We start from the raw sequence: 72089 nt of genomic DNA, 5'->3' as shown, positions 1-72089 counted from the left end.
AGTCCAGCCAATACTCAAGGAGATAGACTTACTCAAGGGTGTGAATATATCAAAACAGGGTTTTCATGCTGAGATGGGTCAATTATTTTGTTCCTTTCTCCTCATTCTCTAGTAGATGTAGTCTCCACAGTTTAACTTGGAGATATATGCAATATGCCTTGATATTAAACTGTAAAGTTCTGACATTTCTTTTGTTTCTGGAAAAAAAATTATTGTAAGAGTGTCATTCCTGCATCATGCCAGTGTGTTGTTCTGAAATCTATTTTGGATTCCAGCCTGACATTGCATGTCACAACAACCATAATCAATCATATTCATTTACTACATTGTATATTTTTAACTCTGTCTTAAGCAGACTGTGAGAAAAATTAGTATTTAAATTGTCCGTGCCCAGCATAGGTGTCTCTATTCACACTACTTAGTTATGTCAATAGTATTAGGCAGTTTTTGAAAATTAAGTCAAGGGTAACTTTTCCCCCGAGTAGTTTAAAAATAGATTGCATAAATTTTTTTCCTATGTTTTAATTCTTTACAACATAGAGAAAAATGTATTATTCATGTTAATTATAAGACATGAATTGCTCTTTGAAGAATTGGGCATAGAATTAATTATCATCCTGAAGCTCTTTCCAATATTTTAAAATATATTAATTCTGGAAATTTCTGGTTCAAAAGAAATTCAATTGGGAAACACTATTGTTAATTTTTTGTCTTTAGAAATTAGTTTCATGTTTATATTCTTTATGTATTCTGTTTTCTATACAATTTCTTCATGATCAAAATGTCACTTTAGTAAAAAAAGAATATATATATATATTAAAGTACAGAAGTTGCTTTGACAAATTATATTTGTTAAAAGTGATAGTAATAGAAAATTTAACCTACATCTTATAGTGTTTTGTAATTTACATAGTGCTTTCTTTTGAATTATTTTTTAGGATTATAAGAAGCCTATTATGAGAAATAGGTCAGTTATATTCTGTTCTATTTACAGATGAATAAACTTGCTCAGAGGTGATAAGTGACTAAGGATTAAAAACTAGTAGAGGTTATAGGCTAGGCTTGGAACTGATTTGAACTTATGTCTTGACAATGCTTACTTTAGTCAGTTCTTAAATAGTTACATTTCCCAATTTTCTATTGTCTCTATTAAGGGCAATGTATACAGGTATTTGGGGGTTTCACTGCATTCACAAGATTAAGAGAATTAGGTCTCATTTTACTTAATCTTTAGTAGTTTCTCTCTCAATAATTTTCTCCCTAGTGTCCACCCAAAACCACAAAGTTCACAGAAATGACTGGATGGAGCAAGATATAGAGAGATGATCTACTCTAAATTTCTAGCCCTAGATGTCACGAAAGCCCCTCAAATCATAATTGTTTTTCTGGAATCTTCTACTGACTTTCCATTTAAAAATTGATACTAACATTCATCTCATTGCTCAAAACATAAAAAATTGGAGTCAAGAGATCTTTAATGAATCAGTGTGTATATGAAACTGATGATCATTTCTACTAAAATATAATGCAGGGAGGTAAATCTTTTATTGTAGGTGAAATTAGAGAAAGGCACCATATTAACAAAAATCCCAAAATTTGGAGAATGAGTCAGAAGTTGACTGAAAATAGAAACTGAAGATTTGGACATGTTACAGGCTTTATTTCAGGGCTGAGCAGCCATTCTAATTAGCAGTCATGCACTTCATATATAATGTGCTTCAATTTCTCAAGAGACATGTCTGCACAGCTTGTTAAAAGATTTTAAGTAGCCTCCCTTATCAGCTCTTCCACCACCTTTATTTTTGCTAAACTAGAGGTCTATTAGTTTAAATGCAAGAGAAACTTTGAAGTTTAAAATAAAAAACACAGTTTTTAATCTCCAAAGTTTTTTTTTATTATTCCTTTCTCCATTTTGCTCCTTACCTTGCATAGATTTTGGTAAAAAATGTAGTGAAAAGAGAAGTTTAGTGGGTTGATAATTTGCAATAAACGTATAATTTAAATACTTCGTTACTTAGTGCTTTATTCAGTAAAATGATAACTAATTATAAAAAATATTCTGGAGAGTTGTACCTAATTAAAATATGTTAATCATTAAAACAATTAAAATAAAAATACATGGTATCTTCACACACAAAGCTACTAACATTAATCATGCTTGCATTTATTCAAAAGTCTAGTTTTAGATTTTGAATATGCAAAATTAAAAAAGGAAACATTATTATAACAAACCATGACAATTGTAAACAGCTTTAGAAAACACTTTATAAATAAATCAAACAATATTAGAACAAAGATCTATAATTGTTCTTTCAAGGTCTAGCTAATAATTCTTTTGTTAAGTACAGAGAAATTCTGCTTTAGTAAAGTAATATGAATAGCTTCAATAATTTGCCCAGTCTCTTAGAACTTATGTAATTGGATTGTAAATCCTTCTAATGAGATTTGTCCTTCTTACATTTTGAAGCAACTTTTTCCTGATTTTGCCTCTCTTCCTGTTCATATATTTTAGTAACAAGATCTAAGTGATCTGGAAGTGACGTGGCCCTTAGAGAATGGTACTGTGTAGAACAAATCTAACTGATTTGTAAATCTCCAAGTCTCAGGCAATATTTTATTTCTAAGTCTGCCAATACCTTGGATTTCAGTGATGATAATTTGCATAAGATAAGGAATAAACAAAATTTATGCTGTGGCAAGAATAACACTCTAGAAAAAATTTTTTACTAGAAATAGTAAAGCTTATGTGCCAAGAATCTGCTGTCAGTTTCAGCTAAATTGAAAGAGTGAGAAATTCAGAAGCTATATTTTTAGATATAATTGAGAAAAACAGTAGACTATAGAAGGACGAGTTAGAGAATTTCTATCTGTGCAAGGAAAAAAACAGGACCATATGAAATATGCCAGTAAAACCAAGCAAAAGTCTTGATTGTTAAATGAGTTTCTAAAAGAAGTTTGGAATATATGGTAGTGGATGATAACAAGAAATCTAGAACAGGAGACGCCTGTATTCCATTCCTGGCTTATGCCATTTTCTAGTTGTGCGTCTTGAGACAAATTACTTAATCTCTCTGATTTATGTTTTCTTATGTTTATAATGTGATTAATTAAACATAAGTCATGGAGTTATTGATAATATTAAATGAAATTGACAATATTAAATTAAGTAATGTATGTAGTGAGTTAGGCATAATAACTATAATGTGCTGCTGCTGCTGATGGTCATGATGATGATAAATTCTAAGGTACAGTCATATGCAGTCAACTTATTTAGGTTTTTCTCTTAATGTACCATATATAACAAATATTTTTAAAAAAATATATTTTATTGATTTTTTACAGAGAGGAAGGGAGAGAGATAGTTAGAAACATTGATGAGAAAGAAACATCGATCAGCTGCCTCCTGCACATCTCCCACTGGGGATGTGCCCACAACCCAGGTACATGCCCTTGACCGGAATTGAACCTGGGACCTCTCAGTCCGCAGGCCGATGCTCTATCCACTGAGCCAAACCGGTTTCGGCCATATATAACAAATATTGATATAGCTTTCTTCTGCCATCAGACATATTTCTAGACAATATATAATTATATAACATTCTATAGAATATATGCTATTCCATAAATGTAACATCAGTTATAGAATATAAATTTGCTATCATGTTATCTATGCACAATCCCATAATAATTCTCTATTATAACCTTTTTATTGAATAATGTTAAAATTGTCTTTTATATATCTTTATATATACAGCAAGTTGGACTAAATATTAAATTATAGCTAAAGAATATTTTGGGCTCATTAGATAACACCTCATTTGTTCAAAATCAGCCCACATTCCTAAAAATCAGGTCAAAGTGAATTATTCTATGTAGCCAATTGGCCCAGGAAAACTATAATAAAATATAATTTTTGGAGAATGACCAGATTATAAGGTAGTCCAAAATCTGGATTTATACCCATAGCACTAATAATTGAGATTTATATGTTACCATGTTCATGAAAGCGACCATAATAACGATACATCAATTTGCTTTGATGAACACTGGCTCAATGACATTTGAAATGGACCCAAAGAATCATGCACCTCTCTTAGGTGACTGCTATTGGGGTTTAAATACTGTTAAACTTCTGAAAACCTCCAGCATCTGCCCTTTGTGCTCTCTTGAGAGTCAAGACAGAGTGAGACGTGCAGAGTTCACCTATTGAGAAGAAGGAGAGCTGGGCCCAAGATAGAGAGGTAATGAGTCTGGAGAGAGGCTATCAGTAGCATGCTGTTTGATAGAGGGCACAAGCAGCTCATGTATAATAGCCTAAAGGACCCTGTGGCAGCAAGACGGATGATTTGTCTCATTGAGCCATTGATTCATTCATCCATCCATTTTTCAGGATGCACCTCACTAAAAGCATTTAATGTATTTTCCCCTTTATTAATGTTTTAGGTTGCCTTTGACAGTTAATACTCTGGTGCCACTGCCCCAACATTAAACATTACTTCTTTTCTAAGGAAAAACAAAAACAAAAAAAAAACAGAATCTCAGAATATTGAAATCTAAATGTCAGTATTTTGACATCTGCTGAGCCAAACCGGTTAGGGCCATAGTATTTTGACATCTGGAAAAAAATTTTTTATTTAACAAATACAGCTTTTTTCAGTGGTCTGATGCTACTCAACATTTCTAGTAATTAATCTGCAAATGAAGTGGTAAGTAGATAAAGTATTTCTACTTTAAATTTTGTTAATCACTTATATTTAAAATGCATGAATCTCCTTGTACTGGGGCTTATCAGTATTACATTTCCAGCTATGATAATGAGTACATTAGAAAGGAAATGTGTGTAAAATTATTATAATCTAGTTGGTTTAAAAGGGAAAATTTGAAAAATACAACAAAAGGAGTAGTTAGTTCCCTGAATAGGTGAGTGAGCTGACTGTAAGGACCAATATCCACGTAAGATTTACTGTAATTTCTTGCTTAGTTCACTCCCACTTCTTTGATTAGAGTTAAAACTGCCTTGAGATATATAACACATTCATGACTATCGAAATGAACACTAGGCTGTTTAGGAACAAGCAGAGACAAAATAAAAGTCTGCCCAAAGAAAGTGGCTTTACCTACCAGCAGACTTTAGAAAACATCAAGTGGTCTTTTTATTAAGCAGTTGTGTCCTTCATTATTTTTATTGGTTTACATATTTCAAGAAAAATGAGCATTGAAAATTACATGCAGTTTTAACTATATTGTAAATAGAGATTTAAAATAAAAATATTTTGGAAAATATAGACGAAAAAGTAAGACAGGTAGACATTGGGGTTTGACATTGAGTATCTCTATATTTCCTCCTGATTGGCCTTTGTTCCTTCTTATAGCTTCCCACATAGGAATAGAATTAAGTAAGAAACATACCACCTGACCTGGGGAGGTAAGACTGTCTGAGCTGAGAAAACTAAGGTGGATTTTTTACTATCTCAGTTAATAAAACCTTTTCAGTGAAACACCAGATATCAACCGGTACTAAAATCAAAGGCACAATTTCAGTGTAAGGCAGACACACGTGTACCTTCCCTGAAACCTTCCCAAACTCCTTTCTATTATCTCTTCTCCCAAATTCCCAATTCTTTGAACATATTTCTGTCAGAATTTGTGTAGGATGTTTCTACTTGACTTTCCCTTCCTCTCTTCTTCACTTGGGATCACAGTTGTTTTGGGGTCTCATGGTTCTCTCAGCTTTCCCTGAGTGTCTCCCTATTTTCTTTCATACAGCTGTTTCCCTAATAAATCCCTTACACATTTAAGATCATACTGCTTTGCTGGCATGGCTAAGTGGTTGAGCGTCGACCTATGAACCAGGAGGTCACAGTTTGATTCCCAGTCAGGACACATGTCCAGGTTTTGGGCTTGATCCCCAGTGTAGAGGGTGCAGAAGGCAGTTGATCAATGATTCTTTCTCATCATTGATGTTTCTATTTCTCTCTCCCTTTTCCTTCCTCTGTGAAATCAATAAAAATCTATTAAAAATATTAACATCTGTTTCTAAGTAGACTTGGATTAACACAAATGCCTAGAATGGGTGCCCAGTAAATATTTGCTCCTGATTTTAGCATGTCTAAAAATATCAACATAGACCTCATCACATATTTAGGTTTGAGATCTTGAAGTCAGAGTTAAGTTTTTATGACTATGACCTTTGATTTCTAATATACTTGGCAAATTATTTTTTATTTCTCAATTTAAAGAAATGATACTTTATTTTTATTACTATAATAACTGAAAACTAATTTGTTATAAGTGGCTTTTGATTATATAAATGCCAGAAAATATTGTTTCTTTCCTTAAAAAACTCCACAAGTGCATGTGTTTTAATTTTATTTTATAAAAATGTTAACACTTCCCATGATGGCAAAAATTTTGTCTACACCTAAAGCCAACATTTTCAAACTCTTTTATTAATAAATATTTGCAAACTATGAATTTTTGCAATTTAGATAACATTTTAAAATAAAAAAATAAAGCAAGCATTAAACATTTATAAAATAAAAAGCTATACTACATTAAATACAATTCATAAGAGAATAGAGCAGTTCATAAGAAAAAGATTATAGTTATCTTTCTATATTGGTAATACATGACATTACCCCTGGGGCCATGATGTTAGCCTCATAGACATGTTTAATCAGACATGTTTAATCAGACATGCCAGTAAAACCATGTTTAATCAGAATGGTGTGATAAGATTCACAACGAAGACAAAAATCTCTCTCTCTCTCTCTCTCTCTCTCTCTCTCTCTCTCTATATATATATATATATATAACACTTCTTTATATATATATATATATATAAAGAAGTAATATGCAAATGGGGTCCGGACTCTATAATGGTCACTGCCAGCTCAGGAGGTGTGGCCCAGAGCCTGAGAGATCAACACAAAGGGGCACCTGCTCTGAGCCTTTGCGGCACGGCTGAGGGCAGGCCCCCAGTGAACACACACACACACACACACACACACACACACACACACACACGGCACCTGCTCCGAGCCTCTGTGTCCAGACTGCAGCTTAGACCCAATCCCCATGGGGAGCGGGCCTAAGCCATCAGTAGGACATCCTTTGAGGGCTCCCGGACTGTGAGGGGGGCAGGCTGGATGAGGGATCCCCACCCTCCCAGTGCACAAATTTCATGCACTGGGCCTCTAGTTTTCAAATAATCTGCTAATTTTCTTTGGAGGTGAGAAAAACACTTTTTCTCCTGTTCAACTTTCTTTCATGGGTTTTCACAAGCAAAAGTCAATTTCCTAAGCGAAACTTTTCCATAACTTGATGAACACACAACACGTCCTCCATGATAGGACTAGCTGAAGGTCAATTTGCCACCATAGAGTGCTTTATTAGCCCTGTGCTTTTTCATGGAAGGGGTAGAACCTGATTGAAACAAAAAGAAAAGAAGGAAAACATGTATGTCAATATTATCCAAAAGCCCGAGTTGTCTTTACTAGACACAACACTGTCATGTCTATGGGTTTTACACATGACTTTATCCCAGCTGTCAATGGCTACTTGATTTCTCTCTTTGAAGCAGTCCTTTCTCCCATTGTAGTTGACAGCAAGATAATCAGGGTTAGGGACTATAGAGTAATAGGCAATGGGGCAAGATAGTGGGTCTTAGTTTGGCTCTTTCCTCTGTTGCAAATGTAAAGATAAGATCCCTAAAGCTTCATTCGGTCCCACTTCACAGAGCAACATACTTGACTGCACATAAACTGTACAAAAATCCCTGTAACTGTAACTAAGGCCATTTCTTTTTTTTATGAGTGAGGAAAGACCCCATTAGGGATTTTTTTTTTTAATTCTTTAACCTGGAAAACATTTCTAATAGGAAAGCAAAGCCACCTTCAAAGGAGGCTGCCAGGTCTGACCAAGTACCTCTGCTGCTCAAACAGCCCCTTTTGACCCCATTCAGAAAGGACTCATGAAGACTTGTAGTTAATTAAAAGCTATTTAAACAAGATAATTTTCTTCTTCCAGGATCCTGGAAACGTCCTTTTCAGAGATATTATAGGAGTAAAATTGTCTCTTCAGGCTCTCTTGGGCATTTTATGCTGCGTTTTGCATTATTTCTCTGATGAAGGCCCCTTCCTAATAGTCCCAGGCAAGTCTCATGGCGGCCTTTATCGGGCTTCTGCCTGAGCAATAAAATCCTCCTTGTTTCTGAAGAGCCACTGTTTAATTTCAGGCGGTCCCTATGGAAAGTAAGTCACGTTTATCCAAACGTGGGAAGGTGGTAATGAACACTTTTATGAGCCATATAATCAAACCTCTTTCTCATCATTGCCTCTTATTTGCTTATCTCAAACTGAAGCCACCAAGCCCCGTTCCTTCCCCAAATCCATTAAATAATGGAGCTAGAGCCACAGAGTTGCTCACCTGTGACATAAAAATGTACTGTCAAGAGCAAATGAAGCTTTGCGTTTGTTTCAACAGGTCACTAAGTTTCTATGTACTTTCTATTTTTTTATTTGTCTCTGCCCTTCTCCAATTCAAGAATTATACAATATAGAATCACCATCGTCTTTTCACAAATATAACAAAATGAATAAGTGTGATTCAAGCATCAGGTATATGCCACTTATAAAATAAATGTCTAAATAAAAATCTCAGATCTCTTTCATTCACTTGTTTTTAATTAAATGTCCCAACAACACTTTACCAACAAAACCAAACTTGGGGCAATAACCTATGACTCTATCCTTAATGTCCAAGTTTTCTTTGTCCTGGAAGAGAGGGAGAAGGGTGGCTAAGCAGTCTGTGCTCTGAGGGGTCACAATGGAAGCAAGAGAATATCTTACTCACAGACCTGTTTGATAGGGTTAAAAGGAAGATGCCGATATTATCTTAGGGGAGAGAGCCATGGGTTATAGTGAAAATAAGAATTGAGGTTTCAGGTGTTTGTGGAGGTGGGGGAAGAGGGTGGGGGGGGGGGGGCTATGGGAGGTATCTATATATAATGAATGCTATCAACAATAAAAATATATATAACAAAAGAAAAATATTTCAGGTGCAAAAGTTAGAGTTATAAGTTAGGAAGACAGGAACAATAACAATGATTAGAGAGGCAGGCAGAATTCTAAGGTGGCATTTAAATTGTTCTCTCTTCTGGTACACACAGCCTGTATACTCCTTTGAACTCTGAGTGTGATGACTTTTATTTGCATGAGTAATCTATATTAACCTATATTGTATGCCACTATTGACCTTATGATAAGGATATTATTCAGGTGAGTTTTACTTAATAATAAAAAAAGTCTTTAAAAGCATACTTTCTCCTACTGGTTGCAGAAAGGAAGGAAGAGATTCAAAGCAGAAAGTTCTGACATGTCATTGATGGCTTGATGATGAAGGAAACCCCGTGACAAGCGATGTGAGTGGTCTTCAGGAGCAGAGAGCAGCACTCAATTGGCAGCAGGCACAGAAATGGAGAATGCAGTCCTATAACTGAAAGGAACTGCTTCCTGCCAGTAACAATGACCTTGGATGCACTTTTTTTTTTTTTAATGCAGCTTGAAAATGAGAATAACTTAGCTGACACTTTGATTATAATCTCATGATATTCTGGGCAGAAAACAAATCCACACAGTGCTAGACTTCTGACCAAGCCTTTGTGTTAAGGTGCGAAGTTGGTGGCAATTTTTTACGCAGCAATAGGAAACTAATATACAGAGACTGGAGAGAAAAAATGGAAAAAATGGATAGCTCTCAAAGCTGGGTATTTGTGTAATTGTAGCAGTATCTATGCATTGGTGGAACAAAGCTATTTACAGAATTGGGCGGGGGGGGGGGGGGGGGGGGCAGGGGACCTAATACAGAGTTATCCACGTTTCTTATTGCTCTTAGACGTTTCTTTGTGGCTACAGAGCCAGAATCTTAGACAGTATGTTTAATCTCTCTCTCTCTCTCTCTCTCTCTCTCTCTCTCTTTCTCTCTTTCTTCTGCTACCCTTCAATGGCCACTGTAACTTCCTGTGGCAGACAGAGAAATAGGCACTCTTTTCAAAGATGTCCACATACTAATCCCTGGAACTTTTGAATATGTTCTATTATACTATAAGGGAGTATTAAGGTTACAAATGCACTTAAGGTTACTGTTTACTTTGTCTTAAAATAAGGAGATTTTCCTGGATCATCTGGTCTAATCCAATGTAAAGGGAAGGGTTCTAAAAGGGGGAATAGGGCACCTAAGAGGCAAAATTGGAAAGATGAAATACGGCATCATGAAAAACACTTTACCAGTCATTGCTGGCTTTGAAGATGGGAGGTGGTTATGGGCCAAGGAAGGAGGACAGACTCTAGGAGCTAGAAAAGGCAAGGAAACAGATTCCCTATCCACCTTCACTGAGCCTTCATCAGAAACACAGTCCTGTGGACACATTGATTTAACTTAGTGAAACTCATTTTGCACATCTTACCTCCAGAACTATAAGATAATAAATTGTGTTGCTTTAAACACAGTAATTGTATGCAAATTGTTACTGTGGAAATAGAAAACTAATGCCTGATCTTTCATTTAGTTTCCCTTACCTAGGTTAATAGTATCACCACCCGTTCAGCCATCCTAGTTAGACATCTCAACACCATTTCCAGTTCTTCCCTCTTCCACATCCCTTCTAATGGCTATGGTCAAGTCCAAAGGATATTCTACCAGGTCACCTGCATCCATTACTTCCAGTCCATTGACTGTGACATTATTGTGGTGGGTGTTCATGATTTCGTGACTCGGCTATTGAAATTACTTCTGCCATCAAAGGTCACTCCCTCTGTCAAGCTGATATCAGTGTTATTTTCTGAAGCTGCAAGGTGTGATCAAGGCATGCCTCTAGGTCACAACAACAAAAATAGTCTCTCAATGACTTTCAAACCCTGCAAGTTTAAAACAATTGCTTATACTACCTAAAATATTATTCAAATTTTGGAGAAGCTTTTGGAAAATCTAGATGACTGTTTCTATAAATCTTACTCTTTGCAATTTGAAATACAGAGATCCTCTCTACTTATTAATGATTTTGAATTGTTTTAATCACTTTTAAATAGTCTTTATGAATGCAGTATCATTTCTGTTCTCAACTATATTTGTTATGATAGCTATCCTCTCCCTGTCATATTTTGCCATGTTCCTTGAAATGCAAAGAATGAACACTAAAAATTAGTCTCACCAAAAAATAGCCTATCCCCACTTTGAATGTTTGTCCACAGAGAAAAAAATTCCCTGTACAGCACTAATCAACAAGATGCTATTTTTTCTACCAACTACTATTAAATCAGTGAACTATCAGATTTTTTAAAAAATATATTTTATTGATTTTTTTTACAGAGAGGAAGGGAGAGAGATAGAGAGTTAGAAACATTGATGAGAGAGAAACATCTATCAGCTGCCTCCCGCACACTCCCCACTGGAGATGTGCCCGCAACCAAGGTACATGCCCTTGACCGGAATCGAACCTGGGACCTTTCAGTCCGCAGGCTGACTCTCTATCCACTGAGCCAAACCGGTTACGGCAGAACTATCAGATTTTTAAAGACTCAACACTAATCTTTTGTTTCACTTTTGTCTCTATATTTATGGTAATTAGACGTCACTAAATTATTCAACCTAAACTTGTAAAAGTTTTCCTTGAGATATTGAGAATTTTATATTTTTTCACCAGTATTACAGCCCTCACAGGACTGAAGGAGTCTTGCCCATACCTCCTCTTCTGGACATCAAATACATTCTCTCAATGGTCTAATGTCCCCCACCCTTGACCTCCATTAATATCTTGATTTAATGTATAGTTTTCTTTTATAAATGATTACTTTTGGCTCCTATAAATTAATATTATGTTTTATTTTATTAATCTAGCTTATATTTCTCACATATACTGATTGTATGTTGAACTGTTTGGAGTGTCATTTCTCCTTCCTTTAATGTACTTGAATCATTTGAAATGACAAATATTTGACTATTTTGGCTTATATAATTTTTTATTTCATAAGGTTGAATATAATATTTATTTTAATAACTTGCACATACGATTGCAGATGCCGACTTTCTAATCTCCCCAAATCTACTCATTTGTCTTCACAACCTTTTTGTATATTGTTGGCTCTTTGAATTAAAAAAAATATATAGAATTGTGATTTTTCTACACTGTGTTTTATTCTATTTTTTTACAAATCAACATTAAATACCCTGAGATAATAGAGAAAAGAGCATTGATATTAGCACACACTAGAAGCAGACCTTCACATGAAGTATTCAGAAAAAGGCAGAAAAATCTTATATTCAAACCCAGTGATCTTTCAGACCTCAGGTATCGAGCATTTTTAGAGTTGTGGTACACAGTTGCTTCATTAATTTCATGCAACTCCAACAATCTTTGTCCAGCACTGATCAACCTCACACAAAATCAGCAATTTAAATGAATTAAAACGTGTTTTGAGGACCTGAGGAATCTTTGAAAAACTGTGTCAGTAAAATAGAAATTAAACTTGAAGAGGATGGGTAACAAAACCTACTTTAAATCATTAGAGTAAGTCTGAAAAAATAGAATTATACAAAAAGTACACTTTAAATAATTTAGCTACAAACAAAGAGCTTTTTTTTTTTCCTCTGAGGTATGCGAAGTTTGCTGGTCATATATTGTCACTTTGAATTTCACCCACATTTATTTGTCTCACAATATGCAAAAATGATCATATTTAAAAAAAAACAACTCAAGGTTTTTGAACCATGTGATGAAGCTGACTTTAATTTATGTATTTTGTTTTTATCTCTTTGTGGTCTGATGGATAAGAGCACTTCAATTCACAAATTCTCATTAATTTGCTATTGATTACTTCAAAATCCTTAGGAGAAAAATTCCTGGCCTAGATTTTTAAACATGATTTCTCATGTGTTTCGTAAACTGCTGCTAATCATACCATTTAAATCTTATCTAGTTAGATTATTTTTTAAATTATTTGAAAGTGACTCAGATGTCCTCATGCAATTTTGGTCAGGTACATAGAATTTTCTTATAGATTTTTTTTTCTCACTTGAGAAGGTAACAATAGATGAAAGTAAGTTAGACTGAAAATATGGTTTTCCAAATAGCAAGGTTTTTATGAATTATATTTTATTAGCTAAATAATAAATCTAAAATATATATGTTAGTTATTTCTCTTGCTTTATGTTTGAAAGCTACGAATCATATGCAGATTTAAAAAATCCACCAACATTAAAATTTAAGGGCTTATTTAAAAATGGACCCCTATTTTTCCATCTTTCTTTTCTAGAAAAAAAATTGGAGAATTTTCCATTACAGGAATCCTGTATAATAAAACCCTAATATGCAAATTAACCGAATGGTGGAATGACCGGTCACTATGATGGGCACTGACCACCAGGGGGAAGATGCTCAATGCAGGAGCTGCCCACTGGTGGTCAGTGTGCTTCCACAGGGGGAGCGCCTCTTAGCCAGAAACCAGGCTCATGGCTGGCGAGCATAGCATTGGTGGCGGTAGCCTCTCCCACCACTGCTGCAGGCCGGTGGTAAAAAGTAAGGGGTCCCCAAGGGGAATTGGGCCTAAGCCAGCAGGCGGACATTCCCCAAGGGGTCCTAGACTGCGAGAGGGTGCAGGCCTGGTTGAGGGACTCCACCCTCCGCCCCCCCCCCCCCCCCAGTGCACGAATGTTGTGCACTGGGCCTCTAGTATATTTATAAACATATAGAAGAAAGAAGTGTTAATTAATGGTATACTTACTTTTATTCCTACAACAAACTAACACCACATTTTTATAAATAATTGCCATCTGTTTAAATGGATATTCAAAAGTTTTGATAATTAATCACACAGAATAGTTTTAAACATGTCTTTGCCCTAAGAGGCCTTTCAAATAGTTAGCTTCTTTGCATGTGTTCAAAGATGTAGTACAATATGTCAAGGTAGTAAAATGTCAAAATTATTTGCTTCTTTTTGCTGATCTATATTAACCTAGTTTTTTATTCTTTATTGTCAATTGTTAAATAAAACATCAACAGAATATGGCACTGTTTATTCATTGTGTTTTTTTTTATATGAGCAAATAATCTCTCCACTTTGAACAAAAGAGAAATTGTAAAAAGCTACCTGTGAGGAAAACAGGTTTATTTAAAAGTGAAGGTGAGATATATGGCATAAAGCATAATTTATTTGAAAGTTGGAATAGGAAATAATTTAAGATGAAACAGGGAAAACTAAATCATGACACATAGTTTCCACTGACATTACAGGAATTGATCATTTTATAACACAGTGTTAGTTATATGTGAAAAGTATCACCCCCATATGTGATGTACTAAAGGATCTGGATGGGTACCAACACTCACACTGGAGTTTGTGCCCCATCTTCACTTTTACAATAAGACCATGAGACACTGGACAAGTTACTCTCTGTGTGAATCTAAATGACCTCACTTATAAAGTGAAGGCAATGATACCAATTCTTTGGACTTAAGTCTACTCTCTGTGTGAATCTAAATGACCTCACTTATAAAGTGAAGGCAATGATACCAATTCTTTGGACTTAAGTCAAAATAAACTTAGTGTTCAATTGATAACTTTGGTTTTACCATCCAAGAATACAAATATTGTGTGGGGCAAAAAGAAAAACAAATATTTTATGAACATATTAGCAACATGTAGTACCACGTCTGACATTTAGTAGAATCATGACAAGTGTTGCTTTAGGGAAGAAATAACAAAACTTTAAGGGATTGCATGTTGGCTCTAAGTGGTTTTCCAAAGAGGGATTGTTAAAATGGTATTAAAGTTTTAGAAGCAATAGCAAATGAAAACAAGCTATCAAAACAGGTATAAAGAAAATTACTTTTTTCTCTTTGCATAATTTTAGCTCTTAACACTATTACGTACAAGTAGATGAGGATGTCTGAAAAGAAAACAAAGAAAAATTTATCCCTGTGAAATGACCCAAATTTATAGGCAAGACAATTGAATCCAATTTAAACTGATTAAACATGCACGTGTGAAATTACCACACATAGAAATGATGGGCTTAACATTTTTATCTTAGAGTTGAATCCCAGAGCAAACCTAAACCTTAAAACAAAATTTCAAATCCATGTTTGAAAAAGTTACATATTTAAATATTTATCCCCATAATTCTCATGTAATAGAAATTACTAGTATTCATTCAAAAATCCATTTTCTTTTCTTCTTAGGTATATACCAAACCTATATTTCCTAGTCTCCTTTGCAATTAGATTTGGTCTCATAACTGAGCTGTAGCCAACGGGATGTAAATCAAAGTCCCATGTGTGAGCATTATGTGAAGGGTTTTAAGAAATGGATGTGCCCACCAGGGGTGCCTAAGGAAGGGTGGTGGTTGAGCTCCTCCCTGAGGGAAAATATGTTATCACTGACATGTTTAGGTTTTTCCTCCTTTATCTACATATCTTAATCACTGCCAAAATATCTTGAGTTTTCCCTCCCTCCCTGACAGATGCCAACCTGTTATCTCTTTTCTCTAATTCACGCTGACAGAGCGCAGATCTGTGACTGCCTCTCAGGAGTGGGGAGCCACTGCAAAGTGTGGGAAGGAACCTTCTGGAGCCAAGCAAATATTCTGCATCTTATTCGGTTGGTGGTTACATGAGGCATGCAGGTCAAAATTAACCAAACTATAAGCTTAAGATCTGATCATTTTTGAATATTAAATTTTCTTTTTAATTTAAAAATAAGATTAACTTTTTAACAGAAATAAAAATTTATCTCAGCTCTTTGTGTGTCTGAAAGTAAGAGATTAAATTTCATAGCTGAAAGTAGGATAAATTGAACATTATATCTTTGGATAAAGGCAACTAAAGAGACCTGATGATTTTGAAGCTTTTACATTTTTTATTATGTGTTGAAAAGAGGTGAGGCAGCCTCGCTGGCTTTAGAGATAAAACAAGAACAAGAAGTAAAATCAATAGATGAGGAGATATGTTCATTTCAGCGAGACCTCTAAAACTCTTGATACTTTTCATAACAAGGGGGAAAACTTTCTGATTATGTAGGATTTTAGCAGAAACAAATGAAATAGTGGTCACAGACATTAGGAGACATTTTCTAAGATGGTGGGATTTGGCTAGAGGACCTACGATACAAACTTTAGGATTCGTAAATTTATCATTTAGCATACCAAAAACTCTACTTTAAACGACCCTGTCATAACTATTCTTGTATCTGAAGGCTTCACTTAACACCACCTTTCAACTATTATGTTTACAAATGTGTGTGCGCTATGAAGTATTTTATATTGAGTTTATTTAATTATATGAGTTATTTTCATCTTGCTTTGTGGCTTATTTTCTGATTCAAATTCTGTGCATCGTATACTTTACGAAGAAATTGAACTAAACTTGATTTTCTCACTTACTATCTAAAGCAACATCCAATTAAAATATGTATATTAATAACACTTTTTGGCCTCTGACAAATCACCCTTTAAAAGGTCCTCCATGACTAAAATAAAAATAAAGTGCTAGATATAGTGAATGAAAACATCAATTTAACCCCTTGTCAAGGAGGACCTGATTCTTAACTAATGAAATAATCTGTTAGAGGATTTTTGGAATTTCTGAACTATAAAATTTCAATAAAGAGTAATAAATACATAATACATAAATACATAGGACGATAACTGACCTAAATTTGTCAAATGTTTACTTTTGTAAATATGGCTCTATTAAAAACCCACAGAAAACAACTAAAATCTAATATCATCAAAATTTTATAGGAAACAAAAGGACCTTTACAAACCCCACCCCCCAAAACATTTAACAAAGTGAGGAATGGTATTCACGGTATTTACAGGTACATCATAAGCAACTGACCAGTCAAAATAGATATTGGCTGGCTAATGTGATTATTGGTTTATCCTAAAACCAGTTATATGAACTTGATGTTACAATTAAAACTAAAAAAATTCTGCATCAAACATATTTTATTCATAAAGTGTGTCGTCATGTTCTTATTTCACCTTTGGTTATAAAAGTTTTGTTACAAATTAGTAACTATTAGAGAAAAAGTTTGGGAATATTGACCAAAATATCCTTCAAAAGTGTAAACCCCAACTCAGCATCAATAAAAGAGCATAGGTGTATCCCATGTGTTATTGAATGACAAACATTAAATTGAAATACGTGAGATGCCTCTCTCAGCCCCGATGGGGAAGGGTGTGATCCTTAAGGACCAATTGTATACAGGCGACTTCAGTTGCAGAATACATCTGAAATGGATAAAATACCTGGTCTCATTCCTTAAAGAGTTTTTAATCTATCTATAGAAACAAGGTGGATGTATAGAAAATCACCAGAAAATCATTTTTAACGGATACATTTAAGTGTATGATAGACTAGAATTGCCCAGAAACATACCTAATAAGATAACCCATTGGAAAGATCTGATTACATGGCAGCGATTTAATCTGAAAAAGACTTTTAAATGCAATGCATTCCATTTATATTTTGGGATCTATAAGAATTTTAAACATGCTCATGAATAACCAACAAGGCATACAAATCTATATAAAAACATTAGATGCTTAAATTGTGAAAAAGGACTAATCTGGGTGAAAAAAGAGCTAAATGCATATTCCTGCCTCCTTCTCCACAGGAAGTCTAGGGCTTCCTACATAAAGTTGGACCAGTAATTTGAATCACTAACTACTCCCAAAATACTTTGTTAAATATACTGTAGGTTTATGAATTTTAAGTATCCCCTGAAGTCACACTCAAGAAGTTGAAGGCTAAATAGGTTGTGGTAGGTTGAATAATGGGCTCCAAAGATATCCCAGTCCTAATTCCTGGAACCTGGATCTGTTGCAAAATTGAATTTGCAGATATGATAGAGTTAAGAATTCTAAGAAGAGGAGTTTATCCTGAATTTTCTACATGGGTCCTAAATAGAGGGAGGCAGAGGAATAGTTGAGTAGAGAATTGGACGAAGGCAATATTAAGAAGGCAGCAGAGATTGGAGTGATGTGGCCACAGGCTGAGGAATGCCAGATGCTTCTAAAACCTGGCAAGGGATGGTTTCTCCCCTGGAGCCTCCAGAAAGAACCATCCCTGGGGACACCTTAATTTTGGTCTGGACTTCTGACCTCCAGAATCAAAGAGAATAGGTTTGCATGGTTTAAGCCACCAAATCTGTGGCAATTTGTTACACTGGTCACAAGAAAATAATAAATAAAAATGGTTTGCTTTTCTTGCATGTGCTCTGATTTCATATTTGAATTAGACTGCCGCAGTGTCTTTTCAATCGGCATCTTGCATCATATTCTGTCTTTAATAGGTCTGTGCTCTTGCTATATATACCTCATTTATGTTTTAATAGCATTGTCCTCATTGCCATATTACTTATATTACAAAGGCAGTCATGCCCTAGCCTATTTGGCTCAGTGAGTAGAGCATCAACCTGCAGACTGAAAAGTCCCAGGTTTGATTCCAATCAAGGGCATGTCCCTTGGTTTCCAGCTCTATCCCCTGCCCTGGTCAGAGCCCATGCAGTAGGCAACCAATTGATGTGTCTCTCTCACTTTGATCTGTCTATCCCTGTGTTTCTCCCCTTTCCTTCCACTCTCTGTAAAAGTCAATAGAAAAATAGCCTCAAGTGAGGATGAATAAAAAAGTAGTCATATTTAGAATTCTCTTCTGAAACAGCTTATTAGAAGCCAGTTAAACAAACTTATTTCTTGCACCCCTCCTGGAATCTAGATACTCATGAAATTCTTAAGAAAGGGCCTGTTTGGCAACATTTTCTTTTTCCTTTTAAATTGAGCAATCATAAAATGTCATATGATGGGGAAACTTACATTCTCTTGAGAGTTCAAATGTGAAAAATATAATATTTTATAATATGTAATGTTATGTTCACTGTAGCTTTTTATTAATAATAAAAATCATAAAGACATGAAATTGAACTATTTAAATAGTTTTAAGCCATAAATTATTAGGTAAACCCCACATGTCCCTTTCCCAGGGCACCAAATGCTTTGTGAGCTGTTTATGGAGAGGTGGCAATAATGGCATAAATGGGAAATGAGATATGGGAAAATTGGAATCTCAGGTGCATGGAAGATGTGTTGTGAATATAACAGAAGATTTTATAGGGAAGTCAATAGAATGAACTCCTTTATTGGCCGAATTATATCCTCCTGAAATTCATATGATGAAGTCTTAACCTCCAATACCTTGGAATTCAATGACTATATTCAATGATAGTCATTGAATACATATTTTTATTGATTTCAGAGAGGAAGGGAGAGGGAGAGAGAGATAGAAACATCAATGATGAGAGAGAACGCCCCCCCTACTGGGGATTGATCTCACAATCTGGGCATGTGCCCTGACTGGGAATTGAACTGTGACCTCCTGGTTCATAGGTTGACGTTCAACCACTGAGCCACATGGGGAAATGATAAGATTTTTAAATAAGTAATATAGTTAAAATGAGGTAATTGGTGTCCTCATAAGAAGAGGAAACCTGAACACTGACTTGCAGAGGGAAGACCATGGAAAGACACTGGGAGAAGACAGCCAGCCATAAGCCCGGGAGAGAGGTCTTAGGAGAAACCAGTCCTCTGACATCCATCTTGATCTCACCTCTAGCCTCCAAAATTGTGAGAAAATAGGTATGTACTGAGCCAGTACCACCCAGTTTGTGGTACTTTGTTATGACAGACTAATATGAAGAGCTAATAAATGTTATGGCAAACTAATGAAGACTCAGACTATACTAAGTATATGAAGATATGCTTACCCTTCTTTTGTTCTATGTGAGAACCAAATATTGGGGCATTTTAAAATTAAGTGTTCACTTTCTGTTATTAGTGAAGACAAATAAAAATTTATGAAAGCCCTCCTCGGTTTGGCTCAGTGGGGAGAGTGTCGGTCTGTGGACTGAAGGGTCCCAGATTTGATTCTGGCCAAGGGCACATGCTGGAGTTGTGGACTCGATACCTAGTAGGGGGCATGCAGGAGGCAGCCAATCAATGATTCTCTCTCATCATTGATGTTTCTATCTCTCTCTCCCTCTTCCTTCCTCTCTGAAATCAATAAAGAAATATATTTTAAAAAATCATGAAAGACAAATGCAGGTGTCATTTTTTTTTTTTTGCCATGATGGCAAATAAGAAGATTGAAAATAATTTTATTTTTTAACATTTAAAATATTTTTATTGATTTCAGAGATTTAGGAAGAGGAAGAGAGATAAACATCAAGATGAGAGAGAATCATTGATTAGCTGCCTCCTGCATGTCCCCCACTGGGGATAGAGCCCACAATCTGGGCATGTGCCCTGACTGGAAATGAACCATGACCTCCTGGTCAATGCTCAACCACTGAGCCATGCCTGCTGGGCCAGATTAGAAATAATTTTAGAGAGATTTTAAAAAAGTCATCAGATAATAATAGGAAAATGGGGGGAGGAATAGTTTAGAAGAAAAATATAATATTTTATACTGAAAGTATATTTCCTATGTATGCTTAATCCAAAAGTGATCCTTAATATGTTTATTTTGTAAAAATGGTATTTTAAAAAGAAACACACAAATTCTTTGCTACTTAGGATTTTAGGTTCTTAAAAAATAGAAATCCCCTTGTCACTGCCCAGATCATTGCAAATCTGATTTCTCTCCTCAGACATAGTGGAGGGATGGGAGTAACACTGTCCATGCAGATATAAGCCAGGAAGTAGTTCACAGACTGGTCTTAACAAATTTCTAAAGAATTGTACTTTTCATAGGCTCTATTGCAAGAAAAATATCACTGTGGGATTTCATAACATCAGGGGCTAGTAATAGAAAGAACATTACAGGAAAATAAAAAAGAAAATATTCCACACCATAAAGTGTACCCTTCCCACTGAAATTATTAGCATATTATATGTGAAATTGCAGTAAAAGAGGACAAGCACATAAAATTATGATTATTACTTTTAGTCATTAAAGATGAACAGATTGCTTTTCTCTGTTTACCTGCTAAGACAGGAGGTCAGCACTGTGCCTTCTGAAATGACCTGAGGGCTGCTTTCTCCTCTCTGCTTTAGAGGAGAACAAAGTGGTCTGAATAGAAAGGCTGATTTTTTCAACTATAAATTACTGAGGTGTCGTGGTCATACTTTTCTATTTAATGACTAGGTACAGTGGGAAATTTTATGACCTCTTCTGAAAAAGCATGCTTGTTTAAAGTTTTTCTTCTTCTGTCAACAAACAAAATAAATACATACCCTATAAATATAAAATAATGAAAATAAGTTTGGAATGAATATTTAAAAATAAAATTATTATTATGCGGTTAAAAGCAATAATCAGCATAGAAAATATTACAGAATATTATTTTAAAGGCTTGAAAGTTAAAATGGTTTTAAAGAACATTAGATAATGAATTGAAGCAGTAAAACATATCCTGCCTAATTTATTTTTACATTTGTATGGCCATATTCATTCAAGATGTTTCCTAATCTCAAAACATGTGTAAGAGTGGAGAAAAAATGATGATGCAATCATGGGTTTTTTTGAGGAGTTATCTTAATTGGACATGAATTAATAATCTTGGCTTGAAATTCTTAATGAACAGATTGGTTAGAAGCATATACACTGATTGGCCAGATTATTGTGACCACCCCATCAGTACTTTATTGACACTTCCAAAACTACTGAATATTGAAAACTTCCTAAGCAAATTCTCTCAAGGTTTTATTATTATTACTAGAGGCCCAGCAAAGAAAATTTGTGCACTGGTATGGTCCCTAGGCCTGGCCTGCGGTCAAGACCATCTTCCCTGCTGCCCGCAGCCAGCCCCGCCCCCCATTGCCACACAGCCCTGGTTCCCAGTTCACCATTGGGTGATCGATGCCTGGGGGGAGGGGCTGAGAGGTAGGCTGTTTCCGCTGGCTCTCCAGCCCTGCCCCTGCTGCAGGTGGCCATCGGATGGTGGGAGCCTGCTGGCCGGGGAAAGGGACCAAGAGGTGGTCAGTGTGCCTCATAGTGACTGGTCTAGTGGTTATTCTGGTCATTCTGCCCTTACGATCAATTTGCATATTACCCTTTTATTATATAGGATTATTTGCATAACTACTTCATTGTGCTGATGGAGTGGTCATAATACTCTGGCCGGTCATAATAATCTGGCCACTCAGTGTATTTCGCAGTAATATTATTTGAAAAGCACTCAATCTTTTTTCATGGAGAAACTGTCTCATGAAAGTCTACTATTATTGCCTTCATCTTTTCCCAAACACTCAGATACCATTTATTATCTTTTTATCTCTTCCACCCAATCCTCATCAATTTCAGCATCCACTTCTGACCATCATCATCTACACATATGCTAAGTTTAGATATACACCAGTGATGGCGAACCTTTTGAGCTTGGCGTGTCAGCATTTTGAAAAACCCTAACTTTGGTGCCGTGTCACATATAGAAATTTTTTGATATTTGCAACCATAATAAAACGAAGACTTATATTTTTGATATTTATTTTATATATTTAAATGCCATTTGACAAAGAAAAATCAACCCAAAAAAATGAGTTCACGTGTCACCTCTGACACGCGTGTCATAGGTTCGCCATCACTGATGTACACATTGTAATTATTGTAATCTTTCACAAACAAAGAGGAGATCAGGTCAGATTAGTATCGCCAGGGAAGCCATAGTGGAGAGTAGATTTGATAGAATAGACCAAAATTATATTTCCATAAAAATGAGGCAGAGTAAAACCACAAAAGTGAAAAGGAAATTTTGGAGACACTAGCCTTATAATTTCAATCAATGTTCGAAAACTTTGATTTAAGTAGTTAAAATGCAAAGACAAATTAAGTAATTATTGGGTTAGGTAATTTAAAATCTAGCTAATGTGGAATTATGCCTACACATATGTACACATACTTACACATTCTCATATATACACAGATGTATACACATGCATATATTTGAGAAACAAAGTGAAAAATGAAATAAATTGGGGGCAAAGAGGATGGAAAAATGAACTTTATCAGAGAGAAATAGTGTAGAAAGAATACTTAGAGAAGTAAATCTATGCTAACAAGTAGTAAATATTTAAGCCATAAGAATTAAGTTGAGGCATGTAGGCAGATTACAATGAAATATACCATTGTATATTGGTATTTTTTCTGATGAAAAAGGGGTTGTGGGATGTTCCCTTCACCTAGAAGTCTATTGGCTGTTGTACTTTATTGTATCCTGCATGTGCATGTATGTGTGTGCACCATGTGCATATACGTGGGTTTACAAGTGGCTTGAATGTTTAAAGTACTTTAAAATTTTTTAAAATATATTTTTATTGATTTCAGAGAGGAAGGGAGAGGGAGAGAGAGATAGAAACATTAATGATGAGATAGAATCAATTGACTGCCTCCTGCACACCCCCTACTGGGGACTGAGCCAGCAACCCAGGCATGTGTCCTTGACCAGAATCAAACCCAGGACCCTTTAGTCCACAGGCCAAAGCTCTATCCACTGAGCCAAACAGGCTAGAGCTAAAGTACTTTTTAATGGAAATTTGTCCCACTGAAAAAATGAAATTGTCACCCTCTAATAATTTACATTTAGCCTTAATTTTCTTTCTTTTAAGTGTTTCATTGTGAATTACTATGCATACAAAAGAGTGATATCTATCTAGTATATCTGGGTCTATATATATGTAAGTATACAGAGTGGCCAGATTATTATGACCACCTGAGGTTTGTAGGCAAATTAGCTATAATTTCATGCTGAAGTTGCTAGAGGGCCAGATCATTATAAATGTCTGACTAGCACAACATAGTAAGTATCGTTGCTGATCAAGTTCATCCTATCATGTTGATGGCGTATCCCAATGGAGATAGCTTCATCCAACAAGACAATGCACCATGCCACAGTGCTCATATTGTGCAGGAGGGTTTCAAGAACATGAGGGAGATTTTACCTTGCTTAGGTGGCCCCCACAATCACCAGGTCTCAATCCAATTGAGCATTTGTGGGACAAAGTTAAAAGAGCCATCAGGCAGCTGGTTCCACAACCATCAAATCTCACAGAACTGGACAGTGCTAATCATCAGGCATGGTGTCAGGTTCCTCGCATCATCATTTTAGAATACTAAAAGTACCTATCTCAGTGTGTTTTATATGTGTGGTTTGTATGAGTGTGTTTTAAGATTAACTGAGTTAAAATAAGCAAGTAGAATATTTTCTGGAATATGAGGGTGTTATACATGTGTATCTGTTAGATAAATCACATGGACACACAAATATATACTGTACAAGTTTGCGCATAATTATACCGATTCCTTTAAACAATAGTTTCAAATTCTTTTAGTGAAGCCTGTCAATTATATGTATTGGGTTAGAAACAAAAGAAGGATGTGTTCTCTATTCTTATTGTATCTAAGTTCCCATAGAACCATCCCTGTAGTCATTTCTAAAGCTCTAAGTTAATTTTATTTTCTAAGGTGTCCTACTGTTATTGCTGTTATAATACACTTGCAAAACATGAATTTTGCAATATTTTTATATTGCTCCATCAAAGTATTATGCCAAATTTAAAAACACATTTTAGAAACACAAGCTTCTAAGGAAAGCGAAGCCCCTATTACTTTATAGTACACTGTTGCCACCCAAGTATGTTACCCTGGCTCAGACCTCTCTTCTGAGCTCAGCCAACTTCCTCACAGCACATCCCCCAGCCACCCTATGCTAAATGTCACTAAGCTTGAACATACGATTTCTTCCCCAAACTTGACCGTGATCCAGTGTTCTCTATTTCAGTGAAACAGAGAATATTACCATCCATCTAGCTGTGCAAGATAGAGCTTGTCCTAGTCTCAGAAACATGAGAAGCAGGTTTTAAATACTCCCTTTCCCCTTTTTCTACTCCAGGATTTATCTTATCTCTAGGATCTTTCATTTTTATTTTTAACCAGATCTGAGGGTACTCACTTTCTCACGTAGGTGACTACGATATTTAGTGACTGCTAACTCACATCTCCCTTCTTTACATGATATCCATGGACACACATACAAAAACATTTTAAACACTGACGCCAATGAATCTTTTCAGATACATGCTTAGCCATAACTTTAAATTACTGTTAGCAATATCACCTATATCTTCACATTCATTTCCTATCATGCTACTTCCAACTCTAACAGTGTCAACCACAGCTCATGTGCACCAGATCAGGCGCTACAGCTACCAAAACTTTGTCTGAACCACTCTTTCCACCCTATTCACTGCATTCTTGGATCTCAATTCCATCAACCCTCCTTCAAACCTCTTCTAACACCTGCATGATTAGGTCAAATCCTTCATTATCACCTCTCCTATAATCATTAACTTCCTTTCATAGTATTTACCAGAATGATGATTTACTTTACTTATCTGTTTAATACCTGTTTCTACTACCCATTCTAAGCTCTGAGAGTGTAGAAGTTTGTTTTTGTTCTTATTGTTATGTTGACCTTTATTTCCCTAGCCTCAAGCATAAGGGCTATCACATACTAGGCACTTGATGAATATATAATCAGTTATTAATCAATACCAAAAATCTCAAGAGTCCTGTTTAAGTTTGAAAATATATGCAGAAAGAATCAGTAAGGGGCTGTATGTAGGCTGGTCTTTCTTAGTGCAATTTATAACAGAAGCTACCTACATTTCATTAAATCACTCATTCAGTTGTACAAGAGAATATTCGTGAATTTCATGAAGGAAACAGGCAGCAACAGGATACCTAGGCCTATTTGAGCTACTCCATTTATTATTTCTGCTGTATTGATCTGAAAGTGGGAAATAAAATTGCTGGAGCTGATAGAGTCTCAATAAATCTGCTACTTATAAAGATGAAAATAAGGTATAAAAGGATTTAAGATTTCTAGTTTTAGGCTTTAAAAATTGCGGTGAGATTAATCTATAAGGCACTTTGTTCTTTGCCATAAATTATACCAAACTAGTTATTTTATATTTTCTTTGGACGTATATCTAGATACCTGTGACACCTTCTAGCATGAAGGAAAAGCTATTTCTTCTATACAGTTTATAGGAGTAAACAGTACACAGTCACTTTATTAGCATGGCTTATTAGATAGTTAATAATATGTTCTTGATTTTTAACTGGTTTCCAGACCCAGGGATCCACACTGAGCTCATTAAAAATCTAATTTTAGGTGTGTCCTCCTGCAGAGCCTTTTTTAACTGCATAAAATCCCATACATTATACTACCCCTTTGATTTGTATTTTTGGGTCATTTATTTATACATGGGCTGAAAATGTACTCAAGTTGGACTGCTGTCAAAGTATTTGAATTTCATTCTAACATAAAAACATATAGATATTTTCTAAGGAAACTATGGAAAAATATACTACAATAATTATTAGAAGCTGTTGACTGAGATTACTTAACCTAGTTAATGTATTGTATATTTCTGTTTTTTAGTAATGGAAACAGTCAAAGGTAGTAACACTTTTGAAAGGTTATATATGGCAAATAAGTCTAGAAGAGTAAATAATATGCTTGTTTATACATATAAATGCATGGTTAGATTTATGTATCTTTATGATCATTTAAAGATTTAAATTATAGGAAGATATATTAAGTATAGCATTGGACAAATGGGATATACTGGTGCAGTTCTTAGAAAGGATTGCCCCTTGAAGATTTTAAGATGTTAGGCATTTAGGGAAGTGTGACAGCAATTGAATTATGTCAAAGAAAATATGCTCTTTATAAAACCAAACAAACAATCTAAAAACTCATAATGCTGAGCTATCTTTCCATGAAGAGAGATAAACTGCCTCTTCATATCTGTAGAGTTGTAGTCTAATTTTAGCTAACTGGCTTTACTAAAGCATACTTCTAATCATTCAGAGGTTTGCATGTGGGATGTCTCAGCCCAGTTCCAACATAATGGCCAGTATTTTAAAGTATAAAAAACATGCCATGTAGAGATGTCATTTTAGGATTAAACCCTAGCTCTGCGAGCTATTCCAAGTATAATTTTGTAGGATTTCACTCTATAGTACTTATTTAACTGTAAAAATTAAATCAGTTTATATTGAATAGAACTATGAAAACACAAAGTAAGATGACACCTATGAATAGTCTACGGAGATTGTAAGGATCACTGTAAATTATAACAAGTAGTTATTGCTTGATTTCTACTATCATTATTTTGCTTTATAATCATTCCTGGATAGTTAGATATGTATACAGGGTGGGACAAAACTAGGTTTACAGTTGTTTGTATGCAAAATAATACAACAATTAATGCATAATAATATAAGAATAAACCCTTGCATTGTAAATACACAATTGTAAACCTACTTTTGTCCCACCCAACATACAATCTAATGACTGTGAACAGCAATGTTTATTTTAATATAGTTTTTGCATGACTGATTATGACTTCCATTTATTAAAAGACTGGTGTCATCAGTTACTCCAAATTATTAATAACTATCCTTAAGAAGTATTGTGGAGTTTACATAAAGTTATAGAGCAAATGGTCCACAGTGAACAATCAAGGTCAACTTCTCCCTAGCTTGTCTCTCCCTTGTGTTTTCTACATGAAGAGTTAAATTATAGTTCTCAGAGGTAGAGAAACTAATTTGCTAAGGGACTTAGTGGTAAGTCTGAGCCCAAGATTCCCGGGATTTCACAGCTTTAATTGATTTTATAATTGCACATTTTGCAAAATAATTAAGTTGAAATTATAATTCTATACATAGAACTATTCTGGAGCAGAATATATGCAAAATTACTATTATGAATGCAAATATTAAATCCACTGTCATAATAACTCATAACTAGACTGAACATCCTACAAATGTATTGCTGTGAATAATCACAGCATCCTTAGGGAAGTGCATTGTCCATAATATTATAAAAATTAATGAATTTGACATATGCATGCTACTGAATACTGACACCAACTGAATTTTTATGAAAGATATATTTAGTACACTAAAAAGCATAAAAATGCCTATTTTTTTTTCCTGCAGAACTGTTAGCAAATACTCATTTACCAATTCACAACTGTATGTGATATTTTAATTTTAATGCTATAAATCTAATGGAAATATAATTAGTATTCATTTTTCAGATTTTAAATATTCTTTATAAGGTTAGACCACAGAATAACCATTTTTGAGTTGATTCATCATGAACTTGCGATATTGGTCTGAGGCAGTTAAAATTATCCTGACATTTCAATACGTAAAAGATATGATGAAGACTACTCATGTGGTGGTCTGAGAAATGATGAAGACTACCAATGTGGCCACCTCCGGTTCATTTTATAAACAAGGCATCCATCATAGATTTATATATTTTTTCTTACATTCATTATTTAAATAAGTCACCATGAATGACTGGCATGTATGAGAATTTTGCCCGTTTTCTCTGCTGTGTAATTGGTCCCAAGGCATCAACATTTCTGAGATATAATATATAAATTTTCACATACTGAATACTTGGGTATCTTAGTTGATGCGTTCTGACACTTGCCAAATTTTAGAGCGGCTTATCTGCTATTCTTATCTAATATCAAGAAAAATGGCCTTTGTTTTAGTTGTCCTATTTACATTTGAATTGATGTGGTTTTTCAACCCTTTCAGTCATTTAGTTTCTAATTAATCTTTTTCATTCTCTTCCTTGGCAATTCCATTTCGAAAGACTAGTATTTATTATGTGGATAAATAAACTAAGACACTAACATTTATGAAATAATTATAAAATCAATAGAAAATTACTTTCTTAATTATACATTAATCAACTGGAATTAGCCTTCTTTTGGACAGACTGTTTAGGAATGTGCCAAATCAATCCATATCCAACTTATGATTAGAAATCGAATGCCTTGGTAATACAGTTGGTAGAGTTAACAGGGACATACTGGTTTGAGCACTCTTTGGAGTTTTCTAAAAGCAATATCCTAAAATGCTTAGTTCTGCGTAAATACATTTCTTTATTAACAAATCTTCATGATAGTGCTCTCCTACACTTGGTTTCTATGTGATGTTAATATACAAACCAAGCATTAAAAGCAAACACACTTGTCAGGTAAATACAATCATTATGTTTATTTTTTGCACATTATTCAAATAATTTGTGGGGTTTATAAAAAAAATTAGAATATGAGTTTTGACAAAGCATACCATTTAACATTTTCTTTGCAGAAGCAACAAAACGTTGAACGTGTATTGATTTTCTTCACATATATTTAGTGTCTGATCTTGATGCGATTGCCAAATTAAGTTGTACTTTGAACTTTGAGTAAAAAGTAATGGAAATACATTTTAAAAAGTTGTTAGGGAAAATGCAAAGTCTTTAAGGCCAATGAGGCAGAAACTGTCTCCTTATTCAAAAGAGGACCAGGGGCTGAGGACAGACTACTCACATGACCTCGGGCAGATAAAACATAGAAACAGTAATGCTTTTTGAAAGAATATGCTATCACAAAGACTGGAGAGAATTAGAAATTAATATATTCGTGATACAGTATTGGACATTATTTTCATGATGGAGAATGTGGCCAACTTGCCTGGGGGCTAGATCTATATTCATTACATTGTCACTCTCACTATGCTTTGAGGGTGGGGGCAAGAGGAGGGAGGACAGTGGGCTGCGCTCATTGAGAGAAACTGCTGTGTTAATGTGTTTGCCTTCAGTACTTTGAACAACAAAATCTACAGATTCAGTGCATTATCATTATGCTTATGTCCATGCATTAAGCATGTTTGATTTCTCCTCCTCCCTCCCCCATCTTGCCACTGATATTAATGCTTCCTTGCTTCTGCTCCCATCTCCTAACTGATCAAAATGTGCATAGTCAAGCCTGACCTTGCATTGTGAGTGGGCAATTGCATGTAGTTAATAGAATTCAAAGGTGATAGGAGCAATTTTAGTTGTCCAAAATAGTTTCTCAGATTCAAAAAAGTTTTAAATTGTATTGAATAAAGTTGGCATTTCTCCCTGTGTTATTTTTTAAAATATATTTTTATTGATTTCAGGGAGGAAGGGAGAGGGAGAGAGAGAGAAAGATCAATGATGAGAGAGAATCATTGATCATCTGCCACCTGCACGCCACCTACTGGGGATTGAGCCCGCAACCCAGGCATATGCCCTTGACTAGAAGCAAACCTGGGACCCTTCAGTCCACAGCTCAATGCCCTATCCACTGAACCAAACTGGCTAGGGCTCCATTTGTTATTTTAAAGTACACGTGTACAACAGATTTATACACAAAATGGACCCTGACACAGAATGGTGCTAAGAAGGAATGCTCTGGTCAAGGGCTTCTGAAGAAATAAGTAGAAGGAGTAGAAACATGAGTTTTCTCACTTTGAGTGAGGTTTAATTTCACACAAATAAAAACCACTCATTTTCCTGTGTGAGTCTCAGAATGTTCCTTTTCTCTTGACATCACAAGAAGCCAGCTTCCACCAGCAGCAGGTGGACACGGACAGTGGACGGCACCCCATCACTAACACAATTAGCACTCACTTTTGTAGTTTTAAGATTTTCATTATTCAAAACAATCAACCTTAGTATGCATTAAAAAACACACACAAAACTTCTAATGGTAGAAGTTGGACCTTTCTAAATAAATTTGCTACTTCTTGCTCCCTCTGGGATCACTGAGCCAAACTTGTATTTTTCTGTCCATATTTTCATCTCTTATCCTGAGAACATAATGCAAGAAGCATACTCTAGTCCCAAGATAAGTCAGCAGCTCTGTTTTCTGTTGGCGGTGAGATTTTCCCATTCACTTTCAGGAATAAACAGAGTTAGATGCAATCTTTGTAGCTTTAATAGCTCCTGGCATTCACAGTCCCTGAAGCTCAAAACTCACTTTAAAGTCTCCTCGTTCAAACGCTTGAGGCTCTGGATTGAGTCATTCCATGCTCTTGAGTCTCCTGGGTTTTATGTCTCATTTATCTGCTTTCTTTTTTTCCTAAAATGGATACCCTTGAACTTTCTCTATGTCAATCTTTTGAGCAAAATAAAGCACCTGAAAATTTTTCCATCTAGTTTTAGTAGATGTGAATGATTTCTATATTCCTCATAATGGGAACACCAGTTCTGAAAGATTTCTATCTGTATGTAATATATATTATCTTTGTAAAAAATTAAGTTAAATGTTTATTAAATAAAGGTTTCGATAAGTGTGTATCAAACTTAAAAATAAAAGTGTTTGATACACTTTTATTTGAGTAGTCATAAGTGGATTTTCTCATATACTGTCTTAAAAGATATAGAATTTGTTGAAGATAATTCTGTTAGAGGAACACTTTACAGTGGGAGTAGATTAAAATTTTTCTTAAATAGTTCTAGGGCTGCAATATCCAATATAGCATCCACTGGTTACTTATAGCTATTGATTATTTGAAATATTGCTAATCCTAATTGAGGTGTGCTGTAGGTATAAAATTCACACCAATTTGCAAATCTTCGGGAAATATGTAAAATATTTCATGATAATATTTAGAATAATTACATATCAAAACAATATTTAGATATAGTGGATGAAATAAAATTATTATTATGCTTAATTCTTTATTTCACCTTTAACTTTTTTATTTTAATATGACTATAGAAAATGTAAATTTTGTTGATGTGACTTGCATTTATTATTTGCATTATAATTCTATTAACACCGGTAGAGTAATAATAAATGACATTTAGGCAGGATAATTTAACTAAATAATCTGTGCTGTATGTGCAAATAACTGAATGATAAATAGAAATATATACATCTACACTAATAAAAGAGAAACATGGTAATGGGCGTACGACCGCTACCCTTTTCATTGGCTAATCAGTAAGTATATGCAAATTAACTGTCAGCCAAGATGGCGGCGGGCAGCCAGGCAGGTGAGAAAAGGATGCTTGGTTGCCCCAGTGATAGAGAAAACCAAGGTTCCCGCCTGCAGCTGCGGGGCTCTGAGCTCCTGAAGCAACAGCTCTAAAAGATACAATGTTTCAAGTAGAAGCTAAAAGATGGCGGTTAATCTGAAAACTCAGGCTCCAAGTGGTAGAGCGAAGCCAAACAGCCCTGAAGCCGCAGAGCAGAGAGGCCTCCCAGCCCGGGGATCAGTGGAGCCGAGAGGCCTCCCGGCCCGGGTTTCAGCAGAGCCAAGAGGCCTCCCGGCCCCTGGATCAGCGGAGCGGAGAGGCCTCCAGGCACGGGGATCAGCGGAGCCGAGAGGCCTCCAGACCCCTGGATCAGCGGAGCCTGATGGAAGCCCTGTGTGTTTATGCACCCTGTGGGTGCAGAGGTCCTGTCCTAGGCAGAGGCCTATGGGGAAATTAACGACTCTGAGAAGCAGCCTATGGGGTGGAAGGCGGCTCCTGTGACCTCAGTGCTGGAGAAGACGATTAAGCAGAAAACTAAAGAAACCGATTTTACATCATTTCCCAGGTGGAGAACAGTTGGCATGTAAGCCCCTGACCAGTGCCCAGCCTCTCTGTCAGTCTATCTCACTCTTAGGTACCATGTTCTTTGTTCTGTCTTAACTGCAACTCATTTTTAAACTAGATTGCTTTTAAAAGAAGACTAAATAAAGTTTCCCTTAAGTTATTTAGGTGGTGCTGGGGCTGCTGGGGGCCTGATAGAAGACACAAACATGCAACAGGTGGCCTGTACCCAGCAGCTCCAAGGCTGGCCACCTTGGTGCTGGGTCTGCTGGGGGTATCAGAGACACAAACCGGCAGGCCTGGCACCTAGCAGACCCGAGGCCTTTGTGGCAGCACTAAGGAGCAGCAAGCCAAGTGTTAGGAAGCAGCAAGCAGCTGGGCAGTAACAAGGGAGGGGTCCTGGGCTGCAAGAGGGCACATGCTGGGCTAAGGGACCCCCCACCCATCCCCAGTGCACGAATTTCGTGCACCGGGCCTCTAGTATAAATATATTTATCTATGCACATGCATATTTAAGCATTCAGATATATGCATCTCATGTGTATAATACATAGATACACACAGATATCCACACACATACTTTAAATATGACGACAAAAACACTGCTCTGAAATTTTTATCCTGATGTGCTCTTTTCTCTTTGCCAAGGCATTATATTCTAAATTGTCTCAGCTATGTAAAACATGTGAAGAAGTACTTTTAATTGATTTATATTTTTCATTGAAAAACAAACACAAACCTAGAGTGATTAATAGGAGACAAATACATGAGCTATTTTTCCTTATATTTATAATTTGTTTAGAAAATACTTATCTAAATTCACTGCATTGCTTGGAAGAGATTAGAATTGCCTCAGTAAGTGTTGAGCTGGTGATTCCATCAGGGAATACAATTATGCATTTTGATATGGATTATGCATTTGATAGCATGAACATGAAAGGGTTTTTTTTTTGGTATATTGAGATCATAATAGAAAGAGACAGTAGAATTTTGATCATACCTATCTTGAAAACAGTGTATAAGCCGTCATTTTGGGTGTGTATGTGTGGTATACATACTACTATACCACTATTTACCATAGAAAAACAAGGTTCCTTCCCACCTGTTTTATTGCTTTATTTTATTATGCATTGTTCTCAATAAAATTCTCTATAATATCCTTATCAAATTATCTGCAATATGACATGAGGCAAATTGTTTCTGATTTTTTAGCTTTTAAGTGTCATATATCCTCTCTTTATGTCTCATATCTCTAATGTTTTTCTATAGATATATATTTCTCAGTCCTTCCCTTCAATTTTCAGAAGCTAAGAGTTATGTAAATTTAGGGACTTAGTTTTAAATAAAAATAAGTGCAAAAAAGAACTATGTGAGCAAAGGAAATCAACGTAATTAACATATCTCAGCATCTGAAAAGTTAGAATAGCTGTAGTTAATGGAATTATATGCAAGTGAGGAGATAAAAATTGCTTTGTAATTTTTAAAGCAAGAAACTACTGTCACTATTGTACTGAAATGTAAAGATAAGCACTAGTATGTCTTTTAAAAAATAGAGTTAAACATGAAGAATTTCTTGGTGTTGTATATAAGAATGAAAGTCAGTGAGATTTCTAAAAGTATAAAGGCCATATAAGTTCTTAGAATTATGAATGTCTTTAATGAACTTCTAGAATTTTAGTTCTTTAGGAAAAGACTATAATTTAATTTCCTATGTCTTATAGCAAATAGTATAATGACTATTTTTGGGCTTTCTGCTTTCCCTCTCATTCCCTATGATCTAATATATCCATTCAGCCATCAAAGTAATCTTTGAAAAAAGTCAATTCATAATTGGTCACTCGCTTAAATAAATCACTTTAATGGATTTCCATTTAATTTCAAATAAGCACCAAATTTTGACAATGTGTGCCAGTTGCTATATGATCTTGCTTCTGCCTCCCTTCCCAGCTCACCTTATACCTTGTTCTTCCCCACTCACTCTCCTGCATTATTTTCTAATTCCAAAGTGCCAAAATCCTTACTGTTTCATAGCCTCTCTAAATGTTGTTTCTCCTTCCTGGGTGAGTTCTTTCCCCACTCCAAAGATTATGAATGTTTGAGAAAACCAGCCTCCAAGATAGCCCTGAATTATTGTAGCTTCCTGGTATCCATCCTCATTTGAAGTTCTTTTTATATTAAGTAAGGCTGGCCTGTGTTACCAACAGATTACTGTGGTGTGTGGTTTGACCTGAGGCTAGGCCATAAAGGCATTATAATGTAAGCAACTATATGCTAAGGTTGCTCAGGAAGCCATGGGGAGTCCCTTATGGAGAAAAAAAAATGGGGCTTTTGTTATCAAGGAATACCTTAAGAATGAGTGATCTTGGAAGTAGATATTTCAATGTCAGTCAATATCTCAAATGCAACCTCAAAAGAGACCCCAAACCAGAATCATTTAGTAACTCGCTTCTGAAGTCCTGACCATAAGAACCATTGTTCTCTCTCTCTCTCTCTCCCTCCCTCTCTCTCTCTCTCTCTCTCTCTCTATATATATATATATATACATATATATATGTGTGTGTGTGTGTGTGTGTGTGTGTGTGCATCATGGTGATATATATGGATACTTATGATTTATGTCATTCAGGTGCTAATAAAAATAAAAGTATTCAAATATAGTAATTCATTTGTATTAAATATAATAGTAATCAGCTGTATTTCTGCAATCCTTCAGAGTAAAATACTGGTAGAAACCTAGAACCATACAGCATTGTGACTAAGTGCAACAGACAATATGACACTGGATGATTCCTTTGTTCTGGCTCCAACAAAAACATGACCTTATTTTTCTTTATTCACGCTCATCTGTGAAAAATGATGCCAGCAGAGGAAACACAGTGTGGTAGAGAGCGTTGCCATGGACAAGGAGTACCTAGGTCAGAGATAGGAGATTGCTGGGATTAAGGGAAGCATAACCAGGTCAACAAGTCAAACAGGGACCCAGGAATTTGTGGAACACATTGGAAGACAGCCAGGCTCTGTGAACAATGTACTAGAAAATTTAAATAAATTCAAATAAATCTGTTCTTAAAGTCAATGAATGCTGGGTAATGGCAGATTAAATGAACAGGGCTTAGATAGCTTGTGTGTGAGAGCCCCTTCCCAAGTTCCAATTAGAGTGAATCTGAGAACTTTTTTTAACTGGTTGTGTTTCCTTTTATATAGAACTAGAGGCCCAGTGCACAAAATTCTTGCACAGGTAAGGTCCCTAGGCCTGGCCGAAGATCAGGGCCAATCGGGATCATCCTTCCTTGGCTGCCAGCTGCCGGCTGGGGCCTTCCTTTGTTCCACGCTTCCCCCTGGTGGTCAGTGCACATCATAGCGAGTGATCGAACTCCTGGTCTCCTGGTGAAACTCCCAAGGGGACACTTTGCATGTTAGCCATTTATATATATACTAGAGGCCCGGTGCACAAAAATTTGTGCACTCGGGGGGGAAGGGGGTTCCTCAGCCCATCCTGTGCCCTCTCCCAGTCTGGGACCCCTCGGGAGATAATGACCTGCTGGCTTAGGCCTGCTCCCGGGTGGAAGAGGGCAGGCCCAATCCTTGGATGCAGCCCCTGGTCGGGCTCAGAGCAGGGCCAATTGGGGAGTTGGGGCGCCGCCCCCTGATACGCACAGAGCAGGGCCCATCAGGGGGGTTGGGGCTCCATACCTTGTCACACACAGGGCAGGGCCCAACAGGGGGTTGAGGAGCTCCCCCTCTCACTCACAGAGTAGGGCCAATAGGGGTGTTGGGGCACCGCCACCTGTCACACACAGAGCAGAGCGGATCAGCGGGTTGGGGCACTGCCCCCTGTCATGCACAGAGCAGGGCCCATCAGGGGGGTTGGGGAGCTCCCCCCTGTCACACACAGAGCAGGGACCATCAGGGGGTTGAGGAGCTCCCCTCTGTCACTCACAGAGTAGGGCCGATAGGGGAGTTGGGGCACCGCCCCCTGTCACACACAGAGCAGGGCGGATCAGGGGGTTGGGACGCCACCCTCTATCACCCACAGAGCAGGGCCGATCAGGGGGTTGGGGTGCCGCCACTGTCACACTCAGGGCAGGGCCGATGGGGAGGTTATGGTTCTACCCTGTCAAACACAGAGCAGGGCCCGTGGGGCGGGGGGGGGGGGGGGGAGTTGGGGCACCGCACCCTGTCACACACGGAGCAGGGCCTGTGGGGGGGTGGGAGTTGGGGCACTGCACCCTGTCACACACAGAGCAGGGCCGACAGGGGTGCAGCCACTGTCACACTCAGGGCAGGGCCGATGGGGAGGTTATGGCTCTACCCTGTCACACACAGAGCAGGGCCTGTGGTGGGGGGGGGGGGGGGGTTGGGGCGCCATACCCTGTTACACACAGAGCAGGGCCGATCAGGGGGTTTGGGCGCTTCCCCCTATCACGCTGATCCAGTGCCAGGAGGCCTCTCGGCTCCGCTGATCCCGGTGCTGGGAGGCATATTACCCTTTTACTATATAGGCTAGAGGCCTGGAGGCCGGCTGGTTTGCCCTGAAGGGTGTCCTGGACCAGGGTGGGGGTCCCCACTGGGGTGCCTGGCCAGCCTGGATGAGGGGATGATGGCTGTTTGCAGTTGGTCACACACCCTTCAGGGTGGGGGTCCCCAATGGGGTGCCTGGCCAGTCTGGGTGAGGGGCTGAGGGCTGCTTTCAGGCTGGTGGTTGTTGATTGAAGCTCCCAACGGCTCCTTTTTTTAATTTTATTCTGGGCCAGCTTTAGCTCTGGCTCTAGCTCTGAGAGCAGGTATCTGGTTTGTTTCGGTTCTATAATCGAAACAATGTATAACTTCAGCTCTGAGATCCTGGCCTATATTTGTTAGAATGTTTCAAACTGCCAGCTCAGAGGCCGGCAGCGCAGGCGGGGAACGTTGGAGTCCGCAGTCACGGGAGCAAGCAAACTTCATGTTTGCTTCCAGCTGCCTGGCTGCCGGCCGCCATCTTGGCTGACAGTTAATTTGCATAAGGATACACTGATTAGCCAATGGGAAGGGTAGCAGTCGTACGTCAATTACCATGTTTCTCTTTTATTAGTGTAGACTAGAGGTCCGGTACACAAAAATTTGTGCACTTCAGGGGAGGCGGTCCCCCAGCCCGGCCTGTGCCCTCTCGCAGTCTGGGACCCCTCGGGAGATAACGACCTGCTGGCTTAGGCCTGCTCCCGGGTGGCAGAGGGCACGCCCAATCCCTAGGTGCAGCCCCTGGTCAGGCTCAGAGCAGGGCCGATTGGGGAGCTGGGGCGCCGCCCCGTCATGCACAGAGCAGGGCAGATCGGGAGGTTGCGATGCCACCCTCAGTCACGCTCAGGGTAGGGCCGATTGGGGGTTGGGGCACCACCCCCTGTCACACTCAAGGCAGGGTTGATGGGGAGGTTCGGCGCCACCCCCTGTCATGCACAGAGCAGGGCCGATCAGGGGGTTGGGCGCTGCCCCCTGTCACTCACAGAGCAGGGCCAATCAGGGGGTAGGGGCACTGCCCCCTGTCACTCACAGAGCAGGGCCCATCAGGGGGGTTGGGGCTCCGTACCCTGTCACACACAGAGCAGGGCTGATCAGGGGGTTGGGGCGCCTTCCCCTGTCACGAATAGAGCAGGGCAGATAGGGAGGTTGTGGCCCCACCCCCTGTCACACACAGAGCCGCAGGGTCATCGGGGGTTGGGGAGCTCCCCCTTGTCACACACAGAGCCACAGGGCAATCAGGGGATTGGGGAGCTCCCCCCTATCAGGCACAGAGCAGGGCTGATCAGGGGGTTTGGGCGCTGCCCCCTGTCATGCTGATCCCGGTGCCGGGAGCCTTGCTGCTCCACTGATCCCGGTGCTGGGAGGCATATTACCCTTTTACTATATAGGATAGAGGCCTGGTGCATGGGTAGAGGCTGGCTGGTTTGCCCTGAAGAGTGTCCTGTAGCAGGGTGGGGGTCCCCACTGGGGTGCCTGGCCAGTCTGGGTGAGGGGCTGAGGGCTGTTTTCCGGAAGTGGGTGACTGAAGCTCCCAACTGCTCCTCTTTTTCTTTTTTGTTTTTATTCTGGGCCAGCTTTAGCTCTGAGGCCTCGCTGCTGAAAACATCGATATAATGTTGCGGTCTGGCTGGCTGAAGCCTGGCTGAATGAAAGCCAGTTTCTGGGGTTTTGTTTAGCTTCTTATTTGTAACATAGTACATAGTTGCTTAGAGTTGCAGCTGAGAGGCCGGCAGCGGCAGGCGGGGAACGTTGGAGTCCGCAGTCACTGGAGCAAGCAAGCCTCCCTGCTCGCTTCAGTGCATGGCTGCCGGCCGCCATCTTGGCTGACAGTTAATTTGCATAAGGATATGCTGATTAGCCAATGGGAAGGGTAGTGGTCGTACGCTAATTACCATGTTTCTCTTTTATTAGTGTAGATAGATGGGAACCAGAATAATAGTACCTGACTCACAGAGTTGTTCTGCTCATTAAGACAAATCCTCCACATAATCTGTTTTGGAGGATTTGGCAAGAGAGGTCACTATAGCTAATTATTATTATTTTTTCAGGTTAAGGTAACAAAATAAAGTTGTTGTTTTGTAATTTTAAATAAAAACAGAGAATTTAGGTATAAAAGTATACATAAATATATGTTTCCCAACTCTGATTGGTATATATAAAGAATAACAAGTCTACACTTTAGAAGTTCCACAGCACCTGGAGAAACTAACAAATGCAAGGAAGGTTGGATCTGAAGAAAGGAGAGCTTAGCTGATTTTTTAAAAATCAACTTGCCAGAGAGTACCTACCTGTTTTCTGGAGAAGAAGACCTATGAGTTTATACTGGACTCCATGGAATATCACTTATTTCATGTTATGTACATTTATGCTCATATTAATAATTATACAATGGATATTGTTTCCATTCTTGACTAAAGTCATTACCAACAAATTATTTTCACTGTAGTTATTACTGTCAAGGTACAGGGGTCTTCAGGAAATTTTCATGTATACATATTAGACTGAGTGAGCCCTTATGACCATTGCATTAAAAATGTTTTGTTAAGTTTTTGTAAAACCAGTAAAGCAATCAATTTAATAGTTCAAAGCCAAATATTGTTTTCAAAGTTAAACATGTAGCCCAGTCGGCAGAGCTCTGTGGTTGAATGTTAACCTATGAACCAGGAGGTCACAGTTTGATTCCTGGTCAGGACACATGCCTGGGTTGCCAGCTCAATCCCAGTGTGGGGTATGCAGGAGGCAGCCGATCAATGATTCTCTTTCATCATGAATGTTTCTATCTCTCTCTCTCTCTCTCCTTTCCTTTCTGAAATCAATAAAAATATATTTTAAAAAATGTTAAACACTCATCCTGCATAGAACATTCCAACACATCCTTTGAGAAAGTCAATTACCAAAAATCCTCATGATTCATTGCACTGCAAAAGCTTATTTTAATCAGGATGTGATATGTATTATTATATATACTAGAGGCCCGGTGCATGACATTCATGCACTCAGGGGGGGTCCCTCAGCCCGGCCTGCGCCCTGTCGTTCTGGAGCCCTCGGCAGTTGGACATCCTTAGCGCTTCTGCTGCTGCATTCACCAGCCATGAGCCCAGCTTTAGGCTGAGCAGTGCTACCTCTGTGGGAGTGCACTGACCACCTGAGAGTAGCTCCTGCATTGAGCATCTGACCCCTAGTGGTCAGTGCATGTCATAGGGACCGGTCATTCCATTGTTCAGTCTATTTGCATAATAGCGTTTTATTATATAGGATACATTTCTTTTTTCAAAACAGATTTAGATTTATTAATTTTATCTCTAGATGTACATTGACTCAGGATTTTTAAAGAAATATACATGGTATTATAATTTCTGTTATAACAGTATAAAATAAAATATACTAGCAGTAATTTCTAGTGAAAACCAAATTTTAAAGTAAATTTAACAAGTATGTTTTCCAGCAGTCCCCAAGATAAATTCCATGATGATTATAATTATTCTGTTCTTTAACTAAGAAGGAAAACATCTACGTAGAATGGGTGAGGGAAAAGTTTAGCTCAGTTATCAGCATACAAACATTTTGATTTTTTTTCTGTAAATGAGCCTAGAATTTAGTTTCTGATTAGCAATCATGAAACATAAATCATGTGAGTTCATGACAAAAGATTAATGGGACCTGTTAACCTCCTTCCCCGTTTAAACCTGCTCTGTTTTTTAAACCTATGAGGAAAAGGGGATTTCCTATTTGTGGGATTTATTCCTCTTCCATGTTCAGCTTAGATAATATATATGGTTGAGCAGTGAGGGCAGAGCGTTCTCACATGATGTTAAAATTTGTTCAGTTTCCTCCCCATTAGACCACTGAAAATCGATGTTTGAATTATAATTCATAAACACCTATTTTATCAAGCTAAAAGATTGCTGTTTAGAGTGTAAAAATAACTTAAAGTTCAATGTGTTGACTAGTTAATAAACATTCATTTGCACAGATGGATATACATTTGTCCAAAACTCTCAATTCCATAATACGCCTCAATCATAGACCCATCAAAATAATTTATGTAACTTTGTCATTTTCTGTTAAGTTATGAAAGACTATAAGGAGCCAATTTATAACTTTGAAACTTATAAGGAGTTAGTGAATACACACAAAACCAAGCAAAACATGTAGCAACATAAAAATAATCCACTGTCAAAATTATTAAACATATTTTTAAAAAATATTTCTCCTCCAGACACAGAAAAAGCAATAAACTATTAGTTTTCTGGAACCTATACTACTAAAAGCTTTGAAATGGTCAGAAATAAAAATTGATCAAGTAACTACATAACAAAATTATTATTTATAAGATGTTCCCAGGCACTATAATAACACCCAAATGGCTCTGAAATTACAAACTGCTATTGAATAATAGTAATAATAGGTCTTTTTGTCTGCTCAAAAATATTATTCCCATTTTATCCTTAAATATTTAAAAGACTTCAATGATAAAACCATAGACCTAGAGTTTATTAACTAATCTTCTCTGGAGTGTAGCACTTATTTTAGAAAGTAGATAGATGATAGATAGATAGATAGATAGATAGATAGATAGATAGATGATAGACTGATAGACATAGTTAAAGTATAGATACTGAAGGCACCAAAGTTTTGCAATTCTGAAGCTTCCTTTTTGATATATTGATTTTAAGCTGTTTATCAAAAACAAGACCCCCCCTTTCCTACCCAAGAAATTTAGAAAGAAACCTGACTCAGGAAGATGTTAGGATGTTGCCTTAGCCTAATTTGAGTTGAATATAGTAAAAAAAGAGCTTAAGGCAGGGGTCTGTAAGCTAGATACCCACTGTGCCCCACTGTTTCTGAGTGCCTGGCAAGAATCACCCTGCCAGGTGTGTTTGGCTCTTCTTGCACTACATGTAAATCATCCCTTCTTACTTCTGAAATTTAATACCCCATTCCCTCACTTTCTCCTTTGTCCAACCTGTCTTATGTACCCAATGTTGCCTCACTGTCTTTGGAATTTCATGAAATCCTCATGCCTCTGTGAATTCCCCAGGTGCATGTAACAACATTTTGATTTTCTCCTGTTAATCTGTCCGTGTCAATTTGGTCCCACCTAGAAGAACTTAGAAGGTGGCAGGACAAGTATTAATACTTTTTTTTATTAAACCCCACCATACTGACAAGGAGAAAATCCTGAGATGTTCTAAATTAATGACAGTGTCGAGAGTGAGACAGAACAGCTAGCCTGCGCGTAGCTGTGGGCCAGCTGGCAGAAGACTGCTCGCACACCTGCCTATCTCTTGGAACTGCAGATTAATTTACAGATGTTTGTTTCCATGATTATCCACAAGAGAGAAGAGCCAGGCACCACGGGGCCCCAGGAGCCTCTGCCATCGGACGCTCTGCTTCGTGTTTATACAGTAACTTTCTGATCTGCTGCCCAGAACCAATCTACAGAGGTGGGCGCTTCTTCCTTGCTGACTCCTTGCACCTATCCCAGAGCTGGCCCGCTTCAGTGTCTCCCACCCCCTTCTGTCTCTAGCCCCCACAATACTGACAAGAGAAAACTGTCTTACAACCATCTCCTCCCAGCCCCTACTGGAGGTATAGAAGACACTCAACAACTCCAGGATAGCCTACACACTTGTCTTTTCCAACTAGCCATGCTGATGATGGTTTAGACTTCATGTCCAGGACCTGTCTTTTTCTTGCAGGCATTTTGGTTCAATAAAACCTTTCCTTGCCAAAACCAGTTTGGCTCGGTGGATAGAGCGTCGGCCTGCGGACTGAAAGGTCCCAGGTTCGATTCCAGTCAAGGGCATGTACCTCGGTTGCGGGCACATCCCCAGTGGGAGGTGTGCAGGAGGCAGCTGGTCGATGTTTCTCTCTCATCGATGTTTCTGGCTCTCTATCCCTCTCCCTTCCTCTCTGTAAAAAATCAATAAAAATATTTTTAAAAAAACAACAAAAAAAAACCTTTCCTTAACAAAAACATTTGGCTGTGAAATGTCCTTGTTTAACAATCATCCATATACAGTACACAGAGACAGTGACGTCATCTTGATTCATAAGGACCTGTCATATTTCCAGGCTACGTTTCATTTTTTGTACGGACTGTCCCATATTTCATTTACTTCTTCCTTTGGGAATAGTATTTGAGGGGGTCTCATTTGAAACATAAAGGGCTTACCAGGCTCCTTTACAATCTTGGGAGGGTGTAAACTTTATTTTTTTCTTTGTTTTCTCAACACCGTAGCCATTTTGAAAACTCTTTTTAGAGTTTTAGCCTCTTACTGCTCTCTGAGTTTATCAGACACTATTTTTAAGCATTTGCTTAAAGTGAAAAAGTGGTGCAAATGTGGGGTCCACTTCTCAGCAGTTCCTTTTCCTTGGAAATCCTGGCACCTTAATTCCAGACTGGCTTGAATAGCTCTGAGTACCAATGTTTGGCTCTCTGTCTGGGGGAGACAGATACAACTCTGAACCATCATAATCAGCTAAACCTCTGCATTTCACAGAGCTTACAGACTGGCAAATGCTTGAAGCAGAAAACTGACAGAGAGCGTCAGGCCTGTATAATCAGTAACTCATTCTATTCCTCTTCAGCCTCAGGGTCCATCGCACACACCATGGCCATCACAGCTGCCTTGATTGCTGCTGGTATTAATCAAGGCTTAGATCCTTTCAAAAGCTGATCTTCTGTCTGATTTTATCATTTTTCTCAGAAGCAGGCTTTTTCTGAACCAAGCTACCACTTTACATCCAGTGCTGGAAGTCAGACTAATACGTAGGTGAAAAATGATTACTCTCTGGAGAAAATAAGCTTTAGAAAGTAAGCATGTGGATTAGTGCTAAAAAAAAAAAAAAAAAAACAACTCTTTTTTTTGTGTTCCACCAAAAAAAATTTAGTATCTTCAATAAAAGAGGGAGATACTGTTTTCAAAATAAGTCAGATAAGGTGTGACCTCTCTCAGAGTAGTAGTTTGAATTAAACAGCTTTCAAGTTTTCTCTTATGTTCCTTCTTATAAGACTTTACTGTATCAAAAATTTGCTTTTTAAAAAATATATTTTATTTGTTTCAGAGAGGAAGGGAGATGGAGAGAGAGATAGAAACATCAATGATGAGACAGAATCATTGATTGGCTGCTTCCTGCACACTCCACACTGGGGATCAAGTCCACAAACCTGGGCATGTGCACCTGACTGGAATAGAATCTGGGACTCTTTGATCCAAAGGCCAATACTCTATCCACTGAGCTAAACCAGCATGGGCAAAAAAATTACTTTTATTTTACCTTTATTTTTTAATCCTTACCCAAGGATATCTTTATTGTTTTTTTTTTTTTAGAGAAAGGAAGGGAGAGAAAGAGAGAGAGAGAGAGGGAGAGAGAGAGAGAGAGAGAGAGAGAGAGAGAGAGAGATCCATTGCCTCCCATACATGCCCTGACTGGGGACTAAATCCACTACTTTTCAGTGTGCAGAAAAATGCTCCAAACAACTGAGCCATATTGGCCAGGGATTTATCAAACTTTTTTTTAGGAGAGCCTGGTTGGCAAGGCTCAGGTGATTAGCATCAACCTATGAACCAAGAGGTCACAGTTCAATATGCCTGGATTGCGGGCTCAATCCCCAGTGGGGTGCATACAGGAGGCAGCCAATCAATGATTCTGTCTCATCATTGATGTCTCTATCTTTCTTTCCCTCTCCCTTCCTTTCTGAAATCAATAAAAATATATTTTTAAAAAATTTAGGAGAAATATGGGACTTCACATTTTTTCTATGCCTTGAAAATAAATAGTTCTGTATCCCATGCTTTCCCAGTGTGCATGACTACTTTGAGTATTTTGTTAAACCATATGGCATAAAATCTACTGAATATTAAAACAATGAATTGTGAGTCATCTTTCATTGAAATAGTATCATGCTCATAATTTCTACATTATGATCAAATGAAAACTAAGATTTTTTTTACAGCTATGTGGAAAAGAAATAAAACCTGTATATTAATGAAGTCACAATGCCCATAATTTCTGGAAAATGTATTCTTACCAACAGAGCTAAGCTTTTTTGTTTTGTTTGTCTGAGAAATATATATTTCCATATATTTTCCATGCAAAAAGTGTCATAACTTCAGACCGAAGTGATAGTCATCCCATTGTTCTCTATTTTCTTAGTCTCTAAAATCATTTATTTTTACATGAAACCCATGTTTTTTTTAAATATGAATGAATAAATATGGTATTTTCTTAGCTCTGCATTTGTAAAAAAATTTTCCTTATTTGATATGTGTTACTTTCCATCTTCTGCCTTGTTTTGCCGATATCCCTCACCCAGCCAGGTAACTCAAGTTAAAAGGTATAAAGTTATAAATAAGCATTCCTAAAGGTATTCATATAAACACATACTCATCCCTAAGGATATTTTTCATGTTTATTTTTCAAAAATTAAATTACATCATAACATTTTTTGATTCTCTAGAATACTAATTAGGTGTGGTTAAGCATTTTGTCAGCTTTGTTTACTAGTTTATCTCCAGAACCTAGAACAGAGTCTCAACAGCTCTTTCCATTAGCCTTTCCGCATTGATGGAGCATCAGCACCATCCAGTACCTTCACATGAGCCACATGTGGTCACTGAGCACTTGAAAGGTGCCTAAGGGAAATAAAGGGCTGGATTCATAATTTTACTTAATCGTAATAAAATATTTAAATCTAATAACTTAAATGTAAATGACATATTTATAGACTACAACGTTGGACAGTGTGAGTCTAGAAAATGTGTTCAGTAAATATATACTAAATACACAAATATATTTAGTTATTTTATTTTCAGAGTTAACTACAACTTAAAAATCCTCAGTCTAATTGGCCTTTCGTTGGCATTTATTTTAAAAATCTATATCCATTTCATTTTGTGCTTTGCTTACTTATTTTTGTGACAATAAACTACCTATAATAATAAAAGCGTACTATGCTAATTAGAGTGGATGCCCTTCTGGATGACCTTCCAGACAAAGCCGCAGTGTTGGGGGCCAAGGCAGAGGCAGCCACGGGTGGAGGGGGCTGAGGCAGCTGAATTTCATGCATCGGGCCTCTAATGTAATAAATAACGGTGCATGTATAGCTTCAAGCACTGGAACTTTTTTTCTATAGAATAGATTCCTAGGAGTGGGGTTATAGAAAAAGTATTTATTTTAATAAATACAAAGACTGTTGCACAGATTATTTTTAATAATATTTTTGGAATGTGCATTTAAACTAACAATGATAGATGTTCTCTTTCTAAATTTTTATCTACCTGTCAAAGATACAGTGGTAACCAATTGTGACTTTATTTGCATTTCTATGACTACTAGAAAGATTGAAGAACTTAATATTTTTTGAGACATATAAATAAACTCATCTGTGAATAATTTTTCACACACTTTGCCCATTTCTCTATTGTGCTGCTTACTAACTTCTTGCAAATATATAACATTTTTTCTTTGTACATAATGCTATCATATAAATGCCGTCTATTTCCAAATAATCTCTTCTTGGTCACTCATCTAATTGTTTCTAGTCCAACAAAATATTGACTTGATTGTGGTGTCTTTGTAGTGGTTCTGAATACCAAAGCCATCCATCAATAGTCTTTACTTTTGAACAGTTGTGGTGTCTCTTTTTCTATAAAATTTTAGGTGGTTTTATTTCTCCCAAAATACTGGTGTGCTTTTAATTAAATTTCATTAATTTTTTTATATCTGAGAGTTATTCATTTTATACAATTGACTTTTTATCATATTAAACTTTTACATTATAAAACATGAAATGTTTCTATTTCTTGCAAACTTGTTTTATTCCACTTTCACATATTGGGTCACTTTCTACTACCACTCACTTTTTGCTCTCATTTTTCATGATTTGTTCATCCCTTAACCAGCTTAATAGCCATGGCTAATTGTTTTAGTCACTCTAATGCTTTGAATTTCTGTTCTATCTCTATCTACTCTGCCATTGTCTCATTTCGTTATTTCCCCTTGGCATAACCTCAACCTGGTACATCCACCTTCCCACCTGTGTGTCTCTGACCCTGTACCATTGTGGTTAAATAGAAGAAAAAGGACATTCACACTGAGGGTCCTCTGGGTAAATGTTATGTCTTCCCATGCACAGCAAGGTTTTTGACATCATCAGCATTTATACAACCTAGAGGCCTGGTGCATGAAATTTATACACTGTGGGGTGAGGGGTCCCCTAGCCTGGCCTGTGCTCTCTCACAGTGCAGGAGCCTGCAATCAATCACCCCAAAGAGGTAGGCTCCATCCACCCATCTGGAGCTCCTCAATGGATTGCCCAAAAGAGGTAGGCCAGAGCTGTGGCACTTGCCTCTGCACCACATGGAGCCACGGGACCCCTGGCCTCACTGTGCAGAGTCACGGAACCCACCCACCCACGTGCACACACAGTCCTGCCCACCAGTGCATGCCCATTGCGCACGCTGCCTCCTGGTGATTGCTCGTTACAGCATGAGGGCGTCACGATCACATAGGCTTTTATTAATAGGATATCTTTATTTTTTAACTCAGTACTTGTTCCTGAGTAAAATGTTTCCCTAGCTTACTCAGAGTGAATTTACAAAGCAGCCTCCATCAATCTGTTTCATTTCTGAACTCTCTCCTAATACATTCGCTCTTACATGCTCTGTTCCAGAAAAGTGAAACACAACACCCCATGCATGCTTGACTGCCATCATGCTTGAGTAATATTCATCACAATATATCCTTGTTTAACTTCCTCAGTTATTTTAATGTCTTCATACTTCTCAGTCTAATCAGGCCATTGAGTTTTGAAAAGCATTCCCTGCATATGGTAGGCAGAGTTCTAAGATGTTTCCCAGAATTCCCACCCCTTGGTGCACACTGCCTCTGTTATCTCTTCCCCTTGAATGTGGGCCCGACTTTTTAATCTGGGATCTTTGCAAGACTTTTGCATCTCTCTCCCTTGTTTCATCTATGAGATATTGCTAAGATGCATAAGACATTTAATTTTATATCACTGTTTGAATGTCTTGGTATCTGTTCTTTCTCTTTTACAGTTTACCATTTATTATATAAATAACATTTACAAAATCTCTTTAATTACCAATTACACCAGGATGATGTACATTGTGTATTTTTTAATCTATACATGCTTTATATAAAGAGAGGAGAAGTAGAGAGAGAAAGAACTACAGAGATAAAATAGTAGAATAGGAGTTACAATTTTAAAAGAAGTGAGGTCTGGAAATACAGATGTGACTCAACTTCATGTATGTGTGGAAGTCATGAATGCATTGCTTCATTGTGGATTGAAATAGAGAAGAGGAAGAGCGTGCTGACATCAGACATTGTTGGAAGTGAAAGAGTAGGAGTTAAATATTAACTATGTTTTAAAACTTATTACACAGAAAAATAAATGCTATATTCATTACTAAGATGTAAGTTTAGGGTTTTCCCACCAACAAATGAAATAATTAGTATGAGTGATTAAATTTCTTCTTTTGACTGAGTTTTAAAACAATATTAGCAAAAAAGAGATTATCTTCAATTTATGAAGACTTGGAAGAAATGGAAGGCCATGAAATGTATTTTCTGTCATTCATAAGATAAGAAGGGATGGCAATGTACAGTTAGAGGTCTAAGCTCCAAGAAAATAGTCTGTATCAATGACGTTTATTTATTTCTTTATTTTTGTAATGTCGAGATTATGAAGATACATTGTCAGGATTCCAACTTTATTGTCACCATTTATTACCTGTGTGACCTCAGGGTTGTTACTTAACCTAAGTTCCAATTCTTTTCATCTGTAAAGTAGGATGCTAAAGACTTTTTGTTAAGGTTAAAACAGATCATTCTTATAATGTCCTTAGTATAAAGCCTACCTCATCTTTGTGGTTCAATAAATGTTACATATTATTACCATTATAGTTTAAAACCCAATTCAATCCAATGTTTTTTTCCTATGTTTTTAGCAAAAAGATACTGAAAAACTATATAATAGAAAACTCAATATGTACATTTTCAAGCATAACTTTTCCAAGAGACAACATTGAGAGAACAGACAGCTTGTATGTGAATTTTTTATTGTCATTGTGTAGTTATGGCTACAGTGTTTACATGCTATATTGTAAAAGTTATGATGCCAAAAGTAATAATATTGGATAGAGAAGTAATTACTCGGGTAAGAACATGTAAATGATCTGTTGGTTCTTCTAACTCAGCCAGATCCTTGAATAAACCAGTACCATCTGTGCCTCTAAGGAAAAAGTGCTCCAAGGGTGTGACCAAAAATCAGACCTGTTCTACTCACTAGATCTCTGTATGTTGTCTTATTAATATGCAAAAAGCATAGTATCTTTACCAGGGATTGAATTAAATGAGATGTTTTGCCATACATGGATAGCACGAGCATCATTGTAAACCTACTTGAATCAGGGTATTCTTTTATGTGTTAACTATCCTATGAACTGGAGGTAAATTGCTGAACAAGAAACAATAAGTCGCCATCCTTGGTGGGTCTGTGCTTGGTGGAAGTACAAGTTAAACAACTAGGGGTGATGCCATTTCCCAGGCTCATTCATGAACATCCGAAGAGAGAGAGTCTGATCCCAGAGGGCATCAGTTATTGGGATGAGAAGTGAAAAATAGGAAGATGGGTAAAATATTTCATGCCAATCTTTCTCTTCTCTCGTTCAGAAATTTCCAAAATATGATTCTTCTGGTTACTGATCTTAAGTTCCTGTGCTTCTGTAGGTTAAATTGTGTGGCCCTGATAGAGACGATTTATATAACTCGGTCAGTCATAGAGCAGGCTGTAACAGAGTGAGTCCAGGTTGCCAGGTTGCCAGGTTTCCAGGGAGAAATGAGGGGCTGGGGACTGAGTGAATGTGTGATTTGTAAGACAAGTGGAAAGTGGAAACTGGGACATAGACAAATTTCACCTACTTAGCTGTTTGTCTTTGAGAGAGTTAGAAGAAAAAAAAAAGAGGACAACTTGGTAAAATGCCATGCAGTGGAAAAAACACTTACTAATGGAAATAGTCTTTAATTTTTAATTTAATAGCTATTCTAGGAAGATTGTAGAGAAGTCACTTTGGTATTTTGTAATGGAAAAATATTGTCATGTGCATCTAGAAGTGGTTATTATTCTGCTTTAATGCTATGGAAACTTACTGGCAAATCAGTTGATTTTTATTAGGGAAAGCATGACTAATTTAGTTTTCTACATGCTAATATACATAGGTAGTTTGAGATAATAAGATAATGTTTAAGGTACCTTGATTTGTGGGACCACAACACATATGCAAATTATAAGTAATACCCCGGGTCTCAAAATAAGTAATTTTCTAAAAGGTTGCATTTTCTTATAAATTAGAACATATCCTATCTAATAAAAGATAAAAAGGGTAATTAACTGTATCTCTGCTACACTTCCCATTGGCTAATCAGTGAGATATGCAAATTAACTGCCAACAAAGATGGCGGCCGGCTACCACGCAGCTGAAGCGAGCAGGAGGCTTGCTTCCTCCAGTGATGGAGGAAGCCAAGGTCCCCCACCTGCTGCGGCCTGGCTCTGAGCTCTGAAAGCAACAGCTCCAAAAGCAAGAAAGTTTCAACTATAGAAGCTAAACAAACCCCAGATACCTGCTTTCAGCCAACCGCAGCCTCAGAGCTGGGAGTGCCAGTGACGGCAACAAAGTTTCAATTATAGAAGGTAAATAAATCCCAGAATAAAAAAAAAAAAAAGAAAAAAGGGAGAGGTCTTGAGCTTCAGTTGCTGGCCAGCCTGAAAACAGCCCTCAGCCCCTCACCCAGACTGGCCAGGCACCCCAGTGGGGACCCCACCCTAAAAGGGGTGTGACCAGCTGCAAACAGCCATCAGCCCCTCACCCAGGCTGGCCAGTCACTCAAGCAGGACCCCCACCCTGATCAGGGACACCCTTCAGGACAAACCAGCAAGACCTCACCCGTGCACCAAGCCTCTATCCTATATAGTAAAAGGGTAATATGCAAACTGACCCTAACAGCAGAAAGACTGGGAATGACTGGTCACTATGACACACACTGACCACCATGGGGCAGATGCTCAGTGTAGGAGCTGCTCTCTGGTGGTCAGGGTACTCCCACATGGGGGAGCTCTGCTCAACCACAAGCCTGGCTGATGGCTGCCAGTACAGCAGTGGTGGTGGGAGCCTCTGCTGCCTCCTCAGCAGCGTTAAGGATGTCTGACTACAGCTTAGGTCTGCTCCCCACTGGGAAGTGGACATGCCCTGAGGGCTGCCAGACTGCCAGAGGGATGTCTGATTGCAGTTTAGGCCCAATCCCCTGGGGAGCAGGCCTAATCTAGGAGGTGGTCATCCCTCGAGGTGTCCCAAACTGTGAGAGGGCACAGGCCGGGCTGAGGGACCCACCCCCCCAAGTGCACAAATTTTTGTGCACTGGGCCTCTAGTCTATATAACAAAAGCCTAATATGCAAATTGTATATTGGGTAGACACTCAATGCAGGGGCTGTCCCCTGGTGGTCAGTGCACTCCCACAGCCAACCTCCCGTGGCCGGCCAATCTCCCACGGTCCCTCTCCCCCAGAGTGGGTGAGACATCCCGATCAGCCCTGATCACTGGCCAGGCCAAGGGATCCCACCTGTGCATGAATTAGTGCGTGGTCCTCTAGTGTACAATAAGCAATTACTTTCCTTTTGGTTGTTATTTTAAAATTTTGTCATCTGATAATTCCATTTTTTTAAACAAGCTATAGTTGTTATTTGCATACACCTAGTTCATTTTTAATATTCAGGGAATGTAATTATCCAATAAGATCTATTTTGACAGCAATCCTTGGTAATAGTGAAATCCGTGAGGAAGACGGAAAATAAATAATCAAGTGCAATTTTGGCCTTGGTATGAAAGGGAGTCCACCACTGCTGTGTCATAGGTAGCAGCAGTCACACCAGAGTGTAAATGTGCTTATTCTCCTTGAAAATATTTGATGGTAAGTAGACAATTATGGATTCTATTTGTTTTTGGAGACTTGAATACCACTCAAAAAAAACAAAGAAAAACAACAAAGTAAAAGAAAAGGAAAGGACTTCAGGCTCTTATCCACAAGGTCAGTAGGCAACATAAATGCTGTTCAAACTCGACACAAAAGAATGATTCTGGTGCTGGTTTCAAGGAAAGGAGAGCAAAATCAGAATAAATCAAAGAAAAAAACAGAAACTTAAGCCTTCCTATTTCTTGAAGCACTGGTGCAGGTGCACAACTAATGTGAAAGAGGCTTCCTCTCTGGCTAAGTCACATAGTAGCTATGAGACCCGGGGCAGGCTATTTACTTTTCCAAGTCACAGTTTCTTCAAGTGTTGAATAGGCAAAGTACTGTGATGTCTGAGGCTGTTTCAACAACATGAGCAGAGCCCTGTTGCAGTGCTTAGACGGGGCTCTCACATCTACTTGTATCAATGAGAGAGAAGAACCTCTTTGCCAATAGGGAACTTGAAATATGTTTCCAGACAAAAAGAGATATGCACATTACAGCAAAGGTCCAACCTCTAAAACCTAGAGTTGTGGTTCACTAAAGGTGAGATACCCATGCTCCACGGATACTGGAGAAAGCCTTCATCTACCTGGGCTGTAGAGAGTCTGGTCTGGGATTTCTGGAGAGGAGGGTCTTTGGAGCCTCTGATGCTGCCAGAGCTACAGAAGTTGTGTTGCATCCTCTCGGAAGTAGAGAAAGGGGCGAGAGAGCCAAAGGCCCATTGAGTTGTGAGAAAGGAGCTGAAGAAACTGACTAGCTGATCTCTGTACCAAATGTACTGATATTTACAGAAAGCCAAATGGAGAGGGAAGGGTCCTTTCCTGGGCTTGGTAGGGTGTGGAGGTGAGGAAGGGTAGGGTGTGGAGGTGAGGAAGGTCGAGAGAGGACAATAAGGCTGCCTGAGAGGAATGTATGTACTACATTGACTTATCGTCACATGGCTGGGCCGGTGAGTGGTGGGGAAGCTGTAGACCTTGGGCTAAAACCCTCTTGATTAAAATTAAGCCTTTTATTTTTCCTGTAACTGCTTTGGCTCAGTGAAATCAAGAGTGACATAGAAAATGTTTCCTAGCCGTATGTTCTGTTTTGAATGGGTCAAACTGTTTGAAAACCATTGTCGACATACAGGAGGGCAGATAAGAATCGTTTTGAAGAAAGACAAAGAGAAGAATGCCATTTCAGAGTCTAGTTGCTTTTTCCTCAGCAGGGTTTATTCTTGACTTACCTGGCAAAAAGGATAATGCATGGATGGGAGTTTTTTGTGTTTTGCTTGTTCTGGTGTGCTTTGTTTTGTTCTGTTTTTCCTTTTGATTGCAGCCTTTTCTTCTTGTTTTAAAGTAGCCAAATATTGTATTCTTTATTTTCTTTTATTCTATTGTGTAAGCAATATCAAAGTAGTGCTATTAAAAAACACACACACAATTTATATTCACAAATCTTATAAACATACTCCTCTGTAAGGTAATGCTATGGACTATTGAGAACTGAGTCAGGGTATCTACTTAGACTTCTAGACTGGGACAGGCCTTGGAGATTACTTAGTACAGTAGTTTCCACCTCTGGCTGGACATTGGAAAAAACAGTTGAAAGCACATCTCTGTGTGGATCTCAGGTTTTCTCCAAGTGATTCTGATCTAGATTGGAAACCAGGGTCCAGCTGGTGTGGCTCCATGGTTGAGCATAGAACCATGAACCAGGAGATCTCGGTTTTATTCCCAGTCAGGTCACTTGCCTGGGTTGCAGGCTCGATCCCTAGTATGGAGCATGCAGGAGGCAGCCAATCAGTGATTCTCTCTCATCATTGATGTTTCTCTCTCTCTCTCTCTTTTTCTCTCTCTCTCTCTCTTTTTCTCTCTCTCTCTCTCTTCCTCTCTCTCTCTCAATTAAATAAAAACATATTTTTTAAAAAAGAAACTTATAAGTCTAGCAGTTTCTCTCTTTAGATTGGAAACCAGGGATATAATCCATCTTCTATACCTGACATTTTGGGAAACTACAACCCCCAGAGGTTTTTTCACTTAATGTTACCCAATTAGTAAACAGCACATCTGTGACTAAAGCCATCTTTTCTGAAATCCAAATAAGAGACCTGAAGAAATAAATCATGAGTATAAAGATTGACAGTATAGTTCATGCCTGAAAAAAAATTAATATTTAAGCTCATCTCTTGTTTCTGGTTTTGTTCACCAATGAACTGACTAATTTACATACTCTGGTTCTTATTCATCAAAGAGTTAACTTTTTTCTAGGCCCAGCACTGTGCGAGTTAGTGAGTGTGTGTAATTATGCAGCATATGGAATAGTTGAATCCATTCCTGAGTGCGCTGCTTTGTATTCCTTGTAATGCCACTCATTATTCTATTTGACTTTAATTGTGTTCTTAGGTGGATATGTTAAAGATTAATGATGCATTTAGCCTAAATCAAGACTTACAGAGATGTGAAGATAAAAAACAGAGTAGAAGCTATAACAGTTAAAGGTTTTTTTGTGTGTTTTTTTCCTTTTGGAGGGACCATATCTTGAGGATTTTATGTGAAAAATTTAAGTGGCTATAGTCAATCTCTTAGTGGTGTTATTATCCCATACCTGTGCCATAAAGCTGATCTTATCACTCTGCCATCCTACTTGGAAATATGTAATGAGCTGGTGTGCTGCGGGAGCTGTTATTCAGCTCAATAGGTTGGCTTTAATTGAGCAGGGTGTGCACATAATATTTACATTGGCTTAATAGGAAAAATATGACTTCCCACTTGATGTCAAATAAGATGTGAGTCTTCTCACAAGGAAATACGGGTCTAAGTTCCAGGACAAGACTTTCTAATGGAACTGATATTGACAGGCTTTTCTGGTCAAGATGGCAGAGTAGGTCAATGCAGTTCTGGAATCCTGCCAGGACCAGATAAAAATTAAATTACAACTAGCCTGGCCAGTGTTGCTCAGTGGTTGAGCACTGACCTATGCACCAGGAGGTCACAGTTCAATTTCTGGTCAGGGCATATGCCTGGGGTTGCAATTTCAGTCCCCAGTGTAGAGTGTGCAGGAGGCAGCCAATCAATGATTCTCTCTCATCATTGTTGTTTCTAGCTCTCTCTCCCACTCCCTTCCTCTCTGAAATCAGTAAAAATAAATTTAAAAAAATTAAATTACAACTAAACTACAAACGACCATCACTGAGGACCACCTGAAGACTAGTTGAACAGAGGCTGTGAAGAAGCCATGCTGAGACTGATAGGAGGGAAGGAGATGCCGAATGAGGTGGTCCACACCCAGGTGTGGCAGTTAAAAACCAGGAGGGATATCTTCACTGCAGAGGTCCCACTTGAGCATCCAGGGGTCACAGCCCACACCAGGCTTTCCAGCCCAGGGTTCCAGTGCCGGGAAGAGAAGTCCCCATAACTTCTGGCTTTGAAAACCAGTGGAGATTGTGGCTGCTGGAGTTCCAGGTGTTCCTCATACAGCACCCACACTTGGACTACTAGGACTCATGCCCTCTGAGCCCCATTGCTGGGGCAGCAGTTAAAATGTTCTAGGGACATACAGAAGAAAATGAGTTGTCTCGCTTTAAAGCGAGGGCTGGAGGCCCTCCTAGACCGAAGTGCTGGCAGATACCGCCTTTGCTGAAGCCCTCCCTTGCATGTGTGAAATGTGCGCCGCACTCTCCGACTCCCCTCCTTCTCTCTGTCTCTCAACTCCTCCTCTCAGTCTCAGAATGAAACATCTGAAATCTCCAACCAGATCTAGACTAACTGATGCACACTTGCATCACTTGTTACGACTAGCAGTGACAAATATGGAACCGGACATTGACCATCTCATTAGCCAAAAGCAGGCCCATAGTTCCCATTGAAATACTGGTAAGTTAGTTGATTTAACTTTACTTGTTCTTCATTTTAAATATTGTATTTGTTCCCGTTTTGTTTTTTTACTTCAAAATAAGATATGTGCCGTGTGCATAGGAATTTGTTCATAGTTTTTTTTTAAATTATTCCGGCCCTCCAACGGTCTGAGGGACAGTGAACTGGCCCCCTGTTTAAGAAGTTTGAGGACCCCTGATATAAAGTGTATGTGCTGAATGAACTAAGTCAGAGAAAGACAAGTGCCATATTCTTTCACATATATGCAAAATCTAATAAAGAAAATAAAAAACAAGCAATATAGAAGCACACTCAAAGGTACAGAGAACATTTTTATGGTTGCCAAATGTGAAGGGGGGTAGGGTGATGGATGAAATGGGGAAGGAATTAAGAAATAAAAATAGTCATGGGGATGTAAAGTACAGCAGAGAGAATATAGTCAATACTATTGTAATAACTATGCATGGTGCCAGATGGGTCTAGATTTAGCAGGGTAATCACTTCATACATTATATTAATTTGTTTAAATACTGGAGTATATACTTGAAAATAATATACTGTACATAAACTAAAAAAAATAAAATAAAAACAAAGGCACAATTTTGACAAGCTCTAGGTAGAAATGGAGCTACAACATAATCAACATATGCAATAATAGATGAACAAAAGGAGGTCAGACACCTTTCTGATGGATAAAATAAATAAATTGGACTTATTATGATAATTAAAATAATTATGATAATAATAAAGTATCAGTGGCAGCAGGAGCAAACATATTTAGCACTGACAGTGTGCCTGGCACTCTCGTAAGCTTTTTCTATATATCAATTCATTCAAATGTCCACAATAATCCTATAAAATAGTATTATACTCAATAAAAAAATTGCTACAATTGCATCCTCTTCCTAGTAATGGCCTTTTTGGTTGAGCGTTACAGAAGATTCCCAAAGATTCTAGACTAGCCATGGCATCTACTTTTATCATGTACAGATAACAACTTTCCAAGCTGTTTTTCCCTTCATGTAAATGCTTTGCCAGCTCTCTTAGGGCATATATTTGAATTTCTTTAGTCTTTGGAATGAAATTTGATCTTGTGGAAAAGAAATTAAAAACTGTTTCTAAGCATTGATATAGCTTTCAAAATACATCTCACAGATTTTGTTGTTGTTTTGAAACAGCATGGTGCCAAAATATGCTGCCAATTTTTGAAAAGATGCTATGCGGAAATATATCGAACTAATGGTATAGAAGATTCATATCTCACCATATATACTTTGTTCTTCTCGGCTGTTAAGTGGTGCCAAAACCCCAGGGTTGTACATTTGTCAAATAAATTGACAGAGATACTGTGGCAATAGGATTTGACAAAACAACACATTCATTCCTTTGCTGATTCAAGTTGCCTTGTTGTGCTAAGTCTATTTCACTTTCTTGAACTCTTTCACTGAGTCAGTAACATTATAAAGTCAATATAAATAACTAAATAAAGATGATTTAGTACGTTCAAGGGGGCTATGAATATAAGGTCTCATATGAAAGTGTTTTGTTTTGTTTTCCTTTCAAGACAGACATGCCTGTGTTCAAACTGCTTCAAAAATGTATATTAGTTGCCATGGCTGCTTCCCCCTACATTGTTTATAGACTTACAAAAGGTAGTCAGACCTACCTTTTCCATTCAATCTTTACTTTCAAATATTATAAATATTATTTTGTCAGGGTTATGCATAAAGTAACAAAAACAAATTAATAAATTCCCAAAATTTTAAGAGGAAGGCTTTAAAATATGTTTGAATTTTTTTGTTTGGAATTTTTCTTTTCCCCCCCAAAATTTCTTTTTGGCTTTATAAACTCTTTATTTTAAAGAGAAATGAACTCAACCTGCCATACATTTTCTAAGTCTTATAACTTTCACCAAATGATCATAAACTCACTGTAGGAATTATACCTTCATGATCTGAGATTCTAACATCGCACAAGGAGGCAGATTTTGCTGCTTCATTATATGGTGGGTTAAACCTACTCACCCTCAGGTCTACGCTCAAAACTACGGGAAAGCTAAGCACACTCATTTATTTATAATTTATAATTAAATGTCAGAGACTTAATCCCCACTAAGGAGCAATGCAAGAGCCAACTGATCGATGTTGTGCTATCATCACATTGATGTTTCTCTCTTCCTCTCCCTTGCTTCTCTTTAAAAATCAATAAAAAATACATTTTTTTAAAAAAACCACCTAAAATTGATGTATTCCCCCTCTCTTATTTTAAAAATCCAGCTCAGGAAGATCATTTTGGCATAGGATGATATGTATGTCTTAGAATATATGATTTCCAGACATCATGGTAATACTATCTAAGTTTCTATGAAGTAAGACAGCCTTTAATTTTCTGTGTCATTATCACTAAAACCATGAGTGTTGAAAGGGGATTTCGTTGCTATTAACTTGTGCCAGGAACTTGGTGTTTAGAAAGGAGGATGCCAGTTTCAGCATAGATTCTAATAGAAAGGCCATTGATATAATCATATATTACAAAATATAATTAACATAATGTAACATGATTAATAGAAAAGTATTTTAATAAAAATCCCATTAATTAACTTTTCACTAGATGTCATTAAATAAGTATAGGCTAGAAACTGCCTTAAGAGATGGAAAATAGAGATTGGATATAGATGGGATCCGATAACATGATAACACAATTACAGGATAACATAGTAAGAGTTCAGATGGTAGCATAACACCTGAAGGAGCCTCCCCTTCTTTAAGGTGTAACACTGTGCACATGAATCAGATCTAATCTTTGAGAAATGCCTTTGGCAATGCAAACATTTACTTTTTATTATAGTTCTCCATTATGGTCTGAGCATTAATCTATAGTTATTATTCTAATCAATAAATCTTGTAAGAGATGTAGCAAAATTGGTATTCAGTAATATTCACACAAGCAAAATGCATGGTTACCAGTAATTTCAAAAATTCTGGTCCAGACAACACTAATGACATTGAAAAATATTCAAAATGTATCAATGGAATCTCCAGTTAGCTCAGATTTGTTTAATGGTTTAAAAATAAACATGCAAATATAGAACCGGTGCTCCAAAACTTTTAAGGTCTCAGGTAACTGAACTTAGGTGTACTTGCTAATCAACACTCTCAGTTTGCACTCTTGGAAAAATGATAAAGATGAATGAAAGAGATGACTCTATCAAACCTGCAACAAAATAGACTCTGTTCTATCTTCCAAACCAAATGAAACATCCTCAAAGCAGAAGTCATATTTCCTGTACAGTGGAGTTATCCCTAACATCTAGCATATTGTCTGGCTTATGTTGTCATTTCAAATATAACCCAACTTTTAGGAGGATCTGCAGTTCCTATGACTAAAAAAAAAACTCTTAAGGAAAACATGATGGACCTGTGATCAATTCCAGAGGAGGGTCCAACTACGTGGTGGATGGCCAAGATCAACACTATGCCAAACACAAAAATATAAGTTTAAATACTTCTGCCCATTGGCTCTTACAGTCAGAGTTGCCAAGGAAAACAAGAATCAAACACAGGACAGAACAATGTTTCACTTACACAGAAAAGCTTCGACTGTGGTTGTTGGTCCCAGTGGCCAGCAGGTCTGTCCTAGAAGATCAAATCACTAGGCACACCCCTCTCAGGCTGTAGCAAAAAGACCCTGTCCTCTCCCCAGAGAGCAAAGACGTAGCAGTAGAGGTTGCCCAGGTGAGATAGGATCACACGCTTACATAGAACAAAATGCACTTACTCTTAGGTCAAATTTTATTATGCTTTGCAAAGCACCAGGACTAGAAAGGGAAACATAATCTATCCAGATCTACAGATCGATTTGTATAATGCATTTGATTTTGTAGCAACTCAATAGAAAAGAATAATAAGCTTCTTGGTTGAAACACCAGCCATAAGCCTTACACATGTCCACCATCTGCTTCAACTTATTAAAAAAAAAAAACATATTAATAAGAAGTCACACCGCCCAAACCGGTTTGGCTCAGTGGATAGAGCGTCGGCCTGCAAACTGAAGGGTCCTGGGTTTGATTCCAGTCAAGGGCATGTACCTTGGTTGCAGGCACATCCCCAGTAGAGGGTGTGCAGGATGCAGCTGATCGATGTTTCTCTCTCATTGATGTTTCTAACTCTCTATCTCTCTCACCTTTCTTTCTGTAAAAAAAATCAATAAACTATATATTTTTTTAAAAAGTCACACCATTACATACCTTCTATCTCACTGTGGTGTAGTCCTAAATGAGGTGAGAGACATTTCAGGATTGGATAGAGGTTTCTGCTTTAAATACAAGCATGATGTTTTTAGGTATTTTCAAATTGAGACACTTGAAATTGAGTGGTAGAAACAGTTTGTTACAGCTCTGCATGAGCCCTTTATGTGTGGTGATGAAGAAAGATAGAGATATTGTAGAGACAAGGCCTGCGGTATCATTTAGTCTTTATTTCTCCAGGTAATAATTATCAATGCTATGGCATTTGTAATTAAATTCAAAGACCACTGGGAGTCATAATCCACTTAATTGCAAGCTGGGGAAATGGAGCATAAGCGATGAGATCATCTGGATCACCTAGATATGCTAAGTAGACAGGAGACTAAGGAAAGCTGCTCACTCCTTCCACACTCTGCCCTCCTCTCTTCTCCACCTCCTCACAAACCCAGCCAAAATTTTTGAAATTACTAGTGACCAATCTAAAAGTTTGCCATATATCATATTAGAAAACAATTTGACATTAATGTCTAAATGTTTTCACTAATTGAAAACATTAAAAACTGTCACTGGAATTGAAAATAAAAGTATTTACTGAGAAATGCAGGTAAACCATTGAAGTTGTAATTAGAAGTAAGTATTTATTATGCTATCAACCCACATTTAATGCTTTTATAAATGTGCTTTTATTCAGTTACTTTCCATTAAATTTCATCAGTCCTGAAATATGTAAAATTCATACAACATTATATGGTCTACATGTGTATGAAATAGCCCCATAAAACTGCCTTGTTTGGTATTAGAATTATTTTCACACAGCTTCTTTTGAATGCCCAGGTAAAAATCTCCTGATTAAATTATTATACATTTTTAAATTTTTCTCAGTTTTTGACAAATATATTTTTATTAATTTCCCAGAGGAAGGGAGGAGAGAGAGATAGAAACATCCATGAGGAGAGAGAATCACTGATTGGCTGCCTCTAGCATGCCCCACACTGGAGATCAAGCCCACAACCTGGGCCTGGGAGTCGAACCATGACCTCCTGGTTCACAGGTCGACGCTCAAACACTGAGCCATGCATGCTGGGTTAAATTGTGTTTTAATAGTTGCAAACTATGGATAACTTCCTCCCAAACTGCTTGATCTTAGTGAACAAAATGTCCCCAATAGTAATATCTGCATTTTCCAACATAAAAAATTAAATAATTTTATTAGATCTTGTTTATTGTTATTGTCACTTTAATTACTGAAACCCAGTGGAATTTAGGTTAAAGAAAAAAGGTATTTTATTGTCTTATGAAGCTAAAACTGGAAGAAATGATACTATTTATAGGCACAAATGGAACCACTGGTTTTGAATTATTTCTCAATAATTCACACCCCCTTCCTCTCATGGTTCTTCTTGATGATTTGGTTTCCTTCTCAGGTAATCTTTTTCAATGAGATAACAAGTTAGCCCCCAGTTTACCTGACCTACATCATTTCAGGGTATGAGAAATACCCTCTATTATTCATCTGAGAACTGATCACTACATGCATGCAAACAAATTAACTGAAGCTGGTGAAACAAATATTAAACAGCATTAGAATGAACAGAGCTTGGGTCACACAGGCTGAGAATGGTGACTTTTGCCAACAGACTCACTGAATAACCTTAAGATTAATGGGAAACAAGATAGAATACATAGTAATGAATCTGGTCTCAGTAGCAGAATTAGCCTTGGATTTTGGTCCCATCCTAAATAGCAAATATTAAAAGCAAAACCAGAAAATATAAACCTATTTCCAAGCAATGAAAGTACTTTGCAGAAAAGTAATATTTCAAAAGTATAAGAAAATTAATGCAGACAATACCAGTAAAGTAACACTCACTATGTATTGGAACCAATAAGAACTTATTAGACCTCTGATTTCACTCCTGATATGTGATAAGCCAAGAAGTTGTCACTCCTGCCTCTACACAAGAAAGGTTGAAAAAACTGGAAATCGATAAGTTTTCTTGGATTTATCATAGAACTGAGGTCAAAGGATAGACCAAATCTGGAGACAGGCACATCAAGAGAAAGGCAGCAACTGAGATCTGCTTACCTAAGGAAGATCTGCTTATGTAGTGGGAACACTCAAATGGATATTCTGATGAGTTGCTTCTTTAAACTATTAAGAAAGTGAAATAGGCCTTTGACCATAGTCCTCAGGTACCCCAAACTTTAATTAACCATACCTCCAGGAACTCCTCCAGATATTCTGGGTGAAGATTCAAGAAATAACCCCTCACAGATCTCATGTTAGGAAGAGTAATCTTTATGGAAACACTCTTCTGCATAACAAAAGCCTAATATCCAGGAAAAAAGGGAATTTATCTGAGTACAATTCTGAAATCATATTTTACCTGGATTACTGATTCAGTAGATTACAAATCAAAGATTTTTAAGACACATATTCTCTGAGAACCATATAGAAAATTTAAGAGGGTAGAGAGCTATAATTATAACAAACATTGCCTACAGTCCAATGCCTAGTTGGTGAACAAAAGTCACACACAATATGATAACATAAATAACATAATGAAGATAATGAAGGTCTACTTACACCAGTTACTACTAGTGGATGCATTATGTGCAATTAAAAAAAAATTTACAAAGCAAGCTTAAAATCAAGGAAAAATACAGTCTTATGAGACAAAGCAAGTGTCATAGCCATACTCAGATATGACACAATTCAGGTATTACCAAACAAAAACTTTGAAAAGATTAAGATTAATGTTTTAATGACTCTACTAGGAAAAAAAAGGACAACATACAAGAACAGATGGGTAGGTAAGCAGAAAGATGAAAACTCTAAGCAAAAATCATTTGACATTATAGAAACCAAACAGTGACAGAAATGAAGAGAGTCTTGGAAAGGCTATTGGTAGACTTAATATGGCCAAAGGAAGAATCAATGTCTTAAGAAAAGTCAATAGAAACTTCACAAACTGAAATAAAAAGAAAAATATTGAAAATATGCAGGAACTATGGGACAATATCCAAATGTGTAACCTACTCATGATTGGAATACCAGAATAAAAAGAAAAGGGGAATACTATAGCAGAAGAAATATTTTAAGTAATAATGGCCATGAACTTCACACAAATAAGAACAGATTCCAAACCGCAGATCCAAGAAGGTTAGATAGTTCAAAACATGATAAAGACAAATTAATTCATTAACTAATTAACCTAGACATGTCATATTCAAGCTATCGAAAAACAAAGGTAAAGAGAAAAATCTGGAAATAAGCGATAAATCAGAGGAAGAAATGAAATCTTATCTACATAACAAAAAGGAAAATGATTTCAGCAGATGTCTCATCAGAAATTATGTAAGAAAAAAGTGAGGTGAAATAGTACTCAGTGTGGAAAGAAAAAAAAAAAAAAAAACAAAGCCTGAAGACTCTAGACCCTGAAAATTACTCTTTAAAAATGCAGGGCAAAAATGAAGTACTAGCACATACAACACTATAGCTAAGTCTGAAAATAAGTAACTGAGTAAAACCAGCCAGACAAAAGAGTACATACTGTATAATTCAATTAATACTCTGTGCTAGAAAATGAAAAACAATTTGTATGTAGTGACTGAAAGCAGATCACTGGGCCTAGAAATGGGGTGAAGATTGGGAAGGAGCATGTAGGAAGGATTACAAAAGAAGAAGATGAAATGTCTCATTTTTTAATTTATTATACAGAATTTTACTTTAAAGAAAACCCTTTATTTTCATAGAATACATTTCTTATTAGAGATTTTCACACTGGGCGAAGAGCAATTTATTACATAAAGATTTATATTTGTGGACAGATTATTTGAGGAAAAGTACATTGAACACATTTGAGGATTAAGTGTCAGTTTAGAATGTGTAATATTTTGATTCGTCGACAAGGGGACCTCTTCCCTGCATGGCACATCTCTACATTCATAAGCTCCCCAGGTTCCTTTCCCAGGATTTAGAAATTAGTGATGTGAAATACCAGCACTTTCTAACTTAAAGTTTCCCAAAGACATATAACGATCAGTGATTGGTGGTGCTGTTTGTTGCATGGCTATGTGTATACTTATGTTAAAACTTGTCAAATTATACATTTTTTAAGCATAGCAGTTTATTTTATATCTATTATATATCAATGAAACTGCTGTCAATAATATAGATAATCTATATTACCAAAAGCAAAGAGGTTCCTGTCATCTGGGAGCTGGCCCAGCAATACCAGCGAGGCTTTGGTGTTGCTAGGAGCTAGCCTGGCACTGACAACTGGTCCTTGGTGTTTTCCTGTTGAACATAAACCATTTCACAGAACGTCAGCATCAAACAAGGCCACTCTGAGAATAATTGATCAAATCACCAATCCGACTACGTCATAATCCTATCTGAACATAGACAAAATTGAAACGTTGTCCAAACAACAAATAATTCCAAGCATCTCCCTTCCTGGCTAATATAAATGGTTGTTACTTCTTTAGCAATTTAGCTTTGCTCCAGTCCTCTCTCCTTCAAGATAAAATCAATTAAAATAACCAAGCACAGAAAAACCACCACTTTCTGATACCATGTGATACTCGTCAAAGGTATTCTTCCTGAAAACCACCCCAAATCATCTAACTGGAGTCCAACACCAATATTAACTCCTTTGTAATATGCTCTTAGTGAAATATCGCCACTGGTTTCACATTGCTGCATTGAGCAATAGACCCAATTTGTTTCCCATAGGTATATTCCTGATGGTCTTGGGTCGGAGGGCACTGACATAGTGACAAAGTACGTGGGACACACCTCATAATTAATTACGTATTAACCTTATCATCCACATTTAGAAATGAACAAACAAAGAAAGGCATTGTAAAAATCTAGAAATGGAACAGTGAGACCGTACAAAAAAAGAAAAAAAAAAAAAACACATATCAAAATCGAAGTAATGATCAGGATGGTTGAAATTTGAAGGTCCTATGTGGTTGCCCATAAAGCTGAGTCTCTGAAAAAAAAAAGAAATTAAATCATATGAAATCTTTTCTTGAAGCAAGGAAATGTAATAAGTCAAATATACTTTATGAAATGATGCCTAGTTACGGGAAAATAGATATAGCAGGTAACATTACTCTGCTTCTCAAACTTTGTAGTCTCAACGTTATCAAATTTCTGAAGTCAGTCTGGGAACTTCCAAATGCCTATCAATATAGACAGAACACAACAGTAGAAGTCAAACGGTTTGGGTGAAAAAGTAAAGGGGGTGGGGGAGATACTCAATCCTATATAGAGAATCAGCCCTTTGGATTGGAACTTTGTTATTATTTTTTAACTGTACATTAGAACGGCATTGCCCACATTGTAACAAAGTAAAGGCGCCCAGGGAAAGACATTTAGGAAGGAACTTGGCACCACTGTGGCATGGCATATGTGTGCCCTTGGGCTATTGCCAGGAAAGTTTTCAATGAGCCAAGGCAGAGTCCTAGGAGAAGAAGCGGATTTGGCAGCATTTCTGTGGAAGCCAGCAAAGGGGATGCAATCTGGCAGCAGAGGTAAGAGCTGCAACAGGTAATTAAGTAGGAGCACAGCTTTGTAATCCTTCCCAAACAAAGGGGATTTAGAGAAAAATCGCTCTTTTGGAATTCTAACTGAAGGAATGCTGTTTCTGCCCACCCCCTTGTTCATTAAATCTCACACCCATGACTTTCACAACTAGCCTGTAAACAACTCTATTGGACGCAACCCATTCTCTCTCCCCTCCGCTGGAAAAACGCATCCGTAGAGAGTCCTTTCAGCAATTACAGACCGTGTTGATCCGTGGCACAGGTGGAGATTGAATTTAATGGCCTTAGATGATTGTGTCCTAAAATTACTTTGCTGCTGCAGGGCTTTCGATTATTATTTCTTTCCATATGGACCTTATTTGCTCAGCTCGTGTTGCATTGATTCTGGTGACATTTAGGATATATGCTCTCTGTGCTTCATTCTCACAGCCCCCATCAAAATCTGCATGCTTTTGGGTTATGCCAGCTATAATTGGCCAATGAAACGATACTTTGTGTACATTTCCTGGGTCTTTCTATCTCCTTCATGTTTACATGCAAGGCAGGGAGAGAGCAGCCATGAATAACACTCTAAGCATGTGATTTCTGCACACAAGAACAAGTGAGAGTGAAGGCAGCCAGGGGTGTACTCTGTGACAGTCAAAATGCATATTTTATAATCTACAAGCTCATGCATACCTGATTCTGATATCCTTCCTAATGCTTAGTACATGGCAGACACTTAGAGAACAGACACATAGAAAAAATCTAATGCTACAGACTTGAGCTATAGTACATTTTGTCCATTGATGACTGAGTCATTTGACATAACTGCTGCTCATTTCACTCCTATGATCTGTGGTGATGAATACCCAACCTGATCGACATGTAAAGTGTACATGTTTCCTTTACCATGAAATACCATCAAATCTCTGCAGACTCAGAGATTCGCCTACTCTGTCCTATAGCTATTGGAATTTGTACTTTATTTCTAGGACTTCAACCACCAATTTGAATACATGCTCTGTGTAGTTTACCTTTCCTTCTAATACCACCTTTCTGTGTGTACTCTAAGGGAAGCGCGGACCATTTGGTGATTGCCTTAAACCATTTGGGCTGCTATTATACATTACCTTAGACTGGCTGTCTTAAACATCAAACATTTATTTCTCATCATTCTGGAGATAGAAAGTCCAAGATCAGGGTGCCAAGATGGTGTGTTCTAGTGAGTTTGTCCTTCCAGGTTACAGATTGGAAAGAGAGCTTTCTGGGGTCCCTATTTATTGTAAGAGTACTAATCCCATTCATGCTCATGATCTAGTTACCTTTTCTCAGAGAACCTCTCAAAACCATCACATTGGAGATTAGGAATTAAATATATGAATTTTGAAAAGATGCATTTAGACCATTACAGTGATAAAAATGGTAAGTTTGCCCTAGTCAATGAATAGAGCATCAGCCTGTGGACTGAAGGGTCCCAGGTTCCATTCCCATCAAGGGCATTAGCCCAGGTTGTGGGCTCAATCCCCAATAGGGGGCGTGCAGGAGGCAGCCAATCAGTGATATTCTCTCATCATTGATGCTTTTTCTAATATCTCTCTCTCCTTCTCCTTTCCTCTCTGAAATTAATAAAAATATATTTTAAAAAATAAAAATGGTGTTTTAAGTGAATTTACTTATTTTTTACTTCTTATACAAATGCTTACCAGTGTGACAGATAGAAATGTAAATAATATATAGTTCAATCTAATCAATATTTTCATTTCATAATATGGTAGAGTCAATTGCTGAATATGCTTTCAAAGATAAAATGTAGACCACATTGCAAACAATACAGATTTGGAAGGGCATTGTTCATAATTTGCAGAAGATAATTAATAGTTTCTCTAGCCTATTTTATAGGACACTATAAAGTAGTAAATGGGGGTAAATGCTTTATATTGTTTAAAAATATGATACACATATAGGCTAGTGTCAGTGAGGGTTGGTTAGTGCCCTGGGCTGGTGTATATTGAAAATAAATTAGAGTGAGGTCTCTATACCTCTGAACTCCATAACGGTCAGTTTTTAGGGAAATGAGGCACATGACTTTCCTCTATGTTCTTCAACTGAGGTCTATAGGACAAGCAGGAAAAGCCAGTCAAGGCAGGAATAAACTTTTCTGAATCATGCTGTTTGCAATGTGTTTAATTGTCAATCTATGTGGCTTTAGTAAATCTATTCCAGATTATTTTAAGAATATCTGTCTAAATTTAAGAAAATGCATACAGGGTACATAGATATTTACTAAGCAAATAGATGTTTTTTACCCTTCCAATTTTATTCCCTACATTCACTATTAAGCTCTATTTCATTATTACATTCTATACCCTTTACATGTTTATTGCTTAAAACTGCTAATTAAAGTAATAATTATACTATTTTACTTTTGATTTTATTATATCTACTGTTAGAATATGAAAAGACCATTATATTTTAATGTTAGTATATTAACCCTAATTTTACTAAACTAATAAAATTTTGGTTTGTTTTATTTATACTTAATTCATGTATATATACATACATATTTATGTATATCTGTGTACACAACACACATATTTTCTTTTCACAAATAAGAGATATGAGAGTATATACAGTCACAGGAATTACAAAAGGTCAGATAATTGAGGGAACTCAGGAAATTCCATAGGGTACACTCATGCGAGGCTTTGATAAAGATACACGGTACAGCAGGAAAGGTTAGGGAAGTCCATGTCTTTCAAACACAGATCTGAGTCCTTTCTCCATCACACAGAAGGTGCTCCATCTTTTGATGTGATTTACCAAAACAAATATGAGACACCTTAGTCTCAGGTGAGCAAAAGCACAAGCTAAAATCTTTATGACTCACTGGTCACCTAGCTAAAACCAGATGCATACTATCATCTATACACATTGAACAAACAATGTAAGCAAGTAGATACAAAAGTGAGTTTTAGACTTTAAACATCACCTCATGAATCACAAACTAATTTATTTCATCCCAATTCTGCAAGAATCGGTACCATGTTTCTAGCAACCCTGTAGAAAAAATATGGAACCACAGAGCCGCTGCAGATTAATCCTATTCTTACACAATAATGCATCAGTGCATTATAACAATCCATGGACTACTTTCCATGCCACATTGATCTACCTCTTTGTAATAACCACGTTTTCTAGTTTTTGTATTTGATGCTTTGACATCTTGAAACCTTATTGACTCTGAAGGGGCTGCCCTTCTTGGGGTTAGTGAATTCCTAGAGATAGCAAAACAGACTATCTACAAGCAAGCCTTTCATATGCAAAGCAAACAATCCAGAGTTCAGATCCCCCACCACCTCCCTTATGTCCCTTACATCCCTTACGGGAGAGATCACATACTCAGGACCACTGTTCCTCTACCATAATCATATTAGGGATTGGCTCCAGAGAAGTAGGGACAGCCACTATAATGTGAGCCTGTGGAAATTATTCAAACTAGCCAATTCTAGACCTACTTACCTGCCATGCCCCCCTGCCATGCCCATTTTGTCCATCAGAAACCACAATAAATATCTATGACCAGCCTTTCCCCTCATCCCCTCTCTTTGACTGACCTTGATGGTTCACTGTGTGTGGTCCCCCTCTAACTCCCCCAACATGACACCTCCTCTTAGGATCTGTGAGTATAACAAGTTAATGTTTTAGTGGCAGTAATCTTTTGATCTGATGACCTTGCCATACTTGGATAATAATAAAAGATTATATTTTAAAAGACACTTCTATTTAATAACTGTTAGATCTTTTTTTTTTTTTGGCTGAATGTACCATGATTTATTTAGTCAATTCTTTATCAATAGACAATTATATTGATTCAATTCTGTTGTTATTTTTACAAGCACTTCAATGACTGCTTTCATTTTTATTAATGTCTGGGCAATAAATCTTAAAGATTTGTTCTTAGAATTATATTGGATTTTGTGTCAGATACTGTTTGAGGAATAAGTTTAATTTAAAAATATCTACTTAGATCTGTCTATGGGCATAGTGCTAGGATCTACTTTGTATAGTAGTTTCTAACATCAAATAATTTATAGTGAGGTCAAAGGTTTTTTTCTAGGGAGGCAAATAAATTAAATTATTAAGAAAGTAAATAATATAAGTTCATGATTATGGTAATAATAATTATAATAGCATTAATCAAGAACACATGCAGTGTTAGGCACTGCACCAATATTAACAAGAAAAATGTTGACAGTGTTACCTATGTGCCAAGCACCATTCTACATATTTTACTTATATTAATCCATTTCACACTCAACAAACACCTATAAGATAGGTGTTATTATTATACACATTTTACATATGTGGAAGCTTAAGCAGTGTTTCTTTAAAAATCACATAGTTTATAAAGGCAGATTAATTTAATCTTCATAAGAATAAATCAATAAAGTTGCATTATGTTTATTTTTTAAATTAATAATCTCAAAGTAAGAGACATTTTAAAATCTCTTAAAATCACATAATTGCTAAATAGTAGAGTGAACCTGCAAATTCTAGTCTGCAGAAATCCAAAACTAAAGGTTATCTCTGGTTAAGGCAGTAAAAGGAAGCTTGCTAATGTCTCTTGTTTAAACTGAATCATGGGCCGTGGAAATGATTTTGGTTAAGTGAATATGTGGATGGGCCTGGTATCCCAGGAGGAGGTAGCACAGAGCAAGAGTAAAATGAACATATGTGTGTCATGTCTAAACAACATTGACTAGCCTGACTTGAAAGGTAGAATAAACATAGAAGACTTGTGTGTTCATTGGTTACAACCCTTTGTGTTGCAAGAAACAGAAAACCCAACCAACAGTGGCTTAAGCAATGAAGCCATTAAATTCTATATATTATTTTTAATAATATTAAAAGAGCAAACGTTTCCAGAGTTGGTTCAGAGGTTCAACATTATCAAAGATGTAGGTTTTTCATTTTTTGCTCTGTCATCTTCTTTGTGTCAGCAAGCTCTTCTCAGGGACACAGCTTGTATATCAGCCCAGATGCCACATATAAACATGATCAATTACTGTCAATGAAAAAGAACTTGATATTTTGTTTCATATGTACTCATACATGTATGTATTTCATGGAGGAAAATGTTCCCAGGAATTCCAGTGTCCTTATTCCATCTTTCATTAAGGACTGGAACATCTGTAATACTCTCAACTATAAAAGTAAATTTGAAAAAGAAGAAGAAGAAGGATTAGGCTGCAATCCTGCCTTACTCATAAGTCTGAACATGCAAGTTTCTTGAATTTTCAGCTTGAAAGATTCGAAAATATGTTTGCCATTGAAAAAAAATAATAGGAGCAAGGAAGGCTCTTGGACATAAAATTCACAATGATTGCATGAGTAAGTTAAAAACCAGCAAAGAGGTCATTGCAATAAGCCAAGTAAAAATAGCTAAGTGTCTGAGCTAGGGTAGTAGGAGTAGACTGAACATTAAGAAGTAACAAAAACTTTACAGTAGAATTGCATGAAAATGAGATAACAGGTTTAGCAAAACAAGGGAGATGTAGTGTTCTAAGTTGATTTAAAGAATATAATTGTGAATAACCAGAATATAAGTAAATGGCACTAATTGAAATGAAGTAGTTAGAACAGTAGACATATGTCTCACGGCCCAGTCCATGGCCAATAGACTGTGAGCAGAAATGTTACATGGCACTTCTGGGCTAAATCAGTGTGTCTCCTCCATTCATGGCTTTCATTTTGGTGGTAATCATGGAGGTCATGTATTCAAATGACAAATACCAAAGATGAAAGCAGCTTGGATTTTTGCATCAGAATTTGTATGCAAGTAATGTAACCATTGTTTATATATCAGGGTTTATTTATTACTACATATTAGCTAACTTATTCTGACTAATACATAGTAGGGGGAGGAAAATGAGATAGTGTCATTCTATGCAAGACAAAGAAGAAAAAAATTTAAAAAAACACTGGGGAAATATTAAAAATGGCAGCTGTGTAGAGTGAATAAATACAGATGAAGACCAAACATGGTCATTGCATTGTGATTTAGATTTCATTGTAGACCTTGGAAAAAATAATCTTTTTATTAGTTTTTGAATGAAAGCCAAACTACAATTGAAAAAGAAATAACTAATAAGAAATTGGAGGCAGTGAAAGTAGACTATATAGTCTCTAAGTTTGGTATCTCAGTCAGTTCAGGCTATTTAAACAAAATATTATAGACCGAGTGGCTTGAACAACAAACACTTGTTTTTCATATTTCTGGATACTGGGAAGACCAAGATCAAGGAGCTGGCAGATTCACTGTCTGCTGAGAGCCCTCTTCTTTGTCTGCAGTCAGCTGCCTTCTTGCTGCAAACTCACTTGGAGAGAGAGGAAGGGCTCTGGTTTCTTCCTTTTCTTACAAGGGCATTAATTTTACTATG

This window comes from Myotis yumanensis, unplaced genomic scaffold, assembly GCF_028538775.1.
Source record: "Myotis yumanensis isolate MYYU_CA2020_CCGP unplaced genomic scaffold, mMyoYum1.0.hap1 SCAF_2, whole genome shotgun sequence".
Classification (NCBI taxonomy): Eukaryota; Metazoa; Chordata; class Mammalia; order Chiroptera; family Vespertilionidae; genus Myotis; species Myotis yumanensis.
Note: the sequence above shows the minus strand (reverse complement) of the source record.